Source organism: Urocitellus parryii, chromosome 12, assembly GCF_045843805.1.
Source record: "Urocitellus parryii isolate mUroPar1 chromosome 12, mUroPar1.hap1, whole genome shotgun sequence".
NCBI lineage: Eukaryota > Metazoa > Chordata > Mammalia > Rodentia > Sciuridae > Urocitellus > Urocitellus parryii.
Window position 1 is genome coordinate 81,551,306 of NC_135542.1, and position 55,610 is coordinate 81,606,915.

General features: G+C 37.5%; 1 long non-coding RNA gene across 1 annotated transcript; it reads left to right on the forward strand.

Moving 5' to 3' along the window:
- Positions 1-13,573: 13,573 nt before the first annotated feature.
- LOC144249887 (uncharacterized) lies at positions 13,574-47,642 on the forward strand. Its single transcript, XR_013342338.1, has 3 exons — positions 13,574-13,795; positions 18,030-18,094; positions 47,455-47,642. It is a non-coding gene; the product is annotated as an uncharacterized LOC144249887 (long non-coding RNA).
- Positions 47,643-55,610: the final 7,968 nt, after the last annotated feature.

Consider the following 55,610-nt stretch of genomic DNA (forward strand, 5'->3'; position numbering starts at 1 on the left):
GGAGCGTAAGACAAGACATGCAGATTCTATTACTCTGCTGCTGCTGCTACTATTTGCTGATTTGTGACTTAAGGCAGATCATGTAAACTCTGGGTGTTGATTTCAGCAAAAGTAAAATAAGAATAGCAAGAATTGCCTTTTTGTTGGGAGTACTGATATCTTTCCATGGACATAATTTTAATCTTTGTTTGAAACCTGGCCGATCTTTTCCATTATCCAAAGTTCCCTTTGTACTTGAGGAAAGAGAAATGGCCAGGGGTAGTTGCAAGCACATGTAGTCCAAGCTACTTGGGAATCCGAAGCAATAAGATCATTTGACACCAGGAATTCATGCCCAGCCTAGCCATCATGGTAAGACCATGGTCAGAAGAAGAAAAAGAAGGAGGAGAAGGGGAGGGGGATGGGGGAAGGAGAAGGAGGAAAGGACAGAGGGAGGGAGGGAGGAAGGGAAGGGAAGGAAGGAAGGATGGAAGGAGGGAAGGAAGGAAGGAAGGAAGGAAGGAAGGAAGGAAGGAAGGAAGGAAAGAAAAAGAACATAGGCAAGTGACTCCCAGGTTGCAGAGCTAGTAATATTTTCCCCTCATGCTGGAGAATTCATTGGGCCTTGGAAGGAACCTACACAAGTAAGGGATCCTGAAATGTACACCTTATTTGCTTCAAGTTAAATCTGCTTTTGTCTAAAAGCAGTCTATGTAATTTTTCCTAATGTTTTAAAATTACAATTTACTGGGTACTTGCTTTGTGCCAGCTACATATACCCTTGTTAGTTTCCTCAGTCTTCTCAATGCATTAGAATCACTTGGGAAGTGTTTAAAGTAGACTAGCCTAGGACCAAGAGAAACCAAACCTCTAGGGGTGGACCATGATTATATACAGTGTAAGACCCTCCATATTATTCTGATATGCAACCCAAGTTGAAGCTCTTACTTAAACCCTTAAACAAACCTGAAAAGTAGGTTTTAATATCCACATATATAAATAAACAGAGGTTCATAGAGGTTAAATATTTTGTTCAAGATCAAATCACAGAGTCAGAATTCAAACCCCAATTGGTCTGACTTCACAGCTTCCTTTGCTATATACTTATGCCTTTATAAGAAAAAGTGGGGCTGGGATGGTGGCTCAATGATAGAGTACTTGCCTAATGTGTGTGAGGCACTGGATTCAATTCTCAGCACCTCATATAAATAAATAAAATAAAGCTCCATTGAAATCTAAAAAATATTTTTTAAAAAGCAGTCTTTAATTTGAACTTTTGCAGCTGGCAAAATGCAGCCAATGTAACTGGAGGGAATATATCCAATAAGCAGGATACTGTATTTCTATGACTTTGACGACTAAGGTTAACAAGGGATGGATCATGAAGGTGTTCATGATGAAACTCAAGACATATTAACATAGTTCTCAGTAGGTCTTAAGTGGAGATAAAACTCATGGCTTTATTTTGAGAAGTTCTGGAAACATCTTTGTTAAATTGGCATTATCACTGGACAGTAAACAATGTCCTATATAGATTTAAATAACCTTCAATCACAAATCAAACAGGAAGGCAATACTCTCCCAGTTTTGTTATGATGCAGCAAGAAGGCCCTCTCCAGAGGCGAGCACCAGGCTCCTGGACTTCCCAGACTCCAGAACTGTGAACCAAACAAACCTCCATTCTTTATAAATTACAAGGTCTTTATTGTTTGGATTGTAGAAATAAAGCAGTTATATAGAATTAATACTCTCTTTTTAATTGTTTTTATGAGGCTCTTTGTAGAGCCACCTTACTTTTTGGTGGCAGTGGTGGTGAGTTCTGGGGATGGAACTCAGGGCCTCCCACATGCTAGGTAAGTGCTTTACCACGGAGTTATATCCCTAGTCCTAGAGAGTTGCCTTTTTAAATATCTTTTTGTGACTATTCTAAAGTTGTATTTCCTACCTCAGCTTATGGACTAGTGATCAGCTGCCGCAGTCCGGCTGCAGCAAAGTAACCAGGGGGTGACGAATAACTTGTGTACGTTGATACAGCAGGAGTAGGAGCCGTTTATTGTAGGACAACAGAGGTATTTATACATTTTGCACAGCTTATCTTAATTAGCATAAACTAGATACATCAGTCAACCAATAAGGAATCTCCACACTTAATGGCTCGCTTTTATTACTTCTCAAATCACTCCCTCTGGCATTTTGCCAGGCACCATCCAGACTTGTTTAGGAACTCTAACATTTCTCTGGCAAAATGCCAGGTGTTATTTTGACTTGTTTACAGACTCTAACAATCAGCCACTGAAATAGGAAGCAGCAACTGGGATGGGTTGAGTACACATTTTTTCCCACTCCTATTGACCCTATCTGTATTTCTTCTAGTATCAAAGGCAACAAAGGGAACAAACAAAGCCTTCCTCAACAGGACAGATAAATCTATTATCCCAGGATTTGGGGCCATCAAATGGGATAAAAGCAAATTGAATTACTCTAAGAACTGCAGGATGACAAGGAACCTTATCCAACCCTTCATTATTCTCCATCCTCCAAATCACAACATAAAATCTTGACTGTAATAAAAGAGTAATTCCACAATTTAGAATTACTTTGACAACTATTACAGGGATGCACTTTTTATTGAAAATTTCCTATGCCTAAAATAAGTTTAACAGGAGACAAGAGGAAACATCAGATGTGAACTTGTTATACTTCAAAAGGAATTAATAGAGTTTGCTTTAAAAGTTTTTGAATTAGGGATGGGGATGTGGCTCAAGCGGTAGCGCGCTCACCTGGCATGCGTGCGGCCCGGGTTCGATCCTCAGCACCACATACATACAAAGATGTTGTGTCCGCCGAGAACTAAAAAATGAATATTAAAATTCTCTCTCTCTCTCTCTCTCTCTCTCTAAAAAAAAAAAAAGTTTTTGAATTTGCCTGTGTGGTGGCTGCCTCCAACAGTTTCACTAAAATTGAACTTAAGGAAATCACCAATGAAGGTGGGGGTGGGTGTAGCTCAATGATAGAGCACTTGCCTACCATGTGTGAGACCCTGGGTTCAATCTCCAATGCTGAAAATAAAAAAATCACCAGTGACCTCCATTCTGTCAAATCTAAAGGAGAAATCTTAGTTCTTACCTTGTTCTGCTTATCAGTAGCATCTGATTTATTTGGTTGATCTCTTCTTCCTTAAACACTTTCTTTGCTTGGTCTCCAAGACTTCCCTCCTTGGTTCTCCTCATGTTTCAATGCTCATCTCTTCTAGGAATTCTTTGTTGAATTCTCCTTTATCTTCCTAAGTTTAAGAGCTAGACTACCTGGGTCTCCTTTCATAGACCTCTGGTCTAATTATAGACATTACTCCTTGGTATTCTCAACCATGACTTTAAATTCCACGTATACACCATTTCTTCCCAAATTCATATTTCTAGCTATCTTATTCCATTTCTGCTAGCCCACAGACTGGGTAATTTGTAAATAACTGAAATTTGTTTCTCATAGTGTTCTGCAGGCTAGGAAGTACAAGGTCTTTGCATCAGCAGATTCAGTCTCTGCTAAAGTCTTGATCTCTGCTTCTGAGATGTTAGTCTTGTTGCCATGTCCTGTGGTGGGGACACTTTCTGTGTCCTGTTAGGGTCTGTAAACAAGTCAGGATGGTGCCTGGCATTTTGCCAGAGAGAGTGGTTTGTGAAGTAACGCCAGTGAGCCATTAAGTGTGGAGATTCCTTATTGGTTTACTGCTGTATCTAGTTTATGTTAATTAAGATAAGCTGTGTGGAATGTATATATACCCCTCCGGTCCTACAATAAAGGGCTCCCACTCCTGCTGTATCAATGTACACAAGTTGCTCATCACCCCCAGGTTAGTTTGCTTGCCCAGCCAGCAGGGCTGCGGCAGTGTCCAACATGCAGAAAGGATGGAAAAGGTCAGGTAACCTTCTGAAGCCTGTTTGTAAGGGAATTAATCCCATTCATGAGGATGGAGCCCTTATGGCCTAATCACCTCCCAAAGACTTCACCTCTTAATACTATCACCTTGGGGTTTAAATTCTAACATACAAATTTTGGAGGGAAACATACATATGAACCTAATGTATTCAACATCATTTGGATGCCTGCCAGTGTCTAAATAAGCCCCAAACTAAACTCCTGATCATCCACCCTATGTTGCTCTTCCTATCTTTATTCCATGAAAGTAGTAGCTTCATTTTTCCACAAGCTCAGGTGCAAACCTTGGACGAATTCTCAACTTTTACTATTTTCAGTACATCAGAATATCCAGTTAGCCACATCTATACAACTTATACATTACTTCCTGCCCTATCATCTTAGACCAATACACCTTGTTTTTTTAAAATATTGCAATAACATCATAATTGGTTATTTCACTTCTATCCATGCCCTCCTCACTCAATTTTTTTTTTTTCTGAGTGAAGTGATACTTTTACTAATATGAGTTAGGGCTAGGAGTGTAGCTCAGAGGTAGAGCACTTGTCTAATGTATATGAGGCCCAAGTTTCCATCCCAAGCATCGAAAAAAAAATCACACACATGCACACACACATATATAGAATATGGTAGATCATTTTCTACTTAAAACTCTTCTATGGGTTTCTGTTTTACTCAGAATGAAATTAAAGTGCTTAATTTTGATCTAGAAGCCCTCATCCATCTATTTCTGCCACGATCATCTCCATGTGGTCTCATTTCCTATAATTCTCCTCCCTGTTCATCCTATTTTATCTACAATGGTGTCACTGCTATTCCTCAAATACTACAAACACACCCCATCTCAGGATCTTTGCATTGTATTATCCTCCATATATTCATAGGTATTGCCCCAACTTCCTGTATAGTGAGGCCTTTCTTTATTACCCAAATCAAATAAATCTTCTCATCTCTTTCTGTTCCCTTATCTTGATTGTTTTTCAGAGCATTATTGTAAATTCTTCATGAAGTGAAGAGAGGTGGGGTACGGCGGGTGTAGCTCAGTGGTAGAGTACTTGTCTGGCATGCATGAGGCCTTAGGTTTGATTCTGCACTGCAAAAAATAAATGATTGTAGATTCATATGAAGTTTTAAGAAATAGTAGGGAGAGATCCTGTGTACTTTACTCAGTTTCCTCCAATAATTTATAAAACCATAGCCTATATTGATATTGATATAGTCAAGACATAGTTTCATGAACACGGACACACTCATGCTGACTGTGCCAGTCAGCTTTCTACTAGTGTTACAAATAAACTTGAGATTTTCAGGTTTATTTTGGCTTACAGATCTGGAGGTCTTTGTCCATCATTGATTTGTTATGTTGCTTTATTTTTTAAATTTTTTTGGTACAAGGGATTGAACCCAGAGGCACTTTATCACTGAGCTACATCCCCTGCCTTTTTTATTTTTTATGTTGAGACAGGGTCTCATTAAGTTGCTGAGGCTGGCATCCAACTTGTGACCCTCCTACCTCAGCCTCCCAATGTTGCTGGGATTATAGCTGTGCACCACTACACCAGCGGTCCTATTGCTGTTCTTTCTTTCTTTCTTTCTTTTGGTGAAATGGTCTTGCTAGGCTGGTCTTGAACTTATGGGCTCAAGCAGTTCTCTCACCTCAGGCTCCCAAGTAGCTAGGACTACAGGGGTGTGTCACCATGCCTGGTTGGTCCTGTTGCTTTTGGAAATGTGGCAAGGCAGCACATCAAGGTAGCAGCACTGGATGCAAAAGAGAGGAAGAGATGGTTCTCTCAATCCTCTTCAAGGGCTACTTCTAATAACCAGAAGAACTTCCACTAGGCCCTACCTCTTAAAGTTTCCACTGGGAACTGAGAATTTAACACTTGGGCCTTTGGGAGACATCCCAGATCCAAGCTATAGAACTGCCCTTTCTAACCACATTCACATCCCTTCCACTCCTACCTCCTCCTGTGCTCCTGGCAATCACTCATCTAGGTTTTTGTTTTGTTTTGATTTGTTTTGTTTGGCTCTGGAGGTTAAACTCAGGGGCACTCAACCACTGAGCCATATCCCCAGCCCTTTTTTGTATTTTTATTTAGACACAGGTTCTCACTGAGTTGCTTAGTGCCTCACTTGGTTGCTGAAATTTGCTTTGAACTCAGGATCCTCCTGCCTCAGCTCCTGAGCCCGGGATTACAGGCATGCGCCACCACGCCCAGCTATATAGTTTTACTATTCCAATAATGTCATCCTAAGGTTAACCTTTTGGTAATATCTTTTTTTTTTTCATTCAGTATAATTTATTTTTTTTTAAAAATATCTTTTTTAGTCATAGATGACAAGATACCTTTATTTTATGTGGTTCTGAGGATCAAACCCAGTGCCTCACACATGCTAGGCAAGCGCTCTGCCACTGAGCTACAGGCCCGCCCCAGTATAATTTCCTTTTGTCATTCAAGTTGTTGCATCATATCATTTTTACCACCTGACATATTTGCTTATTAGGCTAAATTTCATGAGAGCAGGGATTCTGTTCAGTACATTGTACTTATAAGCAAGGCATACAATAAATATTTGTTGAATATTATTGAATGAATTCTAAAGTCTTTAACATGACCTATATGCATATGAAGCATCCTCACCTCTCTAACCTCATTTCATTTTCTTGACCCACCACTCCACTCTCATTCCTGTACCCTGCTGTTGAGATCCATTGGTCATCTTACTGTTCATGAAGAGCGCCTATTCTCTTGCCAGGTGTTATGGCACAGACCTGTCATCCCAGTGACTTGGGAGGTTGAGGCAGAAAGGTCCCAATATCTAGGCCAGCCAGGACAACTTAGTGAGGCCCTGTCTCAAAATTTAAAAAAGAACTGAGGACATAGCTCGGTGGTAGAACATCCCATAGTTCAGTGGTAGAACATCCCCAGCACCACCAACAAAAAAATTTGTCTACTCTCTGCTTTTTTTCACATTGCTTAAATTTTTGTGTGCATCAGAGTCACTTGGATAGTTGGGCTTATTAAAACACAGATTGCTGGGCTCCACTCCCAAAAATTTTGATTCAGTAGGATTCAGGCAGGGAATCTGTATTTCTGATTTCTTGTTGATACTGTTGCTGCTGGTCCATGGAGCACACTTTGAAAATCACTGTCTTAGAACATTTTCACTCTTCCCCCATCACCTGCTCGACTTCTTACTTAACTTTCAGTCCTTTTCTCACCATAGAACGTGGTATTCTGTGGTGGGTACTTACTCTATCACATCACATGTAACAGGGTATTGTAATGTTTTATTTATAAGTGTTTCTCACTCTCCAGATTGTATCCTCAGCACCCAGCATGAAGTGACACACAGTCAACATCAAGTTTACATGCTGACTGGAATAAGTTCCTTAATTTTGACACTTAGAAGACTCCAATGAAGCCAGGAGCAGTGGTGCATACCTGTAATCACAGAGGTTTGGGAGGCTGAGGTAGGAGGATCACAAGTTCAAAGCCAGCCCCAGTAACTTAGTGAGATTCTGTCTCAAAATAAAAAAAAAATATAAATAAAACCGGGATGGGGTTGTGGCTAAGTGGTTAAGAGCTCCTGAGTTCAATCCACAGTACCTAACAAAACAAAAACCTGTGGTATATACACACAATGGAATATTACTCAGCAATAAAAGAGAATAAAATTATGGCATTTGCAGGTAAATGGATGGAGTTGGAGAATATCATGCTAAGCAAAGTAAGCCAATCTCAAAAAAAAAAAAAAACAAAGTCTAAATATTCTTTCTGATAAGTTGATGCTCATCCATAATGTGGGGGCATGGAAAAAATGAAGGAAATTTGATTGGGCAAAATGGGGAGAGGAGACGGGAGAGGGTATGGAGGCAGGAAAGATGGTGGAATGAGATGAACATTATTACCCAGGTACATGTATGACTGCACATAGGGTGCAATGCTATATTGCATACAATGAGAGAAATGAAAAGTGTGCTACAATTGTGTACAATGAATTAAAATGCAATCTGATTTCAATATACCTAATTAAAATAAATAAGTAAAATTTTTAAAAAAGAACTCAAACAACTTCTGTATAGTTATAGGGTATTTAGAAGGAAGTGTTTCTAGAAATGAAGAATGGAAACATGAAGGCAAGGGTCTCTTCATTGACAGGTTTAAGGAAATATACAGCAAAGTTTTTATGATAAGACTTGTTAAGAAGTTTTACTGTTTATTATAATTCTTTTCAAGCAAAACATCACACTGAAATAATGACTGATTACAGAGGTCAAGAATGCAAGTTGATAAGGAACTTGAACCCATTGCTTTTAATTATTGCTTCAGTCTATATTTTATTCTTCTAAAAGTGTACTATTTGCCTTCAGCCTAAATACCCCAAACCACAAGACCATCTAACATAGCCATGACTTTAAAACAAAAACAAAAATAAAAACACCTCTTCAAATAACTCCCAGAGCTGGCCAGATGTTGAAATCTGAAGATATATGCTTATACATGTCTATAAACAATCTAAAATTCCAGAAGTACCCAAAAGCTAAACAAATCTAAAGTTTTTTTAAAAAATAAATTTATGGCAAACTCATTTGGTGGCAAAATCTGACCTGAACAGGTGTGTGTTCATTTCTGGCCTCTATTTATTCTAGTTAGGATTACTACTAATGCATTTTTGCACAAACATTAAAAAGTTTAAATATAAGAAGTTACTCCAGATCTTGCTGAGATGTTACAGAGTACATGAAGTGTTATATTCTTATCTGAAATTCCAGCAATTCTGAGTTCTTAAACACAACTAGAAAGGAAGTACTTGGATAAAAAATAATGTGCCTGTGTTAAGAGTAAGACATCAATTTCCTTTGATCTCTATTTTTGTTTATTATTTTCCAATTATTTATTCAAATTATGCCTTATATTGTCCTATTGTCTTTTATCTGAACATTGGTCTTAATGAAAGTAGCTTTCTTCATTATGTTTTAATATCAGCTAAATGTGTTGAAATGAGACTTTCTTTTTAAATCAGATTATAGGAAATTCTATATTTTTTTAGGATCCTTGTAGCTCCTTGAAATCAGATGAATCACTGTCATCCTCATATGAATCATCACCAGAACAACTAAAGTTATAGACCTAAAAAATATATCTAGTGGGAAACATTATTTTTGGAATGCATTTCAAAGACTGATGTCACACTTACAAGCCAGTAATATTTGAGTCTCAATCAATGAAAGTAAAATTTTTATAGATTAACATGCAAAGGAGACAATGATAAAGAGCTATTATCACCGGAAAGAATAAAAACAAAAAACAAAATGCCTAAAACATATTTAGGAATGAACTAAAAAAGATGTTTAGGATTTATGTGAAGAAGATGCTATAGGAAAACTCTAAAAAAAAAAATTGGAAGCGCCCCCCCCACACACACACCCCTGCTTTTTTTTCACTGGGGATTGAACCCAGGGGTACTTTACCATTAAGTGACATCAGCAGACCTGCCTTTTTTTTTTTTTTTTTTTTTTAAATTTGAGATTGGGTCTTGCTAAGTTACTAAGGGCCTTGCTAAATTGCTGAGGCTGGCCTCAAACTTGCAATCCTTCTGCTTCAGCATCCTGAGTTGCTGGAATTATAGATGTGAGCTACCAAACCCAGCGATGGCCATGTTTTTAGATGGCATTTTTTTGTTTCAAACTAAATGTCATTCAGGAGGGCTTAAATTGAAAAAGAAAATTATTTGAAAGATGAGGGGTACTTTGTGGAGAGTCCCAGGAGCCGTTAGAGCCAAAGACCTAAGCTGAGGTGAGGATCTGGAAAGCCCCAGAATCAGGGGCAGTGGCTATCCCACTACCTCCCTCTGGGGCCACAGAGCTTCTTAACACTGCTTCTCTCTGTGCATCTACTTCTTTGCAGGGTTGCTTTCTATGCAGTATCTGCGTGTGGATCAAATAAATGTTGTTCTCAGTTTTCCTTTGTGTCATAACTTTCTAGGTCAAGAGACCAAATGAAATGAATTGTAAAATGCTGGGAGAATCTGATTGGACTAGTTTGAAATCAGTTTTCTACCACTTCTAGTCCAATCAGCTATGGCAGGGGAGGAGAGGTTCAAGAGGGTATGTATCTGCTCATTAACAAAAGAATTGGACTATGGAGCAGAAGTGAAGGCAAATTGCCTGGCTTGTCTATTATACATGAGCTGTTTCCATATTGTAGAGAGGCACTGTATCATAATCCTTAAGAGCACAGGCTCTGGGGCCAACTTGCCTTGGATTTTGATTTTTTTATTTTACTCTTTATTAGCTTCTTTTTTTCTTAATTTAATTTTTTTATTATGACATTACAATGATCTTGGCAATTTTTATTAGCTTCTTGATGAACAAAGTATTCAAAACATTTTTATTTCCAGATTAAACCCAAGGTCTTGTGCAAGCACTCTACCACTGAGCTAAACCTCTGGCCCTACTCAGTTTCCTTCTTTCTTATTTATTTATTTATTTATTTATTTATTTATTTATTTATTTATTTATTTATTTATACTGGAGAATGAACCCAGGAGTGCTTTGCCACTGAGCTACATCCCCAGTACCATTTATTTATTTATTTTGGAGTCGGGGTCTTGCTAAATTGCTTAATGCCTTGCAAAATTTCTGAGTTTGGCCTGGAACTTCTGATTCACCTGCCTCAGCTCCCAAATAACTGGGATTACAGGCATGCACCGCCATGACCAGTTTTCAGTTTCTTTCTTTTTTTCTTTTTCTTTTTTCTTTTTTTTTTTTTTATGGACAGCATGCCTTTGTTTACTTTAATGTGGTGCTGAGGATAGAACCCAGTGCCTCACATATGCAAGGCAAGCATTTTGCCACTGAACTACAGCCCCCGCCCAGCTTTCAATTTCTTTATAACTCAGTTTCATCATCTATAAAATGAGACTGATAATAGAGTTGCTGCTATGTAGATTAAATTTTAATTAACACAAAGCATCAATAACTAGGTATTCATTACTTTTCTAAAGATTCCCATTTCAGCCTGGCTAGGTGGCGCATACCTGTAATCCCAGCAGCTCAGGAGACTGAGGCAGGAGGATCATGAGTTCAAAGACAGTCTCAGCAAAGATGAGGTTCTAAGCAACTCAGTGAGACCCTGTCTCTAAATAAAATACAAAAAAAGGGCTGGGGATGTGGCTTAGTGGTTTAGTGCCGTTGAGTTCAATTCCTGGTATCCTTCCAAAAAAAGATTCCCATCCTCTTAATCTATACAATTAATTCAATTCTAATCAAAATTACAATTTTTTAACTTGACAAATTTTAAATTTACTATTGAATAAATAATATATCTTTGGGGAGGATAGCAGAGATATAACAGGAAGAGCACATAGACTGATATAGAGTATTGCTGATATTCTGGGTTTTGTATTGGTGTTGATTTCATATTATGATGCTTTTAAACTTTGAATAATATAAAAAATTAATGTTATCAAATATATTTTTAAAAGAAAATAAGACTATTAAGACTATTAAGCAGGGACTAAGGCACAAGAAGTTTAAAAATAATTTAAAGATATGTTAAAATTATATTACTGCCCATAAGAAATCAATGGACTAGAGAAAAAAACACATATAAAAACTTAGGATTTTTTAAAGGTACCACTTAAAATCAGTATGGAAGACTGAGTATTCAATAAATATTATCATATGACCAGCAAATCATTTAGGGGGAAAAAAGAAAGACAGCTAGACAGACAGATTCTTTCCTTGTCCTACCCCCACCTGCTGGGATGAATCCCAGCTAGGAACATGCTAGGTTGAGTGTCCTGCCACTGAGTTACATTCCAGTCTTATTTGCTTCTTTTAAATAAACTTCAGAAGGAATAAATATTTACATGTGTATTTAACAAATATATATTTATTAAAGTAAAAGCTCTAGAAGAAAATACATTAAACATGACATTAAAGTTGGAAGCAAAAAAAGACTGATTATGTTTACAGAAAAATTTAAAAACTTCCTTCAATAAATAAATCCCATAGGCAACATTAAAAATGAATTTTAAAAACAGAAAAAATACTTGTGATTATTTCAGGAAAAAAGCATTTCTAATAACAAAAAGCACTTGTAAGTTTGAATATTTCAATAAATAAGCAGAAGTTATAAACCAGCAATGCATATAAATACATAAAAGTTCAGTTTTACACTTTGGTCACAATATGCAAATTAGAGCAACACTTTCTAAAGTGAGTATTACAGAGATTGATAATTCTCAGCATTATCAAGGAAATGCAAATAACAGATAACAGTTGGTGGAAAAATACACTTTATTTACACTTAAATACGTGTATTTCTAAGAAAGGGTGCTAACATCATTCAGAATCTTACAAATGTGCGTTCCCTATGATCCAATGATTAAATTTCTGTGTATTTACTTATTCTTAATATTTATTTATTTTTAATATTTTAGGTTTTTTTTAGATGGACACAATATCTTTACTTTATTTTGATGTGGTGCTGAGGATCGAACCCAGTGCCTCACGCATGCCAGGCAAGCGCGCTACCACTTGAGCCACATCTGTGTATTTATTATAAGGAAACAATCAGGGACATGTACAGGTTTATATATTAGAATATGTATCCAGCACTACTTGTGCAAGTGAAAAATTGGAAATATCTTAGAAGTCCACTAAGTAGGGATTCATTGAACAAATTATATTAATCCACTCATCTACTAAAAATGATTATATATTTTAATTTACCTGCAAAAGTAACAGACATTAGAGATAACACGCTCCAACCAAACACCTGTACATGTGTATATAAAAACTACATTTACATAGAAATATGATAATCATCTCATCCCTGTGTGGAGAGACTGCAGGTTTGTTTCTTTTGCACACGTTTACGTACTAAAAAAGTACTACTGCTAGGCCAGGAAAGAGTAATTTTTCAATTTTTGTTTTTGTACTAGGGATTGCACCCAGGGGCACTTTACCACTGAGCTACATCCCCAGCCCTTTTCATTTTTATTTTGAAACAGGGTCTTGCTATGTTGTCCAGGCTGGCTTCGAACTTGAAATCCTTCTACCCCAACCTCCGAGTCTCTGGGATGACAGGCGTGTGCCTCTGCACCCAGCTAGGAAACTGAAACATTTAACAAAGCAGCATTCTCACAATCAGAAGATATCAAGGAACTATTAATTTGCACTAGGGGAAGACTAGATCTCGGCGGAGGAAAGGTGAAGAACGGGCTCCTGTACTCAGGAGACCGGAAACACGCCACGCCAGACCTCGGGAATTCTGGGCCACAGATTGACGCCTGGTGACCTCATGTGGAGGAAACGGTCACTTTTTAAAAACGAAAAATGAACTCCATAACATTTCCCATTAATCTTGAGTGCGGACAAGTGCGATGTTTCGGGGTGGGGGGAAATGCGAAGGGGTCGAAAAATGGCCTTGCCCGCTCCCTCTCCTTCACACAGGCTGCCTTGGAGGCTCTTCCCCAGAGAGCTGTTTCTACGAGCAACAACTGGGTAAACAGGCTATTGTGTCCGGAATAGCGGCCTGCAAGCGAGGGCAGAGGCTCCGCGGGGCCGGGGACTTGGAGGCGAGGCGCGCTCTGATTGGTTCTCGGTTCCCCAGACGGCCGCAGCGGGCGGGGCGGGACTGCGCGCGTGCGCAGAGGCGAAGGCGCCTCTGGAGTGTCTGTCCCCCGCCCTTGCGAGGCTGGGCGGAGGAGGGCGGTGGCGTACTCTGAAGACTCCTTCGCGTTAATCTTTCTATCACGCTTAAGAAACCGGCGATAGCAGTCAAACGAGGGTTTCCTCGGAAACCGGGCGCTCTACGGTTTTGGGACTAGAGGTGAAGGAGAGGCGAGGCTCAGGCAGAACCTTCAGGTTAGCAGCCTTCCCTTAGCGAAGGGAGGGCCTCACTGACCCTAACGTCACAGAATGAAGACCGTAGGACAGCGAAACCGCTGAGGCTATGAGGAGGTGTAGAGGCTTTGGGGACAAGCAGGCCCACACCTTTCATTTTCTCTTGGGGGTCACTGTCCTGATAGACCTGACCGAGCCGTGTTTGAGGGAAGGTCGATAACCAGTTTGATGAATGATCGTTGGCTTTGAGCCAACGACATTTGTGTAGAATTGTGGATGTGAGTTCCTCTAAGGCAGTTTTGGTGAAAAATCTTTTAGAAAATGGATCTTTGCTTTGTTAATTTACAATATTAAAAACAATTGGAGACTGGGGATGTACCTCAATGTAGAATGCGTGCTTAGTACGCGCACAGCCCTGGCAGTACACACAAAATGGAATAAAACAATTGCTAAACATTATAAATTCATTCTGTTCTCTTTGGCTAACTGTGTAACTTAAAAACTATTAGTAACTTTGCTGTAAAAGTCTAACGTTTAGAGTCTAAGAAAATGGATAAGAATCACCTACACTAAAGGCCTGGGTTTCCAGGTCAAAGATTTCCCTATTGACTGGTAAATGGTGTTCAAGGGACAATTTAAGAGTATGTTCATCTACGAAATTCTTAAGTTTTGCTGTGCATGGTGTCACACGCCTGAAATCCCAGCTACTGGGAAGGCTGAGGCAGGAGGATAGCAAATTTGAGGGTATCTTTGGCAACTTAATGAGCCCTGTCCCAGAATAAATTGAAAAGGGCTAGGGTTGCAGCTCAGTGCTAGAATGCCCCTGAGTTCAATCCCTAGTACTGTGGGAAGAAAAACAAAAACAAAAAAACCTTTCAGCTTTTAACATAAATTCATAAGTCAGTCCTGGAAACTTTCTGGTAGTTAATATTGTCCCATTGGCCACTATTATAACTTCAAAATCTTGGGGCTGGGGTCGTGGCTCAGTGGCAGAGTGCTTGCCTAGCATGTATGAGGCAGGGGTTCTATTCTCAGCACCATATATCAATAAATAAAAATAAAGGTCCATTGACAATTAAAAAAAAAAACTTCAAAATCTCTTTTTTATAGACATCAAAGAGCATTTTACAGCTGGGCATGCTGATGCATGCCTGTAATTTCAGTAACTCAGGAGGCTGAGACGTGAGGATCCCAAGTTCAAGGCCACCTTCAGCAATTCAGCATGACCCTGAGCAACTCAGTGAGACCCTGTCTCAAATTTAAAAAAAGGCTAGGGATGAAGTTCATTGGTAAAGTACCCCCTGGATTCAATCCCCACTACCAAAAGAAAAAAAAAAAAAAAAAAAAAGACCATTTTACTATTTAAACCAGGGATTGAACCTAGGGGGATTAACCACTGTGTTAAGTCCGCAGCCCTTTTAAAATATTCATTTATTTATTTAGTTTAGGGATAAGATCTCACTGAGTTGCTTAGTGCCTCACTAAATTGCTGAGGCTGGCTTTGAACCTGAGATTCTCTTCCCTCAGCCTCCCAAGCCATTGGGATCACAGGCATGTGCCATAGCACCCAGCTTGGAGTGAAAAATTGCAAAAGGATAGTAGATTCAAATATAATTACACATTATATACTTTAAAGAAACTGGGAACAGTGGTATGGTTCTGTAATCCTAGCTACTAGGTAAGCTGAGGCAGGAGAATTGCAAATTCCAGGTCAGGCTTGGCAATTCAGCCACATACTGTCTTAAAATAAAAAGGGCCAGGGATGTATCTCAATGGTAAAGTGCTTGCAGTACTAGGTTCAGTCCCCAGTATTGGGGGGGTGGGGTGGGGAGTGATATCTAAATTTAAGAAATTTTAAGTCTGTTTTTTGACCTACAAATTCAAAAAATAAATATTTAGATGTTTATTTAGAAACATTAGAAAATACAAATAATCCAGTTCTCCTTGTTCTTAAACACCATTAACATTTTAGTATTGTTTTTCTAATTTTTTTCCATCATACATTTTACAAATATAGAATCATTAAACAACATATTTGATAGAGGAACACAAACCAACTTGTGATTTTATCTGGGTTAGGATTATGAGAGACACTTTTTTTAGATGCCTTTTTTCATGTGATTATTATAAAATGATCATGTATTACTTTTCTAATCAGAAAAAAACAAAGATATTGAAAAGAGTATATCATGAATGCTTTTATGTCACAAATACTTTATAGCTGCATCATTGATTTTAAAAGATTTTGGAAACTAATATTCTACAAAGTGATTTGATTTAATATGAGGAATTAAGCATGTATTTATCTTGTTTCCCTGTGAAAGTCTACTTGAATGAGAATATATAAAAATTCATAAGGCCAGTCTATGGTTGTAGCTCAGTGGTAGAGCACTTGCCTAGCACATGTGAGACACTGAGTTTGATTCTCAGCACCACATAAAAATAAATTGATTAAAGGTAATGTGTTCATCTACAGCTAATTTTTTTTTTTTAAATCCACAAGGCCTAAGAGAGTGAGAAAGAACAGTGGATGAAAATTTTTGGCATATTCTTATTGGGAGAAGGAAAGGGATCTAAGCTGAGTGCAAAGGGAAGTATAAATACTGTAAATTAGAAGTAAATCAATTTATATTTAATAACCACAGAAAAGCTCATAAATTGGAAGTACCACATCAATGGGAGGGTGTATAAGGGAATTGATTGAAAATTTGTACAATCCAGTCAGACTTCTAGTTTCAAGTCACCATCCCTAGGCCAAGTGACAAACTCATCCCAAATTCTGCAAGATAGAATAATATGCAGTTGGTAAAGAAATTGAACCACAGGGGTCAATTCCTCCACCTAGTGTCCTTGAATTTCCAGACACTAGCCTAACAAAAAATAGATTGTAAATAAGTGTAAATGTAAAATAAATAGTGAGACCAATCCTTACTCCCTTCTACTGTTTACTCTCAGAATTCTTAGAGCCATGTGTATACATTCTAGGCAGGAGATGCTTCTATAGATAGTCTCAGAGGAGACACCTGAAGGTGACCTTTTGGAGAACTTCTAATGAAATGGCCTGATCCCTGTGCCCTTTCCTCATTTTTCAATATCTTTTCAATGGTAAAGTGCCCACAGAGGGCTGGGGTTGTGGCTCAGTGGTAGAGCGCTTGCCTAGCATTTGTAAGGAACTGGGTTCATTCCCCAGAACCACTTAAAAATAAACAAGTAAAGGTATTATGTCCATATACAACTAAAAAAATAAAATAAAAAAAACTGCCCACAGACATAGTTTATGCTCTACTACCTCCACACCTCTCTGTAGGCCTCTGTCTTCTGAAGTGAAGGAAGAACCAGCCTTGTCCCTGAGCCTATGGAGAATGACAGTCATGATGATTACTAAGTTGCCTTCAGGGTCATTCTTCCTTTTTCTGGAAGGTGAATATTTTTCCATATCTGTGGCTTCATTATTTGTGATTTCACTTTTAGCAGTTTGTTACCCATAGCCTTGGTCTGAAAATGTTAAATTGAAAATTCCAGAAATAAACTGTTCATAAGTTTTGCATGGTACACCCTTGTATGTAGCATGATGAAATCTCATACCTTCCTGCTCCATCCCACCCAGGACATGAATCATCCCTTTGTCCAGCATATACTCCAGGCTGCCCATGCTTTCTGCTCTTAGTCACTTGGTGTTACCCAACTAGGCCTGTTTTGCCACTGCACATTGTACCAGTCACTGAAGCAACAAGGTTTTATAGAAGAGAAAGTTTATTTATAAGGTGGCTGAGCACAGAGGGGGAGACCCAAGTTTCAAATAGAGCTAGGGATATTTACAGAATAAAAAAGCAAGGTGGTTTTAAGGGATGGGGAAAGGTGATTGGAGGTAAAATAATCTGGTCTGCACATGAGTAATTAATGTTCCTAGCTCTCCATAGGATGCATGTTCAGAAAATGGTGGTATTAGTATATTCTGAGGATGGAGTTTTTGGCTCATTTATGTCAAATGGTCACCCATTGGACATTTGCACAGGCCCAGGTGAAGAGTTGGTGGTTTAGACAAAAGTGGCCTTCAAGTCCCTGAAAAGTAATCTTGGTTACCATTATCATGACCCACATGTCAGAGGTGTTATCTACATCAAAGGGAGTGGAAAACTCATTTTATATATATACACACACACACACACACACATACATATATATATATATATATATATATATATATATATTTTTTTTTTTTTAAAGAGAATGAATTTCGGTATTTATTTTTCAGTTTTTGGTGGACACAACACTTTGTATGTGATGCTGAGGATCGAACCCGGGCCGCATGCATGCCAGGTGAGCGCGCCACCACTTGAGCCACATCCCCAGCCCAAACTTGTGATATATTGCTTGGCTGTGTGATCTACAAATTTAATGATTTATTTTTACATAATCATAACAAGCATGGAATATTATTTGTTCTAATTCAGTCCCCAGTACTTCTACATTCCCTTCCCCCTTCTCTCCCCTATTTCCTTTCTTCTACTTTACTGATTGATTTTCCTTCTATTTATTTATAGGTTGTTTTAAATTAGATATTTTTAAAGTCAATTAAAAACAAGTAACTAAAACAAACGAAACTGAAGGGTTTATTTAGGTTTTCCCTTGATTTCAGCAGCTGTTTTATCATCAAATTGATGGACTGCTGTGGTATTGCAGTGCTTATGTTCATGTAAACTTTCTTTTTCTTAATGGCCTCAAAGCACAAAAGTAGTGATAATGGCAATTTGAATATGCCAAAGAGTAACTGTGAAGCTCTTCCTTTAATTTAAAAGATGAAAGTTCTTACCTTAGTAGGGAAAGAAAAAGCTCATATGCTGAGGTTGCTAAGTTCTACAATAAGTACAAATCTATCAGTAAAATTGAGAAGGAATAAGAAATTCCTGTTAGGTTTGCTACTGTCACACCTTGAACTGCAAAAGCTATAGTCACAATGTGTGACAAAAGCTTCATCATCTGCCTCACTTCATCACATCATGTAGGCATTTTGTCATCTCATATCACAAGAAGAGTGAAGTACAGTACAATAAGATATTCTTAGAGCTAGAGAGACCACATTCACTTAGCACTTTTTCTTTTTTTGGTACTGAGGATTAAACCCAGAGGTGCTTAACCACTGAACCACACCCCCAGCCCTTTTTAATATTTAGAGACAGGGTCTTACTGAGTTGCTAAGTGCCTCAATAAGTTGTTGAGACTGACTTTAAACTCATGATCCTTCTGCCTCAACCTCCCAAGCTGCTGGGATTACAGGTATGCACCACCATGCCCAGCTCACATAGCTTTTATTATAGTATATTTTTATAATAATGGTTTTATTATTGTTAATCTCTTACTGTGCCTGACATATAAACATACATATATATGTAGACATAATCTTTTATATATATATATATATATATATATATAATCTTTATCACAGGTGTGTATGTATAAGAAAAAACATAGCATATACAGGATTTGGTAGTTAGGCATCAACTGGGGAGTCATGAATGTATTCCCCACAGATAAGGGGAGTAGTGTGTGTGCATTAACAGTAAAGACTTATTCAAGCTTTCTCAAGCCATGGCAACTTGTTCAGGCTGCATGAGTCAACAAGAGAGAAAAAGAACCCCACAGAAATTCTAGAACAGGAATTCAGAGCAAAACTAAGGGGGGGATCCATCTCTAAAACTAGGTCATTCTGGTAATCCCTTGGCTGTAGCTTTTGGAGACTCTTAAAGGTGGTATTTCACCTTTAACACCATTCAGCTCTTCTCTTGATTTCTACTTTCCTCTGGGGCATTTAATTCCCCTACTTCTCTCACAACTAAATTTTCTTCATATTTCTCAGTCCCAGTTGCCAAAATCAGAAAGAATCTTACTTTCTTAGTCACCAGTTGTCATCCTTTGCTCAGGCAGCTTAGCTGCCCTTGGACCAGGAAGGAAGGAGGAAGACTACAAGGAAATGTGGAATAGGACATGGGGACTCAAAGGAATAGCCCAGCCACTTTTCTTGGCTGAAAGTATAGCCAGGGCAGTTTCCAGTTGTGAGTGTGTGATAAAGACATTCCAGAATTTCCTGACGGACAAATACAACTTGAGAGTTGAGGACTAATTAACCATCTCTGTGCCAGTTATCCTAGTGATTTCCAAAATACCTCCTAAATCAGCATCTCTTGGGTAAGTATCCAGGAATCTTTAAATAAACCCATAAAGTGATAGGATTTTTTTCCTTGTGAGCTTAGAATATAAACAAAGGATTATTTTGTGGACATTCTCTTCGTTCAAGTGACCAGAATGTGTCAAACATTCTTAAAAGTGTTCATTTTAAATTTTGTATTGATATTATAGTTAGAAAGAATGGAATTTATCAATATTATGTAATGGAATCATTAGAATTTTTCTTTTTTAAGCGCATAGGTTTATATGAAGTATTTAATCATAAAGTCAATAATTAAAAGATAGCTAAATGTAAGCATTTATAATGCAAGTAAAGTATAAGTATTTGTTTAATGCTCAAATTTCTAGTTTTTTGTCTTAAGAACCAATATGCTTAAGATTCTTTTAGAAGGTTTCTGGCTTTTGCAGGACAACAGGAAAATCTTTCAAGGTTGTGTTCTCTTCTGTTCTTGACTCAAATTCTTGAGGGCAGGTGAAACAATAATCAGTTATTCTATAGTAAGAAATATACCCCAAATCCCAGGGACATATAACCAGAGTTTTTAAAATATATATATATATACATATATTTTTAGTTGTAGATGAACACACAGTATTTTTATTTATTTTTATGTGGTGCTGAGGATTGAACCCAGTGCCTTGCACTTGTGAGGCAAGCACTTTTCCACTGAGCTACAACCCCAGCTCCTTATAACCAGAGTTTTATTTCTCACTCATGCTGTATTGGAGCAACTGATCATCATGGCATAAGGAAGAGAGCCATTATCTCTCAAAACTTCTGCCAGGAAGTTGCCCCATGTCTTCTTCACTCATTTCACTGGTCAAAACAAGTCACATGACTGTTTGATTCCAGCAGGACGGGATATATAATCCTTATGTAGGAGAGACTCTACAGAGAGGGCACCAAATATGGATCAGTAGTATATAGTGTACCATGTAAAGACCATGGTCTTACATGGGATTATTTCAAATTACATTTAACTTTATTTCAGCACTAATACTTTGACCAAGTCATTTGCTTTCCCCAGCTTCAGCATATGACCAAATAAAATAATGTCAAGTACTCCTGTGGCCATTTTTGTGCGAATACAAGGGTATAGTTTTGTGCCAGACTGATCTGGAGATATATCTCATGGGCTGTAGTGGGTCATATTCTCCTTTAGTGAAGGGGAATAGTAGATACTGATTTGTTTAGACACATTAATAAAAAGATCTATTATCTTAGCAAAAAATATTTATTATACTTTTTCTATAACTAAAACAGTTTTCCCTTGATAGAATTTCTATTTTTTTTACTTTTGGTTATGAAATCATCTGGGGTTTCAATTATATAAATGCTAAGAATTTCTAGTGTTATGTTAGTTGAATTTTGTATTGGGCATTGTGTGTCTTCCCAACTATGTAGCAGCTATATGATTATGGGGTTCAAGAGAAGACTGAGTTCAGTTTATTTCCAGAGATTAGCTCTGATTTGCTTACCCAATCAGGTAATTGTATCCCTCTTGCCACAATAAGCATCAGGTCTAATAACCTTCAGGTTTTCCTGGCTAAAGGGCAATATGCCCCAATTTGAGCCAATAATGTATGAGGGCTTAGCAGGGATACTCTGAAAAAGAAGGTCCTGAGTCTTTTGAGAGCATTACCAGGTGGATGGCTACCCTGCTTGGTTTGCCTGGGACTTCAGGATTTCCCTGGACTTAGAAACGTCAGAGCTAAATCCAGGTTGGCCCTGGGCAAACCAGAATAGTCATATCTGCTAGAAGCCAACACTTTCTTCCCTTCTGGGAAGTATGATGTATGTGAAATTTATAACTTCTGAAGACTATTGCCATAAAGAAGGAAGCTAGCCTTATAACGAAATTGACAGAACAGTAGGTTACCAGAAAAATGTAAAGAAATTGGACGTTAATAAATCCTTAAATCAAATTCTAAAATTCTTCTACCTTTGGTCTTTCCAGTTAGATTAGCCAATATATTCCTTTATTTTTATGCTAACTTGAATTTAGATTCTGATACTTAAGGATTTCTTAAGAATAAAGAGAATACTAATTGGCCTTCAATAACTGTGACAGAGAATACTACTTGACTTTAATAATCATTTTTTTCCTTTCTGTGGTAACAGAAGCTCTAATTTTTAGATGGGTATAACTTCCCAACATTTCCCAACCTTTCTTGTGGCAAGTTGTGGCCTTGTGACTGTGTTGTAGCCAAAAAGATGTAAGCAGAAGATCTATCTGCAACCTTTAGGAAGTGTCCTTAAAAGAGAGGAACCATGGGCCTTCTCCTTTTCATTCTTCCTGTGATGGCTGAATCTCATCATTTTGAATCTGAGACAGTCATGAGGGAATCAAGCTCATGCATGGCACAGCATCAAGAAAAAAGGGTCATTGGGCTGAGGATGTGGCTCAAGTGGTAGCACGCTCTCCTGGCATGCCCAGGGCACTGGGTTTGATCCTCAGCACCACTTAAAAAATAAAATAAAGATGTTGTGTCCACTGAAAACTGAGAAATAAATATTTTAAAAAAAGAAAAAAGGACCATGGGTTCCTAATACAATAAAACATCATATCAACCTTGGGCTACTTACTTCCTGTTTGTATTTTACAGATATATTGTGGAGTTTTCTTTGTCATTCACAGCTGAACCAACTCCTAAGTAGCACTAAATCTTATGCATTTCACTATGTGCTTTCTTATAAGTCAAACTCCCATTATGTAAGTGAATCCCACTCCAAATTCTGAATTACTTAAAATTTTATGTGACATTTTGGTGGGTTAATTGAGTATTAATAGAAAACATGTTATACTACAACCAGAGAAACACACACAAAACAATGGAGGAGTACACATCAGTGTATTTTTCTTCTAATTAAATGTTGGTGTCTTAAACCCTCCAATTATTGTAAGTCAATTGTGGATCCAATAGTTCTACTTATAATATTTGGGTCTAGAAATACCTTTTTAAAATTGTTTACATTCAGTCAGCTTTAAAATAGTGTAAAATTAAAGATAAAAAACTATAATTCAAATGATCTCATCACTATTTTAGGAAGGATCTACTTCTATATAAGAAGGAGTAAGGGGCAGGGGTTGTGGCTGAGCAGTAGAGTGCTTGCAATGTGCGTGTGAGGCCCTGGGTTCAATCCTCAGCACCACGTAAAAATAAAAACAAAGGTGTATACACACACACACACACACACGCCTTCATATATATGAAGAAGGAGTAAGTTCTGTCTTTCCCAATGAACATAGGGAAAAAATGCATAGATCAGTTATTTGAGGATTCTGAAAAGTAAATAGAACCAGGAAAGAAGAAGAGATGAATTTGAAGTGTCAGAGTGAACTGAACTTGCAGAGAGCTTAGTGCTTTTCCCCTCTGATACCCTAGCCTGGACTCAATGCAGCCAAAGAACTGGAAGCACAGATTATTGTTAATGAAGACAGCTTTAGGAGATGCCTTTAGTTATGGCTACAGGATTTGGAAGAGTTTCCCAATATATAGTGAGAATATAGGGGATCCTATATGCTTGCTTTGTTTCTTTTCACCATTCTTATATCCCAAGTAATCCTCTAACACTAGCAGTAATGTAACAGTAATGATAAAAGGAGCCAGCAAGTGCCTAAAACTTTGAGGAAAGGGAACATTCCTTTTTGATTAGAGGGGCTGTGCTGCCAAAACTCTAAGCACAGGGTAAGTGGAAAACCTGCATTGCTTTTTTTCCATTTCTGTACTCCCATGGCTTGACTCCAGACAAAGGCACAGTCACAGGAAGTGAACAGCAAAGTGTGCTACATAAAACCCTAGCTTTTTGATCAGAGAACTATAAAGGGACACCCCAGGGAACTGGTCAAAAACAAGACAACTGATTAGAAGGAGCAGCTCTGGAAAGAAGAATTCATTTATGATTTCCAGGCTAATTTCCAAGCTTTTAGTGTTTGCATCTAAAACACAACACCATACCATAGACCTTGAGAGCTGAGCTACTCTTCTTACCCAGAATCTTGACTGGCCACTACGTGGTAAACATGCAGAACAGATTCAAACAACATTGTAAAACCTTTGAAAACTGAATTGATAACTGAAATCACAACCTGGAGAAGTCTGGTTGAAACTTAGTCTTATCTCAACCATATTGATTGCCTTTTGAAACAAGAATATCAAAGTTATAGGATTTAAACAAAACCTATAGTCATGCAGAATAGTATTCAAAATATCCAAAATACAATCTAAAATTACTCAGCTTTGAAAAAAGCAGGACAATCTAAAAAGGGAAAAGAAAACATACTAAGATGACACAGATATTGTAGTTCTCAGAGTTTTTTTTTTTTTTTTACTTGTAATTGGACATAATACCTTTATTTCTCTTTATGTGATGCTAAGGATCGAACACAGGGCTAGGCGAGCACTCTACCGCTGAGCCACAACCCCAGCCCTCTGATAGACTTTTAAAGCAGTTATTACATAACTATTTCAAGAACACTCTTGAAATAAATAAATAAAAAAGAAAGTGTCAGCAAAAACATAGAAGAAGCAAATGGAAATGTAAGAATTGAAAACATAATAACCAAAATCATGAGATGAGTTTAAGGACAGATGGCAGAGAAAATCTAGTAACCTCAAAGGTATATAATAGAAATTAGTAATCTGAACAACAGAGGAAGAAAGATTAAACAAAAAGAGAGTCTTATGAATCTGTGGGATAATACTAAAAGGTCTAGTGTATATGTTCTCAGAGTCCCAGAGAGGAGAAAGACTGTGAGATGTGATGCAGAAAAGAATATTGAAAGAAATAATGTTTGAACACTTCTTGAACTTGATGAAATACATAAAGATGCAGATTCAAGAATTTCAGCAAACCTCACAGATGATGAGCTCAAAGAAAGTCACGCTTAGATATGTCATAATCAAACTGCTGAAAACTGAGCACAGAGGCAAACTCTTTATTTTTAAAAATTTTTATTGTTAAAGAGATGATTCTGATTTTTGAGCAGCTAAACTAGTAGTCCTTCCACCTCCACAACTATTTGAAATTCTTTTTTTTTTTTCTTTTTCTTTTTGATACTGGGGATTGAATCCAGGGGCACTTAACTACTGAGCCACAACACATCCCCAGCCCTTTTTTATATTTTGTTTACAGACAAGAATCTCACTAAGTTACTTAGGACTTCACTAAATTGCTGAGGCTGGCCTTGAACTTGGATCCTCCTGCCTCAGCCTCCAGAGCCGCTGGGATTACAGGTGTGTGCTTCCGTGCCCAGCTGGAAAACTCTTAAAGGAAATCCTTCCCCACTCCACATACACACACACACACACACAAAAAAAAAAAAAAACTTGGAGGAGAAAATATAAAGCATTCAATGATTCAAATAATGGTGAATTTTTCATAAGAAACCATAAAAACCAGAGAAAGTAAGCTATTTTTGAAGTGCTGGGACTAGGTGGGGTGGGGTGGTGAAAAACTCATTTCAGAATTGTATATCCAGCAACAAATCCTTCAGAATTGAAGGAAAATAAAACATTCTCAGATGAATGAAAATGGGTACAAACAGAACGTGCTGTGAAAGAATTGCTGAAAGAAGTCTTTATGAGAAAGGGAAATGATACTAAAAGGAAATTTAGAACATTAGGAATGGAAAAAGAGCAATAGAAATGGTAAATAGATGGGTAGATTCAACAAATTATTATTCTCCTCTGTGTTCTTTAAAACATGTTTATTGGCAGAAAATGAAAATATAACAATGTCTGAGAGGGTTTTCAATGATTAGAGGACATTTGGAAAAGCTATATGGTGGTAATATTTTTACATTCTACTTATAGTGATAATATAAACTGATATTATATATTTGATAATAAATTGTATATGCATATCAAGTTAGGCATATTATAATTACTAGAGCAACCATTAAAAAACTGGACAGAGATGTAGTAAAAATCTCCATAAACACATCAAAGTGAATAGTAAAACAAAATTCAAACAAAGAACAGAAGTTTGGGAAAACAAAGGAATGAAAAACAGGGATCAAACCAAAACAAAAAAATTGACCTAGATCAAATATATTAGTACTAATATTAAATGCAAATAACCTCAACTAAAAACAGAAATTGTTCAAATGAACCCAGAAAAAAACCTTATGACCCAATAAGTGCTGTCTATAAGAAATTAATTTCAAATTTGACAAAGATTAAATGTAAAAAGAATGGGAAAAGATAAGCAAACTCTATAATCAAAAGAAAAACTTGAATGGCTATATGAAAATCAGGCAAGTTAGACTTCAGAGCAAAGAAAATACCAAGGGAAAAAGGTCAACTCATTTATTCTTATAAAGAAGTTGATTTCATTAAGAGTATGTAAGAATTCTAGTTGTGTATGCACCTAACCACAGAACTTCAAAATACATGAAGCAAAACCTGTTAAAATTGAAAGAAGAGGGTTGGGGCTGTAGCTCAGTGGCAGAATGCTTGCTTAGCATGCATGAGGCACTGGGTTCAAACCTCAGCACCAAATAAAATAAAGGCATTCTGTCCATCTATAACTACAAAAATTAAAAAAAAAAAAAGAATTGAAAGAAGAAATAGACAAATCCACAATTATCATTGGAGACTTCAGTGCTCTTCCCCAATACCAAAATAATAATAATAATAAATATGTTCTCTGATCATATGGAATTAGATTAGAAATCAATAGCAGAAAAGGAATAAGAAAATCTCAAAACCTTAAATATTAAATGATTTTTGATACATGAGATTAGGGGCACTCAACCACTGAGGCACATCCCCAGCCCTGTTTTGTATTTTATTTAGAGACAGGGTCTTGCTGAGTTGTCTAAGGCCTCACTAAATTGCTGAAGCTGGCTTTGAACTTGAGATCGTTCTGCTTCAGCCTCTGGAGCCACTGAGATGACAGGCATTGCACCACCAAACCTGGCCAAACAATATACTTCTAAATAATCCATGGATCCAAGAGGAAGTCTCAAAGGAAATTAGAAATATTTTGAAGTTAAAAGAAGAAAAAAATACTCTATCAAAACTTGTGGGATACAGCTAAAATGGTGTCTAGAGGAAATTTTTAGCATTAGAAAAGAAGGAAACTCTCTAATCATGACCTCAGTTTTCATCTTAAGATACTAGAAAAAGAGGAGCAAAATAAGTTCAAAGCAAGCAGGATGAAGAAAATAACAAGCACACCTAAATTGAAAATAGAAAATCAATGGAGAAAATCAATAACTTGAAATTAGCTCTTGGAAACAATCAATAAAATTGATAAATTTTTAGCAAGACTAACAAAATAAAAATAAAGATGACACAAATTACTAGTACCCACATGGAAACTTGACACTATCACATGTTTTATAGACATTAAAAGGATAATAAGAGAATCATGAAAAACAGTGCACATACAAACTCAACAACTTAGATGGAAGGAACCAATTTCTTGCAGGCTAAAACTACCAAAAGTCGCCAAAGATAAAATATGGAAAGATGATTGGGGTTGAAGAAGGAAAAAATCCTTTATTCCTCATTTTATGAAGTTATTGTTGCCCTGATACCAAAAGCTACAGGTTAATGTCTCTCGTAACAGATAAAAATCTTCAGCAAAATATTAGCAAACTAAATTCAGTACCATATATATATATATTTTTTTTTTTTTTAAGAACACATCATGACCAAACAGAGTTTATTTTGGAAATGCAAACTGGTTTAATATTTGAAAATTAATGTAATCGACCACCTTCACAATCTAAAGAATTAAAACCACATGATTATATTAACTGATTTAGAAGAAAACATTTTAATAGTTAATTGTCGGGACTGGGGCTGTAGTTCAGTGGTAGAGTACTTGCCTAGCACATATGAGGCACTGAGTTCGATTCTCAGCACCACATAAAAACAAATAAAATAGAGTTAAAAAGAAGAGTTAATTGTCAAAGCCAGGCACAGTGGCAAATACCTGTAATCCCAGCTACTCAGAGGCTGAGGCAGGAGGATCATAAATTCAAGTCCAGCCTAGGCAATTTAACATGACCCTGTCTCAAAATAAAAAATAAAAAGAACTGGGAATGTAGCTCAGAGGTAAAGCACACCTGTGTTCAGTCCCTAGTACTAACAGGAAAAAAACATCAATTAACGCATGAAAAGAATTCATAATCAAACTAGGGATATAAGTGACTTTCCTAACATGATAAAGAGCATCTTTAAAAAAACCCAAAAACCTATGACTAGCATAATACTTACTGATGAAAGGCTGAATGCTTTCCCTAAGATTAGGAGCAAAACAACGCTGTGTACTCTTCCTAAGCCTAGACAACATCAGACTGGAAGTCCCAGGCAACGGTGCCAAGAAAAAGAAAAGTCACACAGATGGGATAGGAAAAAGAAGAAAAACAAAACAATCCTTCTCTATTTTCAGATGACATGATCATTTACAAAGGAAACTGTTGAAGAAACTCTAGAACTAATAAGTAAATTCAGCAAAGTTGCAAGATACAAGTTCAACACACAAAATCAATTGAATTTCTCTAGACTGACAGTGAATCAAAAACAAATATTTAAAAGATAACATTTATAATAGCTGCAAAGAAGCAAAATATTTAGGTATAATTTTATCCAAAAATTCTCATTGCTCTAGTGGCAACTGTTTTTTCTCTGAGTTCTCTTCCCCCAAACCCCCTTGTACTGGGGATTGAACCCAGGGGCACTTTACCACTGAGCTACATCCCCAGATCCTTTTATTTTGAGACAGGATCTCACTTACTTTCTTAGGGCCTAGATAAATTGCCCAGAATGGCCTCAAACTTATGATCCTCCTTGCCTCAGCCACCTGTATTGCTGGGATTACAAACCTGAGCCACCATGTCTGTCTCTTTGAGTTTCCTTATATAAATGATCGTTGAATGTTTACATTTTATATTCTACTGCATTTACATTGTTATAAACATTCTATATTGGTGGACATCAAAGTTATTTTTTTAAGAGCTCTCCAGTGTTCTATCATATTGATATATCAGCATAAGGTGAGCTTTTAAAACAAGCCTGAATTCACATTCCAGTTCTCCAAATACTAGCAGTGTGTCTTAAAGCACAATCATCAGTAAAATACCAAATCTTCAGGGTTTTGCAAGTTAAATAAGGTGATATATGTAAAATGCCTGATTCATGATAGATACTCAACAAAGTAGTCCTTATGATAACTTTAATCTTTTTCCTATTAGACAATTAAGATTTTTTCTTGGCAGTCTTTATGCTGGAATCTGAGAATTATCACTCTCCTTTTCAGGATTTTTTCACTCTTTTTTCTGGGGTGTGGGGGGATGGCAGGGGTTTGAACTAGGGCCTTGCACATGCTGTGTAAGCACTCTACTACTGAGATGCTTCTCTATTTGCAGATGACATGATTGTGTCATCACAGGATTACAGGATTACAGGTGTAAGCTTCTGTGCCTGCCTTTGACATTTAATTAAATTGTTTTCCCCTTCTGTATCAATGAACATAATCATGTGGTTTCCCTTCTTCTTTTCTGGGTTTTTTTTTTTTTTTTTTGTACTGAGGATTGAACCCAGGGGTGCTTAACCACTGAGCCACATCCCCAGCCCTTTTTAAATATATTTTTTTAGAGACAGGGCCCTGCTAATTTGCTGAGGCTGGCTTTGAATTCTCAATCCTCCTGCTTCAGCCTCCTGAACCACTGTGATTTCAGGTGTGCCACTGCGCTCAGCTGGTTTTCCTTCTTTAGATTGTTAAAATGGTAAGTTAAATTAATTTTAGAAAGAGTCCAGCCCTTTTTATTTTGAGACAGGGTCTCATTAAATTGCCGAGGCTAGCCTCAAACTTGCCATTCTGCTTCAGTCTCCCAAGTAGCTAGGATTATAGGTGTGTGCTACCACACCTGGCTTCTTTTTCACACTTTTTTTATTGTAATGGGAATTGGATCTAGGGGCACTTAAAGACAGAGCCAGAACCACATCCTAAGACCTCCCTTTTTTTGGTAAGGGTGTGTGAGGTGGGGTGGGGGTGGTGCCGGGGATTAAACTCAGGTGCACTCAACCACCCAGACCTTTTTATTTTTATTATTTTTTTAATTTTGAAAATTTTGAGACAGGGTCTCACTAAATTACTTATGGGGCCTATAAATTGCCTAGGCTGGCCTCAAACTTGTGGTCTTCCTGCCTCAACATCCAGAGCTACTGAGATTATAGGCATGCTCCACCCTGCCAGGCAAAAGATTAATATTCCAAAGATATTAGAGAAGGACAATACTCAAGATGCAATATTTCTAATTATTTTAAGTTCCTGAGTAAGTTTTTACATTGCTTAAGAAAAGAACACATTGTTATAAAGATTTACAGCACCAGCCAGCATGCCTATAATCTCCGTCACTGGGGAGGCTGAGGCAGGTGGATCACAAGTTTAAGGCCAGCCTGTGCAACTTAGACTATGACTCAAAATAAAATTTTAAGAAAGGGTTTGGAATATAGTTCAGTGGTAGAGCATTTGTCTAATATGTATAAGTCCCTGGGTTCAATCCCCAGTACCACCACACACACACACACACACACACACACACACACACATACACACACATTTATATTCACAGCACCATTTAGTGAATGAAAAAATTTATATCTTATAGTTTCTGAACATATATTTTTATAAAACTTCTTATATTAATTAGTCATATTTGGAATCAAATTGTTAGATCACTGTGAGACAAACAAACATAGGCTAAAGGGTTTTTTTGTTGTTGTTGTTGTTGTTCCACAGTTGAATGTTATCCAGAACAAATTATTTTATCTATGGACTAAAAATAGCAACATCACACTTTGTATCCTGGGCTTTTAATTCCTTTCCCTTTTTTGCACTAGCAAACAGACAAAAAGGATTTATTTGCTGAAAAAGAGTATGATTCAAAAAATATTAAAACTTCTTTTTACATTATCTCCACATTTTAATATTTTTTTAAATTAATAGAAGATACTGCCATTTTAAAAGCATTAAATATTATATCTTTACTTAGGGGATTTTTATATTATAGTTTCCCTGAACACTCAAATATTTAGCACAAATAGCTCCATGGAGATGACAAAATGCAGCTCAAACACAATTCAGTTCCTTTCTTCGCTAGTGTGTGTGATCTGTTTCCATGGAAATTTCATGTTGACCAAGAATTGTAAAAATACTACATGCAAACATATCTCAGAGGCAAATCTTTTTGGTGAATAATCATGATTTAATTTGAGTCATTCCATTAAAATTGTTCAAACAATAGAAAACTGTATTCTTCTCTAGCAGAGACTATTCTGCAATTTCCTGTGGCTTGACATATTAATTTAACAGTGTTGGAGATTATAGAGACTTTAATTTGCCTTTTGTTGAGAGTAAAATTACATTTTAATGATTTAGGTAAATGTATTCATTCAAAAAAGATTAAGGACTCAGACTGAGCAAGATATTGTTGGGGTGCCAAAAGGAATACACAGGTATATGCCAGTACTATAATAGTGAAAAACAGGATGACTATATTAAAGTTGACCATCAATGTGCTCTGGGAGTGTGGAGGAGGGAGGGAAAAATCAATGAAATCTTGGAATTGAACTGGGTCCTGAAAATGAGAAAGTGACAAGAGGGCCTTTCCTGGTGAGGGTGACCCTCTGAGTGAAGGCACAAAGATGGGAAAGCAGAGGGTTTATTTGGCCAATGGTGAGAAGTCCATCTGGCTAAAGGAGAAAGGAAACCGTGGGAGAAAAGATGGAAAGGCAGGCTGTGATTTCCTAGGGCTATGAGCATGGCACTGATCTGGATGTAATGCTCAATAGCAGTAGGTTCAGTTAGGGAAAAACAATCTAAACTGTCAATGGTTGAATACTGAGCGATGAGAGGATAAAGTAAGGGAACCCCTACTTTAAGAAGAATGGCCTGAAAGGAGGATGAAAACAGAGAAGTAGGTTGAAGGACTAAGAACCTTGATGAGGGGCTTGAGAGATTAGGTGATTTTAAAATATGTCCACATATTTTCAAAAATTCCTTTCTTTAAGGGCTGGGATTGTGGCTCAGTGGTAGCACACTTGTCTGGCCTGTGTGAGGCACTGGGTTTGATTCTCAGCACCACATTAAAAAAAAAAAGTCCACCAACACCTAATAAAATATTTTTAAAAAAAATAAAAATAATTCCTTTCTTTAAGAGATGGAAACTAATTCTCCTTCCAGTATGGGTTGGATTTAATTGCTTGCTTCTAGCAAATTAATGGTGAACACTTCTGAAACTAGATCATAAAGGCTCTGGGGTTTTATTCTTGATGGTATTCTGGGACCACTTGTAGGGGAAGCCAGCTGCCATGTTGTCAGCCAGCTCTCAACTTGGATATGGTTTCCTAGCCCCAAAAGAGCATTCTGGTGACCGAAGCACTGGCTGTATCTTGATTGTAGCCTCATCAGAGACCCAGAGTCAGCACCACCACCAGCTAAGCTGATCTCCAATCCTGACCTCCAGAAACTGTGAGATAATAAGCACTTGCCATTTTATTCTACTGTACTTTGAGGTAATAGTTAAAAAGGCAGGAAGTTTGGAAGAGGAGAGTCTTACACATGTCTTTGAGTTGAGAAGGAGCCAATTGAAGCCCAAGAAAGTGAAGATCTCACAGGAAAAGAGGGGCACTGTAGTTAGGTAAGATTGTGGAGAAATAAGCTTGTAAGGGAGAGGATCATCAGGAAAAGGTGAAGTTTTTTTTTTTTTTTCTTGTTTTGTTTTTTAGATAAGTTATTTCTGGAAAAGAAAAGAAAGAAAAGTGAGGATCAGAAAAATTCTCAGATTTAAATGACAGAAAATGAAATCATGCCAGATGTTCTTGGGAGATTAGGTCCTCTGTAGGGATCAGGTTCTCCAGGAAAGTAGGAAAAAAAATGGAAGAGCTACTGTGAGATATCATAGAGAATCAAATAAAGAACATAATTCTCTCCAGTGATGCTTAGCATGCTGAGAAGGCAGACAGTGAAGCTTACCTAGGAACAGGGACTGATAAGACAGATATGAAAGATCTGAGGGCAAAGGATTCTGAGATACTGATGTAATGGCAGTGGCTGGGTGGGAAATCTACAGAGGGCAGTAGGGCCCATGAAAGTAAAGGAATTAATGAACTGAGAATATGAAAGAGTAGAACTTCTGTAGTAATTGTAATTTTTAGAACACAGATCACATTTTATTCATAAGCAGTCTTAAAATAGCACAAAACTTTTTTTTGGTGGGTATGCTGAGCCTCCCCCATGACATCATAAACTCAGGATACTGACCATGATTTATGCATTTTGTACACCCTTAGCAGCTAGTACATTCCTTCATAGGAATTCATATATTGAAACAACATAGAAAATAATTCTAGAATTTTGTGTGTATTCTCCTACTGGCTTCCTCCCCACATTCTTTCACAATAAGTATCTGATTGAGGCTAAAGATTTGTTCTTTTTTGATAGTCAAATGCACTTCATCCTTGTTTCTAAGTGCCAGAATCTCTGGTTGCCTTTAAGGAAGCATTATACAATTATCAAAAAATGGGATAAAACCTGATTGGCTGAAAATAATAAGCCTAATTATACATATGTGAAACAACCTTGAAATAAACTTTGGATGATTTCTCTTCAATTGGGCAAAAATCAGAATAAAAGTGAAAAGGTTTAGAGAAAAAAAGGAGACTTGCATTTTCCTGGTACATCAGGGGATTGGAGGCCAAGAGAGTCTCACCGAAGCTTACATGCAGAGTGAGAGCTCTGGGAGAGGCGTCTGTTTCTGAAGATCACTGGTACAGTAGCTCCTATCCTAAATGGACATTTATGTATTCTTTATCTGTGAATTTGCTTTTCATTGTTTCCCTGGAAAAAATAGATTGTTAAAGTCTGGTAACACTGTTTTTTAAAAATTGGATCCAGCAAGCCATTGGATAGAGAGAGTCTCTGATTGCAGTGCTATGAGGTGGTCCTGTAGATTTTGACTACTTGCCCTTGTGTGTGTACACAGTCATGTGCCAACCCACCTTTCATTGAATTCAAGTCTTTCTATATCAGCTAATGAATTCCTATTTTGAACTCTGGTATGATGATATAGCCAAGAGTAATTTAAACTCCCTTTTTAGCAGTCACTACTTCTGCTTGAAAAATTTATGTCTATGCAATTATTTGCCCTTTCTTACTAAGATGAAGGGAACAAAAATTAAAGAGCTAATGCCAGTGATAGCCAAATTTAGATTGTTTTCAAATACTCTGTACAAATAAGACAAAGATGGGAATCATTTGACTAAACAGAATAGAAATCAGCCAAAGTCAGATGTTCACTAGAAAGGAAAAGGAACTCATAGAAGAACACATATAAAAGTTATGGGACTAAATTTCTGAAAATTGTGTCTGAAATTGAGATGTAATTAGAAATTTTACAATAATTTTTGGTCTTAATTATGTTAGTTTCATGGTCAGCCAGTTATATACATATAAACACAATTATGTTAGGAAGAAAGGAACTGCCTATATTGAACTGTGCTCCCAGAGGGCACGTGGAGTGACAAAGGGCTAAGGAAGGAGCCAGGTGGTTGAGCTGATGTGTCCCACCCCTGAACTAGCTTCTTCTACAGCAAAGCTCCTTTTCTGTTTTACGTTCTAGATTCTGAAAAGAATTTCTTTCAGAGAAAGTTTGCCCATATTTTTAAAAGTCTGATACAATGTTTACACAAGAACAGAAAGCAGTTTGACATTTTTGGGGGACTATTTGGCAATATCCGTTAAAATCTAAATACTCATCCTGTTTGACTCACCATTTTTATCTCTAGCAATTGATCTTTTACAAATAATCATTTGAAACTGGGCATAGTGGAGCACACCTATAATCCCAGCCAATCAGGAGGCTAAGGCAAGAGGATCACAAGTTCAAAGCCAGCCTCAGCAACTTAGTGAGGTCCTAAGCAACTTAGAGAGACCCTGTCTTAAAACATAAAAAGACCTGGAGATGTGGCTCAGTGGTTAAGCACTCCTTGGTTCAATACCCAGTACAAATAATAATAATGATGATGATAATTTGAGGGCACAAAGCATATGTATAGGATATTATTGCAGCATTGTTTAGAACATGAAAAGTTGAAAACAATGCAAAAATCTATAAATGTGGAATTGCAAAGTGATATTGGATGGAAAGATGTCCAGGATAGATCGTTAAGTGGAAAAGCAGGTTACAAAACAGTATGATTCTATTTGTAAGTCAAATAAGTTAATAAAAGAAAACATGCAAATAGTTATTTTACATCTTCAAATTATGACTAAAGTTCATAGGCTTGTTTATATATTAGATGAATATATATATATATATATTCATGTGTATATATATGTGTATATATATATATATATATATACATTTTTTAAAAATATGGTACTGGGGATTGTACTCAGGAGCCCTTCACCAAAAACCAAAAAACAACAAAACCACGTTCCCAGCCCTTTTTATTTTTTATTTTGCCAGGGTCTCGATAAATTGTTTAGGGCCTTGCTAAGCTGCTGAGGCTGGCTTTGAACTTGTGATCCTCCTGCCTCAGCCTCTGGAGCCACTGGGATTATAGGCATGCACTACTGTGCCTGGCTGACATGATTTTTTTTAAGTATAAGATTATATTTGTTTTCTTATACTTAGGGGTTTTCTATAAATTTTGTCTGAAAAATCTAATTTTTTGTTTTGAAAAAGTGTGTAAACTTGTAATGGGTCTTACAAAGTGAAAAAAATGTAAAGGGTTTTGTGTAATTTTACATATTAGGAAGAGTATCAGTGGCAATTTATAAAATTTTGTCACATCTCTGAGTAGAAATAAGTTGAGTCCTCAAGGTTACTTACAAACATAGTCTCTTAATTATGTTCAAAAGAACAATCTGCTCATAGATTGTCTCACAGATGATTTGTCCTCCTCTGTATTCAATGTGGAGGTGGCTGGTTACACTTGGATTGGCTTGATTCTCTTTTCTTGGTGGCTGTACTAATGCTTGATGAGGTTATCTGGAGATTACAAGTGGCACCCTCTACCCCCAAGTCATCCCTACTCTAAGCTCATCTAAACAAGGTTTGTGGACATTGCACTGAGATAGTCTGTGGTTCAACTTCACGAATTGAAATTCAAACCAGTATCACTATACTACTATTTCTTTTGTTTATTTTAGCAGTATATTCATTGAATATTTTGGTAGAAAGAGTAAAAAAAGAGAGAGAATAATCATTTTGCATAATAACAGGAATTTCCATAATTTAACCTGAGAGACCTATTCTTTCTTGGTTTTTCAATCATTAGTTGGATATACTAGAGATAAAAGATTTTGTTTATAAACAAAAGAAGTTGTGAAATCATGAAACTTTGTTGTTTTATGATGAATAAGGTCTTTATTCATTTATTTTGAAGCATGGAAGACTCTACAAGTGGATGTCAGAATGGAGAATTTCTTTTCTTCAGTGCCTCCATCAAATCCATAGAAAGGGAGTGTTGAGAAAACCTGAATGTTTCCATAGAAAATGCCTGAGTCAATTTTACAAATCAACAAACTGATGGTGCCATAGATAAGAATGCAAAAAGGAGGCCAGGTCTGATGGAGCTTGTCTGTAGTCCCTCTTACCTGGAAGGCTGAGGCAAGAGGATCATTTGAGCCCAAGAGTTTGAGAGTAGCCTAGGCAACATAGTGAGAATCTGTCTCAAAATAAAAGGAACAACAACAAACAAAAACAAAAAAACCCACCCCCCCCAAAACCAAGAAACAACAAAACCAGAGAAATGAAAAGTCTTTTTCTGGAGCCACTGGGATTACAGGCATGCACTACTGTGCCTGGCTGACATGATTTTTTTTTTTTTTTAAGTATAAGATTATATTTGTTTTCTTATACTTAGGGGTTTTCTATAAATTTTGTCTGAAAAATCTAATTTTTTGTTTTGAAAAAGTGTGTAAACTTGTAATGGGTCTTACAAAGTGAAAAAAATGTAAAGGGTTTTGTGTAAGATTTCTTAAGTCTTATACCAAATACAAATGATGCCTTTTAAAATTGCTTTCAAGATATTCCACTAGGCTGGGGTTATGGCTCAGCAGTAGAGCACTTGCCTGGCATATAGGAGGCCCTGGGTTCGATCCTCAGCACCATGTAAAGATAAATAAAATAAAGGTATTGTGTCCAACTACAAGTAAAAAATAAATATAAAAAAAAAAAAAAGACATTTCAGGGCTGGCATTTTGGCTCAGTGGTAGCGCGCTCGCCTAGCAAGCGTGAGGCCCTGGGTTCGATCCTCAGCACCACATACAAACAAAGATATTGTGTCCAACTACAACAACAACAACAACAACGAAAGTAAATAAATAAAAGATTAAAGATGCATATTCTTAAAAAAAAAAAAGACATTTCACTGAGAAACAGACTATGGCTTTCTTTATCTTCTTGCAATCAGAATACTGTCTCATTCTCTATATTATTGGTCTCCAGAGAAATTACAGTGGTTGAGACCATGGAAGACAGAAGGGAGTACTCACTATCTGGGAAGACCTTGAAGCCTGTTATGTTTGTTGGGCAATGGCTCTCAGGCAAATTCATGGCATCAAAGATAAAGGACTGGGAATGTGGTTGTGGCTCAGTAGTACAGCACTTGCCTAGCATGTGTGAGGCACTGGTTCGAACCTTGGCACCATATAAAAATGAATAAATAAAATAAAGGTATTAAAAAAGTGTTGTATCTGTTTAAAAAAAAAAAAGATATGAACTGACTTTGCTGTGAGACTTACAATTCAGAAGTCTGCAAGAGAAGGCCTCTGTTGGACATGTCACAAATGAACATTCCAGCGCAGGGGCATCCCCTCCCCTTTTGTTAGAGAACAAAGGCCTCAAGGTGGAATGTTGAACATCTTTGTCAGCTGGGTCCACACACTGACTTGGTGTCAGGTTGTCTGGTTTTAGATATAGCTGTCAGGAGTTATCTGAAAAAGCCAGCTGCCTGTGTGTGGACTCCTTGCATGTCCATGGGAAGTTGCAGCCCCCCCTTTGCTGGGATGGAGGAAGCCACCTGTGCCATGGGAAGCCATATTTTGGAGAAATAAGAAGGCCCTTGGTTACAGCTGGTTGATTGTCCTGGCAGCTCAGAGTTATCTCCTAGGACCGTATGCATACTATCCTTTTTGTTTCACCACTAGCCCTTGTCAGGGGCATCATCTTCTAATATATGCCATTAAATTGAGAATTCTATTTTTTGAACATTTTAAGATTCCCTAATTCTGTCATAATAGTTTGCAATTCCTACGGTCTTGTGTAGGCCTTACATATTACGGCAGTTTAAACAAAATTTAAATATTTTAAGGTTGGAATGTAATTAATAATGCTCAATATTCGTGCCCTTCTGGTCTTGGCTCTGAATAGTTCTCTGACGTTTTGGTAAACACTCATCGCCACCTGCTGGAGGAGAAAAGAAATGCCACACAGAAATGATGCCATTCGCTCAAAGGCGGCGCCCGTACTGCCCGAGGTGAAGGCGGAGGAATGGTGTGTTGTGTGGATGGGGGGAGAAGAGATTCTCGATCTTTCCATGTCTGTGACGTGTTGTGTGACCAGCTTCTCTCTCTTTACGCGGGGGCGGGGGACGAGGGACCTGGGAACTGGGTGAGGTAGAGTCACAGCACGCGAATCCTCCAGGTGACTAGCCCGAGGAGGGAGCTTCTGCTTCTGCTGCTTGCTTCTGCTTCCATACCTACGCCCTTGGGATCTGCAGCTTTGACATGTTTCCATACTGTGTGGAAGGCTAGATTTGCTTATTTAGGATAATGTCATATAACCTTAGGAATAAAAATTAGAGACAGCTATTTTCAAGCCTGTTCGTGGAGGCATAAAATTAGGCTTCTAGGCAGGCAATTTGAAAACTCGTTCATCACTGACCATAAACATTTGTCATGGCTCCAGAAAAGCATATCAGTATATTGTTTCAAGAATATTACTTGGGGAAATTTATTTTTCTAAGTTATCAATTTCTTTTCTGTTCCCCCACCACCTCAGCTCTAGTTCAGGTAAGCATGGTTCCCCTTCCCCCATCCTGACAGGTCTCTACTTCAGTCTTGCTGCTACTAAAATGATCATTATAAAAAGTATGTTATTGCCCTGCTTGGAAAATCCTTCAATGGCCTTTCGGAGTCCATATTTCCATAAGTATATGGGGCCACACCGGAGCTGACCCCAACTCTTCTTTTAACTCTGTTACTTTTTTTTTTTTGGATACTGGGGATTGAACTCAGGGGAACTGACCACTGGCCACTGAACCACATCCCCAGCCCTATTTTGTATTTTATTTAGAGACAAGGTCTCTCTGAGTTGCTTAGACCTCGCTTTTGCTGAGGCTGGCTTTAAACTTGTGATTCTCCTGACTTAGCCTCCTGAGCTTCTGGGATTACAGGTGTGTGCCACCAGACCCAGTCCCTGTCACTTCTTACAGTAAACATGTTTGTTATGTTATAGGGCTTCCATTTCTCTCCCTTCTGGGCCATCATACACATGCACCTTGTGGTCTCTGTTAGAGCAACTAGCTGAGTTTTACTCATTCTTCAGGCTTTAACTTCCTTTCAGAAGAGTTCCCTGACCTCCCTCAGGCTGGTGAGGCTCTGCTCCACCTTTACAACACCCTATCAGCCCCATCAGGGCACCAGCCACATTATCCCTTCCAACCTCCATCCTCTTCACACAACAGACTCATTGAGGGTGGGAGCTGAGGCTTGTTCCCTTTTGCACCCTCAATGCCTAGCATGCCTAGAACATAACAGTAATTCTTCAAAGAATAAAGTAGCATATTTGAAGCACTTTTAATTGCCAAAAAAATATGTATGCAGCCGATTTAATGGACTAAATAGGACTCATAGTCTTTCTTCAACTTAGGTTTTTAGGGGCTGGGGATGTAGTTGGATGGTAGGTGTGTCCCTGGTTCTACTCTCAGCACTGCAAAAACAACAAAAATACCACTAGGTGTTTTGTTTTGTTTTGTTTCCTTCCTTCCTTGTGGTACTAGGAATCAAACCCAGGGTCTTGCACACATCCAGCAAATGAACTGCCACTGAGCTACATATCCAGTCCCAAACTAGGTTTTCTAAACCTTGTTTAGAAAAGGAGAAATTTGCAATTTACTTTCACAATTTGATTTTTTAAATTATTAATGTCAGAAATAAAATTAAAATGTTCCCCCAAGTCTATCATAAATGAAATAAAATTCATAAGAATTATTCAACTCTTTTAAGACCTGAATTTCTCAATAGAAATATATTACTTAAGAATGAGATTTTTTAAATTTAGGTGTAGTTGGACACACAATATATTTTTTAATCATCTTAAGGATTTTTTTTCAATACCTTTATTTTATTTATTCTTATGTGGTGCTGAGGATCAGACCCAGGGCCTTTCACGTGCTAGGCGAGCGCTCTACCACTGAGCCACAACCCCAGCCCAAGAATGAGATTTTTTTTTAACAAGACTAGAATACAACTATAAAAAAATAAGCGCAACTTTACACTGATTAAATGTGGCCATATTTAAATAATCCATAATATTCTTTCCCACTAAAGAAGTTGTCAAAATACTTTATTTGAAAAAAGTTGAAGAATGCTTTTTTTGTCTTTTTAAGGAAGCAAAAAGCAGAATAAGTTTAAAACTCTGGGCCTTCAAACCAAGTTTAAGAAGAGATATTAATAGTGCCAAAATGACCTTATTGTTAATAATGTATTTGTCCCTTTATCTTAGGAGCTCTCAGATATGTCAAAGTCTGCCAGGAGTCCCTGTGTCCCCATGAAGCCACATACCTATTGTGTTCATTGGCATTTGGCAAAGACCCTGGTCACAGCTTGATTTTGTGATTTGGTGATAATGACTAAGTGTTGAATGCTAATACTTTTATATTCTGTCTGCAAATCATGATAGAACCTAGTGGTATAAGATATAAAACAATTTATTCTCTAGTACAGCTTTGCCACCTCCACTCCTCATTAACTTAATTTTGTAGGAGTTTCTTGATGGAAGACAATCTAACATTTTTATGAATGAGTCATAAATACTATTTCACTGATTCTTTGGAAAATATAATTCTTTTTGTTATATAACAAAATAGTCATTGCCTGAAATAGACGGAGTATTTGCATCCCCCCCATCAAGTCAAATGTTGAAATCTTAACCTTCAAGGTGATTATATGAGGAAGCAGGGACTTTGGAAGGTCATTAGGACATGAGGGTGGAGCCTTCATGAATGGTATTAGTGTCCTTGTAAAAGGGGCCCCAAAGACCTCACCCTCTTCTGCCATGTGGGGATACAGTAAGAAGATGACTGTGTATAAACCAGAAAGTGGGCCCTCAGACACCAAATCTGCAGGCACTTTGAAATCTTATTCTCTCCAATCTTCAGAAATTGTGAGAAATAAATTTGTTGTTTAAGTCATCTAGTCTATGGTACTTTGGTTATAACAGTCCAAACAGACTAAAATATCACCGTAGTTTTCCAGAAGTAAACATGTTTTCTGAGGATGGGAAAGGAAAAAAGCAGAAAGCAAAAGATGCTTCTGTTAGTCTTCTAAAGGGAACTTTCCTTTGGTTACAGAACATCAGTGGTGTAAGCTGAATGATACCCCCCAAAGATAATCAGCTCCAATCCCTTGAACTTGTAAATTTTACTGTATGTGGAAAAAAGGGTCTTTGAAGATGTGGCTTTTTTCTGATTTCTCTTCAGATAGGAAAAATTTCCTGGATCATCCAGGTGACTTCTAAATACATCACATATATCTTAGTAAGAGAGCAACGGGGAGACTTGAAACAGGCATAGGAGTGATTGATGCTTCCACAAGCCAAGGAATGCTGGCAACCACCAGAAGCTGGGAGCAAAGAAGGTTCTTCCCTAGAGTCTTCAGAGGGAGCACAGTTCTGCCAACATCTTGATTTGGGGCTTATGGCCTCCAGAACTGTTAGAGAATAATTTCCTCTTATTTTAAGCCATCTAGTTTGTGGTAATTTGTTAATTAGCCCCAGGAAATTAATGTAACTATAGTCTCATTAACATTACAATGAGCTTATGGGGTATAATGTTTTAATGGATTTTGGTTATAAGGCTGAAAATTTATTCAACAAATATTTGTCAACACCTACTATGTGCCACCAGAATAGAAGCTCCATTGGGCAGAGACTTTTGTTTTGTTCCCTTCTTCTGTAAACCTAGTGCTTAAAACAGTTTTGAATGATATGTGTTAGCCATTGTTCTAAGTCCTAGGACACCAGAGTGATCAAACCAGAGGAAATCTCTTATGGAACTTATTTTCTACCAGGCGATAGACAACAAATAAGCAAATTAATGTATAATTTCTAGTAATGATAAATGCTACCTAGGAAAAACAGAATAAGTGAGTAGAGATGGGAAATGTTATTTTAGAAAAGGGGGTTTAGGGAAAGGCTTCTCTCAGGAAATAACATTTGAACATAGATCTGATTGAGGTGGAAGAGAGGATCTGGTGACTATCTAGGAAAGGAGTATCCCAAACAGAGGAAAAGGCATGTCAAAGATCATGAGGTGGGAAAGTGTGTGAAGTACTGGATGAAGAAGAGGAACAGCAAAAAAAAAGCCAGTGTGGCTTTGGGGTGGAATATGTGGTGGTGGAATTATGGAAATTAGAGGGTTGGGCAGGAGCTAAATCATAAGGGACCTTTTTGGTTAGGACTTGGCCAAAATAGGGGGAAGAGTTATGTCTAGTTCTCTACACAGAATATAGAAGGAATTGCTAATTTTCTGAACTCTAGTTAAAAGATAAAGGGAAGTTTCACACATCTACCTCTCTTCTCACCCCTTTCTTCTGGACTCTAATTTTTGAGTGTGTTATTTGGTTCTATGGATGGAATGTGTTTTAGATTGTCTTTTTGTAGGAGTGGAGGTTGACTTAGAAATCTGTTGGTGGCATTGCCTTTAGCTGAGCAGTTGGTTGCTCATCATGATACATTTAGGGTTCATGAAAGGTTGCTCAATTGGCAGTGTGGCCACTTGGTTTAGAGACTATTAGGTAGACAGGAACTAGACAATGCTTGCCCTGTGAGATTTGTTTCCAGAATTCACTGGTAATTAGAAGATATGGGTACTTGCAAATGAAAATTACCTCCTTTATGTAAAGAATACTATGATGCATAAGATTGTCCTCTGTGACTAGGCCATTTATGACATAGTATTATTTTCATTACTCAGTGTACTTTTCAAAGGTCCAATAAGATGATTATTTGACCTATACAGGCTATTAATAGAAGTCCTGGCAAGGATTAATATCTATTTCTAAGAATCAGAGATTTCTGCTGCACTGGATAAATGCATTCCTTTTTTTAAAAAATTGAATTTTGCAAAATCATGCTAAAAATCAACTTAGGTCTGGAGCAAACTGATCAAATTTTATGCAATGTTGTAAGCAGAGCACTAACACAAATAATAATTCTGATAAAAATATTAGCACTTAAAAGCTGGGCACTGTGGTGCACATCTGTAATCTAATCTCAAATACTTGGGAAACTGAGGCAGGCAGATTGCAAGTTCAAGAACAGCCTGGGCAACTTGGGAAGACCCTGTACTAAAATTTAAAATGAAAAGTAGGAATGAAGCTCACTGATAGAGTTGCCCCAGGTTTGGTCGCCAGTACTGCAAAAACAAACAAAACCCATTCACACATTGCTTCAAAATATTAATGTGCTGCTGAGCATCGTGGTGCACATCTGTAATCCCAGTGGCTGGGGAAGCTGAGACAGGAGGATCACAAGTTCAAAGACAGCCTCAGCAACTTAGCAAAGACGAAAAAATAAAAAGGGGTGGGGATGTGGCTCAGTGTTAAGCACCTCTGGGTTCAATCCCTGATACTAAAAAATGTATGAATAATAATAGTAATAATAAGTGAAAATAGCATACAAACCAATGCAATTTCCATGTTATGCTTCCTCATTCTCTTACTAATCAATTGCATGTGAGCTATTGTTACAGAAATGTGTCATAGAAGAATGAACTGTGTCCAGTAGGTTAGGAAAGGAGCTTTCCTTGCAGTGACCAAAATATCTGACAAGAACAACTTTGAGAAGAAAAAATTTATTTGGCTCACCATTTCAGAGGATTCAATCCATGGTCAGCTGGCTCCAAGGCAAAAATATCATGGCAGAAGGGTGTGGCGATGGGGTGGGAGGGGAAAAGGCCAGGGACTAGATAAACCCTTCTAGAGCATGCCCAGTGATCTGCTTCTTCCAACTAAGTTCTTTCTCCCACTAGTTTATTCAACTATCAATGGATTAATCCAATTGTTGGATTAATGAGATCAGGACCCTAAACATCACCTAAAAGCCTCACCTCTAAATCTTGCTGCATTGGGGATCAAGCTTTTCAATGCAAGAAATTTAGGGGAGACATTCCAGATCCAAACCATAACAGTCCTGTTCCTCAATTTTCTTAACAGAGCTTTAAGAAATGCACAAAAATGGAAATATCAAATATATCAGTTAGCATTGTATCTGGATGCATGTAAACAGAAACCCAACTACACAATGTCTTTATCAAATACAGATTTTTTTTGTCCACATGGTAAGGATTCAAAAGTGGGTAATCCAGGCAGGCTGCTGAAGCTGTTCAAAGGAACCAGGTTCCTCTGAACTCTCTCTCTTATCCTTAGGTTGTTGCTCTCATCTTCAGGGTGGCAAGATGGCTCCTCCACTGTCTAGCATTATGTTCATTAGTCAGAGAGGAAAAAGAAGGGGACAATGGACATGTTCCCGAAAGCTTCAGCAAGCCACTGTTTATAGAATTGAGAATTGGCCAGAATAATGTTATAGGGGCGCTCAACCACAAGAGAGGCTGGGAATTTTTTTTTTTTTTTTTTTAATAAAGGGTCTCTCTGTGTTGCCCAGGCTAGCTTCAAACTTCCTGGGCTCAAGAACTCTACCTGATTCAGTCTCCACCTGCCCAACTTTAAGATTTTTAACTAGACACACTGGGCCCTGGACAAAATTGGATTCTGTGAATAAAGACAATGGGGAAATTGGCTATTGGACAATAACTTGCAATGTCTGCTACACCAGCATAATATGATGCATGTTATAAATCCAATATTTATTGAACTCTGGAATTTATTAGGAAGATTTAGGACAGAAGTTCACAAGAAACTAAAGTTCAGTCCAATTTCTCTCCCCCACTGTGAAGTCCCATCAGAGTAGTCCCTATATGACAGTTCTGAATAAAGTCTTCCCTAATGTCATTAAAAAGAAGAAGGAGGAGGAGGAGGAGGAGGAGGAGGAGAAGAAGAAATTCTCCTATATACGAAAATTTGAAAATTTCAAAGAAATTTGAAAATTCTCAAAAATTTCTGGAATAAATTCCACAGATTTCTCTTAAATAATGTTAATGGATTTAGAATAATGCTACCAAAAGAACTCCCAGAATAATATAATACAACTTCAAGTTTAAGAACAAAACAATGAACAAACAAAAATCTATAATTTGCATTTACCTACAACACTTTGTGAAATATATCAAACTAGATCAAAACACATAAGGTGCTGGATCTGGAGGTGCATGCCTATAATTCCAGTGGCTGGAGAGATTAAGGCAAGAGAATCCCAAGTTCTAGGCCAGCCTGGGAAACATAGCAAGACTCTTCTTTCAAAATAAAGTAATAATAGAAAAGTACATAAATAAAATTTAACTTTTCAACCCAAATAAAACTGATAACCTGGGTAAAATTGATTAATTCCTGAAAGCTTAATTTAAAAGGAACTGTTAATTATAGCATGTTCCCTTGAAACCAAAGCTCTGTATTTAATATCAGGAAGGCTAGATTTATTTGAATGTTATTCTTCCAGTTATTATGTGACTGTAGGAGACATAGCATCTACCCAGGATCTACTCCCAACTTCTTCCTTCCCTGTAGCTCCCCAAACTTGCCCAGGTATCCACCTTGCCTATTACAACTTCAGCACTTTTGGTGAAGCTGACTCCACCCCATGCCATGGGTGTTCCCCTGACCCTTCCCAGTGATTTGGTCAGGAACGGGCATTAGCCATTTTAAGCAAGGATTCTAACTCAACACTAATGTTGAATTACCTAATTGACCTGCACCTTTGTTTTCTTGTATAAAACTCCACTGTAAAATGCCTTTTTATTTTGCAAAAGGATTATATTCAGAAGATGGTATTATATCCAAAGGAAAGAAAAAGTTCGGTAGCTGGGACATTTCCTATAAACCATCAGATCATTGTTGTATTTGCAAATTATGGAAACTATTTTCTTTTAAAAACTATTTCAGGGTCTGAGGCTGTAGCTCAGTGGCAGAGCGCTTGCCTAGCATGTGTGCAGCACTGGATTTGATCCTTAGCACCATATATAAACAAACAAAATAAAGGCATGCTGTTCATGTACAACTACAGAAAAATTACACAAAAAATATATTTCAAATGTGTGCATTAGAAAGAGTGTTAGTTACTTTGTACTATTGCACTGTGAATTTATGCATTCATTCATTGGGACTGTGCATCATTGTGCAGCAGGTGCCAGTGGAACAGCGATTGTCACATTTGTCACAGACCCTGCCCCCATGGAGCTAAGGCTGCCAGTGAAGCTGTGGCAGTCCCCAAAACACTTTGGGCATTTATGGACTCATCTCAGAAGCACTTTCTGAGTAACGCAAGAACTCCAGAATCATTATTTCACTGCTAAGATTTTTTTTCTTCTAAATTGGTATCACTAGTTGATTATGCATCTTCTTTGCTAGATTTGTTATCACATTCTTTTCAGTTTTTAAAAATTAACCTGTTCTCAAATAAGCAGTATTTGGCACTATTGAGTTCAAAGGAATATACCCCAGAGTCAGAAGTCAATTTCAATCAGAAGGATGGTGCTAAATCCTTTCTCAGTGGCTCACAACATTTGGAACCACTTTTCTGAGGGAGCCGCAGTATCTCAATCAATGCAGATTAAAACTCAATTTAAAAACTTACATTATTTGTTTAGCCCCAGCTTAAAAATCTAGCATTACTTTACAATGAACAGTCTTCAGATGTAGCAGAGGTTGCAGTTGCCCCCTATTATAGTGTCACTGTCATTGTGAAATTTTCATTTTAAACACCAAGGGAAGGGGAAAATTAACAGTAGCTTGAAATCAGATGAAGGATTTATGGTTTTGAAGTTTTAATACTAATTCTCAGGTTTTGGTTGTCATGCAGATTAACATTTCTTATTTAGAAGTAAATGTAGAGAAAGGATTTTAGAGTAATTGATATTAAAAAGTTTAATCATATGGGTGCTCTCATTTTTTTCACATGAAAGCAATTGTTGCTTTCCACGCCTTTTTATTTGAAGAATTAAATCTTACATTTGTTAGATGAAATTGCTGCCTAAATTATCTAAGATGATTTTTCACATTCTTTTGTGGAAATCAAATTTTGTAAGGTTGTAGAATTAATTTAGATGTGACAGTGGTGTGTTCTTTCTTCCAGGAGAGCTTGCTAATTGAAGTTGAAGCATTCCGCGTCCTCCTGAAAACACTCAAACTAATGAGGTAACAAAGGCCCAGAGGACAAAAATTAAGCAAATCAAAGTCTATTCTTGAAATGAAACTCTTGAAATCTCAACTTGAGAAAATAAGCAAGAAGTCAAAAGCTTAAAAAAGAAAAAAATTGCCAAATAAAAGGTATTTATGAAAGTTTTTTTTGTTTTAGTTATTGGTATTGCATAAGCTGCACCCTAGTTTTAAAGCTATGAAATATGCCTGTTCTTTGTCTCTTCTCTCACTGCTTGAAAATGTAAAAAAGTAAGAATTCACCTTGCCTTTATCTTACATGTTCAGAATTGAAAACTCATACTGTGCAAAGCAGATGCCTGCATGTGCCCATGAAAGGGCCAATTGCCTCTGGGATCCAGTTATTTTTTGCCATGCAAAATGTGGGACCAATGCTAGACTTTGGGGTATTCCGAAGAACAATGTTTTGATTTGCATTTCCCCAAAGGCTGACCCTGAGATAAGACTTGGGTGCAGTTATTTATTTGGGAAGTTATCCTAGGGATCTTGGTGGAAGAGTAAGGACTGCCAATGCCTGAGAGCAGGGGAAAGAGGAAATTGTCTTATCTTTTCAAAAGAAATATTTTTAGGTTCCAGTGATTAACAGTAAACATATTTAAAGCTTCTTAGTAATTGTTTACAGACAATGGGGAATGTTTTCTAGTCATGAGCTGAACCAAAGTTTTTAAGGTCACCTCTTAATCTTTTAGGCACAGAATGTACTATTCAGGAAATGATAGCATTATTGTTTTGGAATGCATGACAAGAATAAGTTCAGGAAGTCTTGGAGGGGAAAAGGTAAAAAAAATTCTTACTCATGGGGGAAGGGAGGGGACCAAACCTCTGGGTAAAATAAAATGAGGCACCATCTAGAGTGGAATGGGAGTAGATGACACTAATCAAAAGCTAATTGCAAACAAACACAGAAATGTTGATTTCCTTTTAAATATGACTTTAGGGTGGAGGGAAGAATAGAAGTTCATTGGATTAGACAAAGGGGAATGAAGGGAAGGGAGGGGGATGGGAACAGGATGTTCATATATGAATACACCACCAGTGAAACTCCACATCATGTTCAACCAGAAGAATGGAATCCTAATTAGAATAAGTTATACTCTTTTTATGTATGTCAAAAATACACTCTACTGTCATGTATACCTAAAACTAAGCAAAAAAAAATATTTATATATATATATATATATATATATATATATATATATATATATATATGACTTTTAAAAAGGCCTAACCTGGGGTAGGGAAGCATCTTTTCTTATACACTATGACACAAATTTCATCAAATATCGTTGTTATAGACTTTGAGAACACCCAAATTTATCTTAGTAATTTCTACATTGAAAAACTACTGTTACCTTTAAACAAAACTATTCATTGCAATAAATCTGAAATAGTTCTTTAATATTGCAGAACAGAAAATTGGTGGCATTATTCACTGAATGCCAATATTTTCCAATAACACCTATAGGGGTACTTAACAAAATGCATAGAAAATTAAAGTAAAGAGTGAAATGAGACCCAGAAACAACTAATTATAGTAAAAATTATTATTACCTTATTTCAAATACTAGTGCACACTTTTGCTTTTTTTCCCAAAAGTTAATTTTTTTTAACCTTTTGGTATGATATTTCACTTCATTTATATAACATGATAAATAGTATGTTTTTTTCATATGCACTCTTTGATGCATCCCAAATATATTTGCATACCCCAAGACCTTAGCAGATTTCTATACACAGTATTCACTAGAGAAACAGTAGTTACTTCTGAAATCTATATTGCCCTTTTCAAATGAGGTCTTGCATTGTTTTTCAAATATCTGAAATAATTAGGATGATCTTAGTTCTAATTAGCATACTGTAAATTCCTGATAAATATTTGTGAAAAGGATGAAGAAATAATAAGAGCATTTATATAATCTGTACAATATGGTATGTGGTATTTCATGTTTTTAGCTACAACTTATTGAATATTATAACAATCTTACTATGTGGGTAAGATATGGGTATGATGAACCAATAATAAATAAAAATTGCATGCTGCATTGTTAGTAATTTACCAAACAATTTTTTTTCAAAAATAGACACTCTGATGTGTGGTATTTATCAACTATTATATTATGAATGAATGAAGTTAAGTAAATGAATAATTGGAACTACATACTTGCTTAGGGTGCCTATAATTCATTGTTAAAAAACCTTTAGCTATATAAGATTTTAATACTGTATCTCACATTGTGACTTAATTGAATTTTGATAAAATGTGCATTAATAATGCTGAAGTCTTTCATTGAATCTTATATCAGTTTATGAAATAAACATGCTATAAATGAAAAAAAAAAGGCCTAACCCTCCTAGATCATTGGGAAGGTCCATGGTAATTCCAGCATTTGGATCTAAACTGTATAAAATTATGAAAATTTCATAGGGCTGCATGGACTAATTACAATTGTTACTGTGCTAAATCTCAGGGCTATTTCTTTCCTAGCTTCCTTCTCAATTCCTTTAGTTTACAGATCTGCCCAAAGATAAATGATTTATATACCTCTGCCTTTGAATTATTAAAATAATTCTAAGTGAGAAAATAATGATTATGAAAATGAAACAACCCACAGGAAAAATAACCTCATGTCTCCTCCCATGGAAAATATATGGAGTATTCTTCTGTCACATTTATTACTTTTGGGAAACACTCATCCACTGTCATCCTAGGACCTTTCTAGCTGCTCCTTCTCAGTGTGCCTTCCTGGCCCCTGTTGAGAGCCACAGCCAAAGGGGCCCCAGCAAATTTTTAGACTGCCAGCTGATGATTGGCTCACAGCGGCCCCAGCAACTTCTAGCTCATTGGCTCCTCTGCGGTGATGCTCATTGGGCTGTTTCCCTGCCCTTTCAGACTACGAAGCTGCTCATTGGGGGACTTTTTTTGGCTTCGCCCATGCGAGCCAGCCAATCGGCCTCAAGAGCAGGAGGATTGTGGGAGGTGGAGAGGCTTGTGGTTTTGGGAGAGGCTTGTGGGAAGCCGGTGGTGGCAGTTGGGCTCTGAGGGTTTTTCCTGAGGAGCTGTTTTGTTTGGCGTGTGTGGTTCTAAAAATAAAGTTAGTTTCTTTTGACAAGTGGCTCCTGATTGTGCCCAGCCAGACTGCGGCAGGCCCCCTCTATTTCCTTGACTTCTCAACACTGACGTGGCCCAGGGCCCAGTCTTTTGACTTCTTATTTTACTATGCAGGCTCCTTATACGTTCTAATCTAGACCCATTGCTTTAAATACTTATATACATTTCAGTAACTCCCCAACTGACTATCTCTAGCCCAGACCCCCATTCTGAATTCCATACTCATATGGAGATATTGAACTGCCAATTCAATCTCCATTTGGATTTCTCCAATAAACATTTCAAATTTAGCATGTCCATATCAGAGTTTTGATTCCCATTCAACTCCAGCTTTGTTTGGATTCCCCTAGTAGACTCAGACAAGGAGAACAATGGCCATTTGGAAGCACGGGATGGGGGAGATAGATGCATATCTATTTGCATAGATGTCCTCAACATTCTTCCCTTCCTTTATGCCTACTCCTTTGCAATGTGACTTTGACCTCCATTTCATCAAGAAGGGGGATTTAGCCTAGTGAGGAGGCATATCCCTATAATCCCAGCAACTGAAGAGGCTGAGGCAAGAGGATGGTAAATTCACTTTTTGCCCTCCCATAGCTCTTTATCTCACTCAGAATAAAATGCAAAATCCTTACTATGGTCTGGAAGGCTCCATTGAATCTGGCCCCTGTTATTTTTCAGACTTCCTATTTTATTATGTTCCCAGCCTCTCACTGCTCTAGCCTCACTTGTAGTTCTTTAAAAACCCAGGCTCACTCCTGCCTTAGGGCCATTGTACTTGCTATTCCTCTGTGATGCTTTTCCCCAGTTATCCTCTTGTCTACAGCCCTAACTTCCTTTATGACTTGGCTTAAATGTCCCCTTATCAGGAAGGTCTTCCCTGACTCTAACTAGGCACACTCTTTCTATTCTTTGTCTCCTTATCCTTCATTTTTCTTTGTCAGTTGGCCAACATATTATTTTTTATGGCTTATCTCCCCATCACCACCCTGTCTTGAAATAAAAAAATAAAAGGGCTTGGGATGTGGTTCAGTGGTTAAGCGTCCCTGGGTTCAATCTTTGGTACCCCCCTACCAAACCAAACCAAAACAAAAACATCTTAAAGACAAATCCTGGCTATCATCTCAAGTCCCTGTGTAGCACCCACAGATCCATCACCACTCTGCTGAGTAATCAGCCCTGTTTGCCCAAATCAGTCACCATATGTGAGTGTATAGCTATGCCTTGAGCCTAGGAGTTCACAGGAGAATGCTGTGCCTCATCAGATAACCCAGGACAGGAAGGGACCACACTGGATCAATTCTCCTATCTGGGCCTGAATTCCCCTACATCTTCCATATAATCAAGGATTTTCCTTCTCTAAGGGTACAAATGGAATTAACAAATTATGGTTATAGATTATTACTCTATAATAAGTCGCCAGATCTACAGGAACTTTCTTAGTGAGTTTCCATATAATTACAATGTTAGGTGGAAAATCTTTGTCCAAAAACCATGCCAGAATGCTGATGTACCTGGAGAGCAGAAAGGAACCTGCCAGTTGCTTCGGCCTCAAGGGAGGGATGAGTCATGACTAATGTCCTCATGGCTGCTTGTCCTGTTCCAGCAGAGCACATATAGTACAAAGGCTCAGAAGCCTTGCCCTCCTGAAGAAAAGTGTTTGTTGTTTACTTGTGTCCACCCTGAAAGATGTGTATGCATGAGGTTGAGGAGATAAATGAAAAATATCCCACAATAGGTGGTAGTATCTGAACATTATATATTTTGTGCAGAGAATATAGATCAACTGAATAATCCTTTGTTTGTTCTCCAGGTGGCATGCTATCTTGAAAATTCCATCATATTATTTTTTTTTTAAAGAGAAAAAAACGAGTTAAGTTTAAATGAGGAATTTGGGGCAAGTGTCTACAGATAACTGCTTACTGGGAACAAAATACAGAGAGCTCTGGGAAATTTTTTAAAGTTCTTCTCTGAGCAGGGAGTAGACTATCAGGTGGGATGCCCAAAGGCAAGGATATATGTGAAGTCTAGGCTTCCTTAAAATCTTTTCTCCATGTTACTCCAAATTACCTCTTCAATCTATCCCCATTTTCTGTCCCTTCTTTCCCACTAAACTTTTTTACCCAAGGAAACCAATCCTCCCAACAAAAATAATGGGCCACCTCATCCTGCCTTTCATGCGTCTTGCAAATTAAGCATCCTCAGGCTTCTACTGAAATCAACGTATTTTCTTGAGCCTTTAAGCCAGTTACTGCTGACTTTGCAGAGAGGCATGGTAAACTCAGGTCTTTCTTGCTTCCCTCACTCCTACCTTGGAGGAGGGGTAAGCTCTGATTAGGGGGTGGTAGTGAGACTTCCATTCCATGCTGGTTTTCTCCCAGAACCTAAGATCTACACAAAGAAGGCTTTTTCCTATTAATATCTTTTCTCACCTTATTACATCATCCTCCCCACTGCCTCATATTACAAAGCACTCTGACCTTGACCCAAGAGAAAAGGCATCTCTTTGTTCCTTGCCCAGCTCCTCAAGTATCTCAACACTGTAGATAGTGGTGGACTGTTCTATTTACATTGTCTCTGTCCTGCTCTACTGGAAACTGAATGTATCACCAAGTACGTACTTCTTTTTTTTTGCAGTATTGGGGATTGAACCCAGGGATGCTGTACCACTGAGCTACATCCCCAGCCCTTTTTAAAAATTTTTTGAGACAGGATGTTGCTAAATTGCGCAGGCTAGGCTTACTTGGGTAGCAGTTTCTTTCTGCAAGAAATGGAGTATCTTGCTCCCTTCCTGTCCCTAGAGGCTGAGGCAGGAGGATTGCAAGTGTAAGCCCAGCCCAGGCAATTTAGCAAGACCCTGTCTCAAAATAAAAAATAAAAAGTGTTGGGATGTATGTCAGTGATAGAGTGCCCCTGAATTTGATCCCCAGTACAAAATGAAACAAAACAGAAACCACTAGTTTTAATCTAGTGGTTTGCAATCCTCCTCCCTCAGCCTCCCCAAAACAAATGAACTTTGACCAAAACTTAATATATAGATTGTCACTGCCCACATATTTCAGTTTTCAGATACCCAAGAACAACACTGGGACAGGGCCCTTCATTTTCATTCATATGGAAGTTGGCCTTGTGTCTCAGGTAGCAGGCCTATTAGCTAGCTTCACAGATTATATTAGCAGCTTTCCTCACTGATCTTCACAAAATGAACAAGCGGCTTCTAAAGGAAATCCAGCAAATAAACCTTAGACTGAGGACAATACTACTAACACAGGCTGAAGGGAACTAAGAAAGTGGGAGAGCATTTCTCCTGTACCTGTTAAGAGCTCTTAATCAGTTATATGAAGTGATGAAAATAATGGTGATCTAATCAAGTCTTACTTTTTATTTAGTAAAAATGTAAATTATCAAGAAGACAATTGGAATAAGGATTGTTTGTTTGTTTGCAGTGCTGTGGGATTGAACCCAGAGTCTTACTTGCTTGGCAAGTATTCTACCACTGAGTTAAATCCTCAGCCCTTTGTATTTTATTTTGATATAGGGTATCACTAAGGTGCTCAGACTGGCCCTGAACTTGGTGATCCTCCTGCCTCAGCTTCTCAAGTTGCCAGGATTACAGGTGTGTGCCACTGCACCTGGATGAAATAAAGATTTTTATACTCCATATTAAAAACCTCACCATGTATGAATGTATGACCCTGAACATTGAGCCTCATGGAGTCTTTTCAGCAATGCAGATGTTCAAGCCCAGCATTGAGATATACTCAACTTAGAACTATCCTTCAAATTGTTTCATCACAAAGTACTAAACCAACATTTTCAAAACTAAAGCTGCATATGCCTATAATCCCAGTGGCTTGGGAGGCTGAGGGAGGAGGATTGCAATTTCAAAAACAGTCTCAGCAACTTAGCAAGACTGTCTCAAAATAAAAAAAAATTAAAAGGCTGGGATGTGTCTCAGTGGTTAGGCACTCCTGGGTTCAATCCCTGATACAATAAATAAATAAATAAAAGAAGCATATGCAAGCACCTTCCTATCATGGAACAAATGCTTTTATGTGCTTTTTATATTTCTAAAATTTCGGTTGAGATAATGTTACTATTTATATTTTATCCTTTTAGATATCTTTTATATGTTTTATAATGTACATGTTAGGAGAGTAGCAGACATATAAATAATATATAAAATAAACATTTCTAACATTTACCAAATATAATAATAGAAAATTAATCTAAATTAAATATTGTATGAAAATAAAAACATTGGAGGTGCATGATCAAATTTTTTTCTCATGGGGACATAATCATAGAAGATGGGATTCCACTGATCAAGGTGAGAAATGACAGTGATTTGCACTAGAGTAAGGACAGTGGAAATAGCAGCAGCCTGACTGTAGATACATTACGAAGGATTTACAATAGAATTTGCTGATGACTTGGATACAGGAGGATAGAGAGAAGCAGGAACCAAGGATGACAACTCCTAGGTAACGAGGAAGATGGCAGTGCTACTTAAGGGGGAAACAAGAAAACCGAAAATTGGTTTGGGGCACATTGCAAGTGAGATGTCTTTGTCCTTAAAAGGTAAGGCCTTGAAGGGGTAGTCTGAGGTTGAGATATGCAAATGAGAATTTTCAACTGTAGATTCTATTAAGGAAAAGAGAGAATCACCTATGGAGACAAAAGAAGGAGATCAAGGATAGTGCCCTAAGGAGCACTTAGAAGGTACAGTAGAAGCCACAAGCAAAGGCAGCAGGAAAATAACCAGGAGAAGGAAAATATCATGAAAGGAGGATTGCTCTGATCATATGGTCCCTCCTGAAACTCTACTAAAATGTCAATAAAGCAATAAGTGTAAAGCCACAAGGACAAAGAACACAAGAGAAGAAACAAAATGGATGAATCTAGAAAATGAATTTGAGAAAATGTAAATAGAAAAAAAATCAATGGAGATTGAAGCCAGTAGC